Source organism: Myxocyprinus asiaticus, chromosome 12, assembly GCF_019703515.2.
Source record: "Myxocyprinus asiaticus isolate MX2 ecotype Aquarium Trade chromosome 12, UBuf_Myxa_2, whole genome shotgun sequence".
NCBI lineage: Eukaryota > Metazoa > Chordata > Actinopteri > Cypriniformes > Catostomidae > Myxocyprinus > Myxocyprinus asiaticus.
This window is the reverse complement of record NC_059355.1, coordinates 35,840,282-35,912,370: the sequence shown is the minus strand read 5'-3', so window position 1 is coordinate 35,912,370 and position 72,089 is coordinate 35,840,282. Positions and strand designations below refer to the sequence as shown.

The 72,089-nt window shown below is 37.1% G+C and overlaps 3 protein-coding genes across 4 annotated transcripts in view; 1 reads left to right on the top strand and 2 right to left on the bottom strand.

The window, feature by feature from the left end:
- LOC127448650 (photoreceptor ankyrin repeat protein-like) overlaps positions 1–699 on the bottom strand; it is a 5,576-nt gene extending 4,877 nt beyond the window's left edge. Inside the window, exon 1 of the mRNA XM_051711335.1 lies at positions 395–699. Coding sequence (XP_051567295.1) covers positions 395–673 — 279 coding nt within the window. The 5' untranslated portion in view covers positions 674–699. The remainder of the gene's footprint in view (positions 1–394) is intronic.
- Positions 700–29,157: 28,458 nt separating this feature from the next.
- On the top strand, positions 29,158–41,774 carry LOC127448645 (rho guanine nucleotide exchange factor 25-like). 2 transcript variants are annotated; one of them, XM_051711329.1, is made up of 15 exons: positions 29,158–29,298; positions 30,926–31,272; positions 33,136–33,210; positions 33,398–33,522; positions 33,684–33,750; positions 36,115–36,218; positions 36,368–36,437; positions 37,447–37,536; positions 37,677–37,769; positions 37,894–37,944; positions 38,052–38,129; positions 38,832–39,023; positions 39,952–40,132; positions 40,220–40,404; positions 40,608–41,774. In XM_051711329.1, the coding sequence occupies exons 1-14, from the start codon at positions 29,205–29,207 to the stop codon at positions 40,399–40,401; spliced, it is 1,749 nt and encodes a 582-aa protein (XP_051567289.1). In that variant the 5' UTR covers positions 29,158–29,204; the 3' UTR covers positions 40,402–40,404; positions 40,608–41,774. The 2 variants fall into 2 exon arrangements, with proteins under 2 accessions (XP_051567289.1, XP_051567288.1); XM_051711328.1 differs by having other exon boundaries at positions 36,076–36,218.
- An 87-nt stretch (positions 41,775–41,861) lies between these two features.
- LOC127448647 (beta-1,4 N-acetylgalactosaminyltransferase 1-like) lies at positions 41,862–69,912 on the bottom strand. The gene is made up of 12 exons (XM_051711331.1): positions 69,842–69,912; positions 64,859–64,963; positions 64,401–64,623; positions 63,260–63,436; positions 60,087–60,193; positions 59,536–59,573; positions 57,560–57,740; positions 57,234–57,332; positions 55,278–55,471; positions 55,046–55,186; positions 47,727–47,964; positions 41,862–46,606 (listed from the first exon to the last, which is right to left on the bottom strand). Exons 3-12 carry the CDS (start codon positions 64,613–64,615, stop codon positions 46,392–46,394), a joined length of 1,605 nt encoding a protein of 534 aa, XP_051567291.1. The 5' UTR covers positions 64,616–64,623; positions 64,859–64,963; positions 69,842–69,912; the 3' UTR covers positions 41,862–46,391.
- Between the last annotated feature and the right edge of the window lie 2,177 nt (positions 69,913–72,089).

The window sequence follows — 72,089 nt, the reverse complement described above, 5'->3', positions numbered from 1 at the left end:
TATTACATTGACCTCCTTACATCCAATCCTTTAACAGATAAAAAGGTAAAAACACAGGTATTGTAGTACACAGACACATCAAATCATCAGAGCTCATTAGGCCTGTAAGTAATCCTTTTATAACCAGCCAAACCATAAGAATGTGTCTAAATGGCCACATGTCCTATGGCACTTCTAAAGTTATTTTAAATGGTTCTAAGTTACCATCAGTACCATCAAAACACCAATTTAAAGTATTAAAAGTTCAAATATAACATTTTGTTATTGGATTACCTCCTAATCCATTTTATGGACCATAGCTCACACCTAAAAAGTCTATTTCCATAACATCTGGTCTTTTTGCTCTGTGATTGGTCTGTCTCTTTCTCTCTAATACTAATGTGCAGTATCTTACCCAGCCATTAATGTCAACTTCAATGACCTCGTCACGGGTCACACCTCGCTCCAACACTATCTTCAGTGCTTGTGTGTCATTTTGGATGCAGGCCTCATACAGAGTGTTGGCAGTTCCCTTTTTTCCATCTTCACGTTCGTAATCAGGGAAAATAGAATCATCAGAAAGCACGCTTCCCGAATCCGACTCTTCTCTTAATAATGATATTTCGGAGGAATCCTCATCCGGGCCTGACCCCAGGTTTGGGTCATCATAAGCAGAGCTCTGAACTGCTGCCATATCTCTAGAGCTCAAACCAAATTGCAGGTCCTTCCTACACCATCTAAGCTGGCATTTAAGGTGAGTGTTCCAACTTCATTGTAGGTCAGAAACTTGAAGGGAAGAAATGAAATTCCAAGTGTTCATGGCCACTCTCTTGAGATAAACTTAGCAGACCTACAGAGATAAACCACAAGGATCTTTAATTAATCAACCTCAATTATGCAGTGATGGCCCCTAGCAAGAGACAGGGTTGGGAGGGTTACATTTGAAATGTATTCCACTACAGATTACAGAATACATGCTGTAAAATGTCATTTGTAACGTATTCTGTTAGAACACTCAAGGTCTGTAACGTATTCTAAATACATTGGATTACTTCTTCTGCACTGGAAGATTTTTTCACTTGTTTTGACTATAAAAACTCAGCCAGTACAGTAAGACAAAATACATGCTAAAAATACATTCTCTGAAAACCCTAAATATCTTATGCAGTGTTGTTTCTAAAACAAGATAAATCAAATTGATCTTGTTTAAGGATTTTTAGATATTTTTACAGGAAAACAATACAAAAATTATTATCAAGAACATGATTTTTGCTATAATATCAAAGGTCTTACTAGAAAAAAAGAAATTATGATCCAACGTGAATTTTCTTGATAAAAAAAAATATGATCGTGCCTGGTAACGTGCATGTAAAATGGCTAGGAATAGCATTTTAGCTTAGCGTAAAGCTGACAAATTACACAAGGTTTATTTCTATTTCTTGTGCTCCAAACTTACTTCAAACTTACTTCTCTGTCTGCTCGTATGAATGTAACACATCATATTAAAGTGTTTCACCGCTGTTCAAATGCACTTTGGATCGCATCATTTATATGTATAAATGTTTTCCATCTGAAAGGACTAAATATTAAATGAAACCAATGACAATAAAATGCAAAGTAATCTCTTCAGTAATCAAAATACTTTTTGAATGTAACTGTATTCTAACTACCTATGATTTAAATTGTAACTGTAGTGGAATACAGTTACTTATATTTTGTATTTTAAATACGTATTCCCGTTACATGTATTTCGTTTCTCCCCAACCCTGGCAAGAGGAAATATTTGCTAGACATTTGTACATATTGCTTGATTTCCAATTACCAACACAGGAAGCTATGGTAATTATACAAGTCAAGATTAGACCTCAAGTCTTAGAAGATCGCTAAAACAAAGGTGCAAAATTGCAACAACCATTGTTAATATACAGTATACTATAACCTATATAACCTGGTTTCACACCAATCTCCTATCTTTGCAAAACAATTAGCACTATAACAGTTCAGTCAAATTAGATCTCATTAATATATCTAAAAGCTTAATATGCAAGAATATTGAGAGTTTTAGTAGCTCTGGATCAGTGCTGGGCAGATTACAAATTACATGACAAAAAAATGCAACCAGTAACGTAATCTCGTAGATTAAATTTTTGGGGTAATCTAATCCTAACTTTTGGATTATTTACAACCTAATTCTATTGTATTTTATGTCACATGCATTTGAGTAGGATAATCATTTTCACATAAAAGTTCAAAGAGGAAGAAAATTGATTCCATTATTATTAACAAAAATAGCCTCACAAAAAGAGCTCCTTATGACATTTTTAAAAGGTGCTTTAAACATTACATGAATGAAATAAACATTAAATCTAACAGCAATGGCAGTGCATTGCCAAAGTTTATAATTCAAAACACTGAGACATTCAGTTCATTTTAAGTGCATAAAACAATAGCAACATTAAGAAGAACATTAATGACCTTAGAATCAACAGCAACGACGTTGCTAGGTCAAAGCTTTCATCTAAAAACACTGAAACACTTTTAACCCTTACTGCTTACTGATAGTCCATCACCTATTCCAAAGCTAAGGTGCAAGATATTATTTTTTGAACAGCAAGAATATTTGAAAAGCGCTGAATATTGTAAAACAGCAGAGTTCCACCAAGTCACACAAGGAACAATTGAGTAACGTTTTAAATCAAGTTTCATGTAGTGGACTCACTGCATCAGCAGCAACAGTGGAGCGATGGGCTTTGTTTCATATTTCTGCACATTTTATGGCTGAACTATTGTGTACCCTGCGGGCAGGACTCTTAGAGATGGCATCCACTAGATTCTTTGAAGCAATTAATTTCAATGTGTGAGCTGCACAATTTCACTCTTAAAAATGAAATGATCTCTACAGATCCAGTGGTTAAATGCTGAGGTAGACTGCTCCATCTTCACATGGCTGGCTAGTAGCGAGTATCAGTTCTGAGTGTAATACACACAACCCTCCCCGTCTCTTGAAGATTTACCGAACGTATATCAGTTGTGTGCTGATTTAGAATGAAAAATGTAAAAGATTGAAAAAAGAGAATGATTAGGATGATCAATAAATTATTAACAATTTACTGCCTTGTTAATATGTAATCATGTAATCTATAAAAAGTAACTGTAATAAAATTACGAGTATTTTAAAATGTAATTTAATCCAATTACAAGTACTTATTTTTTGTAATCTTATAACATAATCCAGATTGCAAGTAATCTGTCACTACCCAGCACTGCTCTGGATTTAGCCTCTGAGAGCTCTGCTTTAATTGTCAGTGCTAAATCTGACCTGCTCAGGCTTAGAATACACAAGCTTACCTACACAATACAAACACATGTTACCTCACTATACCCTATAAAGTATATGGGTGATTTTTCAATTAGGGGACCATTTCTGTCCTCTGGGATGATTTTTTTAGAAAAAGTGCTTTGAAGAAAAAAAAAAAAAAAGTAATTCTAGTTTTAAATGAAAGATTATAGTAACGTCATAGTACCTTTAAAATATTATTGTCTTTTTAATTACTTTTTCTTAATATTAAAGAGTGCTGAAATGTTACATTGGCTAGGATTTCTCTTTTTTTTTTTACTTTTTAAATTCTCCTCTATAATAAATGTTTAAAATTTTCAAATCAAGGAAATTAAACTTTTCCATCATTAAATCGTATTTTCAAATAATTTGCTATTTATGGATACAGTTATTTTAATAACAAAGAATTGCTGTTCCCAATATTGCTATCATTACCATCATGCTAAGCATTTTAAAGAAGGGTTTTTCCAAAAATATTTTTATTTGGCTATGGAAATTAGAAGTGATATGTTTAAATCTCTTTTATTTATCATAAATGGCACATCTCATTTCTTATATTGTCCAAGCCACACACACACACACACACACACACACACACACACAAAAGTCTGATAAAATAAAATCCAAAATGTAAAAGGTAACCTGAGTAGATTATAATGATAAATTATATTGTAATTAACTATTGCTATAATAAGGCAATGATAAAAATGTATTTTACATTTCCTAAACAGAATAATTTTATTAAACTCTTATGGTCTGGTCTGTTGTCTGGATTGTTGAAGAGTTTGGATTTTTTAACTTCAAAATAAACATTGTATAATTATGAGGAATATCTCACCTGTGTTCACCTTGCAGAAGAAAAGAAGACTCCTCAGTGATTACTGCTACCTTTAACCAGCTGGAATTTCAGCAGACGTTCATACCCTTATTGTCAGAAACTAAACAATCAGCTTCACCTCCTCGGTGTGTGTGCATGTTTTGTGTGCATATGTGTGTGGAGGGGTGTATCCATGCTTGGTAACACTCTCTCACACCTAAAGTCATTAGACTGACTAATGCCTTCAGGATCAGAAAGGACCCAACATAGACACTTGGAAAGTAGTCACTTGTCAATCTAAAACACACACATGCAAAGTTTTCGCTTTATCTCTGTCTTTCCCTCACAAGCATACATACAATTCTTTAAGTATTAACAGGATTATGTATTCAGGCAATAAAGTTGAATAGATTAGATAAAAAACAGAATAATAATGTGTCCATGCTGTGGTCAAGGTGGCCTCAACTTTTTTAGTAACAGATGATATTACAAAGATTGGAAAACCTATGTATTACATACCAGATCTTCATCGTCTATTGATTGTCATTGTCTATTAGGTATTTTACGTCACAGAGACCCTGATTTTAGGTCAGAGGATTAAATGTATGTCAAGCTGTCTTTGATGAGATTTCAAGACACTGTGATGTGCTGTTTGTTGACAAAAATGTCCCCAAATACTCTTGTTAGGCTTTATAATAGTAATTAACACACAATATTTCTGCCTCTTCTGACATAAAAATTGTTTGTGTTAATTTATCTATTGTATAAAAGAAGGTTAAATTCTAAGGAAGTGTTAAAATATGACTTTTAAGTGAATTAATAAAACCAATAAAAAAAATGTATTGAACTAAAAATAAATCAATAAAAAAAAATCAAGACAATTTGCCTCCTGAAAACAGTTTCACCAGGATCTGTAGGCTACATTTTTACATATGGCAGCTGAATTATTTTCTTATAATTGTGGCCCAAAATTACTGAATTTGTAGCATTGTAGCAACTGTTGTTTTACCGAGAAAAACACCAATAATCATTATGAAAATATGTAGGCCTAAAAAGTGTCAGTGACGGTAGGAGTACAAATGAGGTCTGTCGATTTAACGTGTTAATTTTAATATTATATAAAAATGCATAAAAAAAAATCTGTAATAAAAGTACGGATTTTCCAACCATTTGAGCAATTCGAGTTGAAGTACACGAGCCGCATCAATAGGTGGCAGCGCGCCTCAACAAAACTCACAAGCAGCAGCCACAGAATGAGGACCGCTCACTGAGGAAGCACAGCTGAATACAGGAATCTTGAGACATGATTTTCAAAGTTCCCACTACTTTTAACTTGACAAATCATACTAAAAATATGCCATTTATGACACTGAATACTAGTGAGACGCTCCAAACGCATCTGTCTGAGGGACGCACATGTACATACAGTCATTGGTCATTATGGCCAAACAGTTAAATTATTGTTTCATCAGACCAGAGGACATTTCTCCAGAAAGTAAGATCTTTGTCCCTATGTGCACTTGCAAACTGTAGTCTGGCTTTTTTATGGCAGTTTTGGAGCAGTGGCTTCTTCCTTGCTGAGCAGCCTTTCATGTTATGTCGATATAGGACTCGTTTTAGTGTGGATATAGATACATGTCTACATGTTTCCTCCAGCATCTTCACAAGGTCCTTTGCTGTTGTTCTGTGATTGATTAGCACTTTTCGTACCAAACTACGTTCATCTCTAGGAGACAGAATGCATCTCCTTTCTGAGCGGTATGATAGCTGCATGGTCCCATGGTGTTTATACTTGCATACTATTGTTTGTACAGATGAGCGTGGTACCTTCAGGCATTTGGAAATTGCTCCCAAGGATGAACCAGACTTGTGGAGGTCCACAATTTTTTTCTGAGGTCTTGGCCGATTTCTTTTGGTTTTCCCATGATGTCAAGAAAAGAGGCACTAAGTTTGAAGGTAGGCCCTAAAATACATCCACAGATATACCTCCAATTGACTAAAATTAGCCTATCAGAAGCTTATTGGCTAATTGCCTAAAGCAGGGGTCTTCAACCATTTTCAGGCCAAGGACCCCTTGGTGGGTAGAGAGACCCACCAACCCCCGTTACATATTGTACAAAACTGAGTGTTGCGTTTTATGCCTATAAAAACATATATGAGTGGTCTTAGCTAGTCTCCCAGCCTGGCCAAGCTGGTTTAAACTGGGAGGCTAGCTGGTCTTCCATCCTGACTAGCTAGAAAGTGTTCAAAACACCTCTGAAACCAGCTAACTGACCAGCCTGGCTAGGCTTGGCGACCAGCTAAAACCATCAAACCAGCTTAGGCTGGTTTTAGCCGTACAGCACGGTTCTGCAACATTTTGGACATGGAGTGACATTTTTAATTTTCCTTGTTAATCCCTGTGCCAACAAATAGAAAGAAAAAGACAGATAGACAGACAGACAGAAAGACAGACAGACAAACAGACAGACCCTGTCCATGCAGAATCATCATGTCACTGCTCAAACGCACAGCGCGACCAACGCAAAGCAGACACGTTACCTCCCGCGACCCTCCACTACAGCGCTGCTAAACCTGATGCATGTCGCGCTTTGAGCAGCTTGTGATGAGCAGTGGTCGTGTGAATGGTTAGTGTATGTAAACTTTGGAATTGTGATATAGTCAATTAAAAGTGAAACAATCTGTTGTTGGAAAAAGTACTCGTGTCATGCAGGGTCGACTTGAACCGGCGCCACCGCCACATCACCGTGACGCATGCCATCAAAGTACCGCGAGAGCGATTCGAGAGCGGCCGCCTGGTGCAGCCGCACGAGCTCTGAATGACAACACAGCCCATTCACATTTGGGACTCCGGGTCAAAGGAGATGGCTGACAGGTTAAAACTGCTAACTCTCTGTGGCCAGTTTCATATCCATAAATGTAAAGTCACCGATTCTAAGCCCAATTTTAGGCTTTTCTGTGTCCATCTTAAGTTATTCTATGACTCTCTTTGTTCATCATTTAACAAGAAAGCCGCTAAAACTGCTCTGTCGATTAAAAAAAAATTATGGTTTCATTATAAGAGTTACTTCCTGATTTCCTGAAGGTGACAATTATTTTTTATTTTTTTTTATTTTTTTTGTTTTATGTTATTTAATTCTATTTATTTTTATTCATTTATTGTATGTTTAATTTCTGTTGCTTTAGATGTTTTGTAAATTAGTTTTTCTTTTTAGTAGACTATCTCTGTTTACTGTATATTGTTTGAAAATATACTTTATTGCCTTGCTCTACCTCTAGTTGCCTGTTTTTATTTGTATTTTATTTATTTTATTTTATTATTTATTTATTTTTTCTTGGTGATATATGTATCCCATGTAATCTTTGTTAAATAAAAAAAATAAATAAATAAAAACACTTAAGAAAACACAGCCCATTCACGATTGGCCAGACTCACAACGTGAAAATGGTTACACGCAGGGCCAGCCTGTGGCAATTGCAACATAGGCGGTTGCGTAGGTCTATACAAGACTTTTTTTTTCTATTGGAAACGCGCCCTCTCGTGACGACTGTGCGCGCCTCTACCCATAATTGGAGCACTAACGCTATGCGATTATATTATAATCGGATCCTTATCATATGTGGACAAAATGAGTGAAAAAAGAACCAAATTATCAGGTGCGCAAGGCAGGAAGCGGCACAAAGAAGAGGAGAAGAAAAAGAGCAATATAAAGGTAAGAATCACAAGTTAACGACTGTTCATGTCAGCCATTGATGTTTATTTACTATTTTGAAATAGGTTATTTAGAAACTCTTAACTGGCATGGACACTGTGGGCCGTTTTTGCTTGTTTTATTTAAGTTTGGTGCAAGTTAAGTGCAGTGTATTTTCTTTAAAATACACTTAAGCATATAATGTTGTTTTAATTCCAGTTATATTGCTGCTTGCTTTCACTTCACCAAAAAACTCCTAAGTGTCTTTTAAAAGAGACCATGGTTAGGACTGTAGTCTAAAGCTTCATGCAACACACCCTCAAATGAAATTTAGAGCAGACCAGGGCAAACTGCTGTCCGCAGGTCGATTTATCATGAATGTTTTTATTAGATCTTTCATTTATCTGGCTTTGGAATCAATCGCCCATCCACAAGCTTTTAATATGCTCAGGGTTGCCAGATAATAGATGCAACACCCCAATCAGAGATTTATACTTGCACAAATTGAAAATATTTCGCCTTATGTCATACTTAATTTAAGCAATCTGGCAACCATGCATGTGAGTGTGCTCTCTCTCTCCTCTTCGGAGGCGGGGGCGGGGAACTTAGTGCTCAATAGTGCAATATTATGCTCAAAGAAAAGTGTGATGCAGCCACTCAGTGTCCATTCATGAGGCTGCGTGTGCTGTTTAGTGCCAAGTCTGCAAGTAAACATTTTCAGTGATGAACTTTAGTAAAGTCCCAAGATCTTCGCATTATTCGCACACGGAGGGGACACGCGTGCAAAACCAAGCGAGAGAGGAAAATGTTTGTTCTTTGTGTTCTTTGTAAAATGCTGAAGTCCCTCACACCTGTATGCGAATGTTACTCTGGCAGTAATCATTTATCAGTGTCATGCAGCTTGTTTTATTCAGCTGTGTGCTGAATGGGATGCCAAACAAACCACTGACAAGGCCCACATCATGACCCATGAGCGTGTGAACGAGCTGATAATGTTTTCAGAATAAAACAACTTAATCCACTTTGTGGCACACATTAAAATAAGCTTTTAGAATCTATAACGTCAGAATATTTTATTTTGCTATTAAACCAGACTCCTGATGTAGAGTGTTAAATTGAATACTAAATTACCACTGCATTGAAGTATGGTAAAATAAACAATTTAATAATTATACTCAGCCTTTATTCAGTTTTATTAACACATGATAGAAAAGTTGCAGCAAAACTTCAATAAATCACAGAAGGGTCCCATCAGTATGCACTTCAGAAAATTGTGCATCATTCATTGAGTGCATGAGTGCACTTCTATTTCTGGGCTTAAAATGTACAACTATGCAGAACTTTTTATCTTCTCTCTTCCAGGATCTACTTAACGGCTGATGTGGCCCCGGTTGCCAATCTAAAATCAAGACAGACAAAGAGACTGGGCAGGCCCTGGTTATACGTGTTTCATGGGCTGCGTTTGCAATTGCTTACTTCACATACTACTCTTACTACTTCTGCTATGTCAGTCTATGACAAAAATAAGAGTAGTGTAGTATGCCATTACCACTGTGTTTATTCTGACACCTCCAGTTCAGCGAAAACTCTCACAACTCCATGTTTTATAACAGTACATCATGTTTATATCATGTTATATTATGTTTGTCATAGTAATATTATGTTTATTCATTAAAAACTTTAAAAATGATTACAAATACTTACTCCTTTATTGGTATTAAAATAATACAGGCTTTAATTGTACTTGCTTCTTGCACACCCAACAGGCACTGTATTAAGCAGCACATAAACCTTTTAAATGAATGATGTTTCTGATTTATTTTGTGTAAAATTCAAGCATCTGTCTATCTGAATCACATTTCGTCTGCAAACATCGCGTGATCTTCTGGGACTGGTGTAGGCTCTGCAGACGACGAAAAGAGCAAGTGTCCGGCTTGGCTACTCTCTTTTCAACTCCTCCCCCGACAGCAAATGGCAAATCTCACCGATCGGCAAATCGAGATGCAGTTCAAGTCGAATACACCTAGTGTGTGAACGTTGCATGCGGCTCTCACGAGACTTTAGGTAAACTGGCAGTTACCTAATAGACTTGACCACAAAACCTCCAGCTAAATTTAGATGACATCACTCTTTGGGCATATGTTGTCAAGTTAATCCTCCTGTGTCCAAGCATACCTTCAACTCATGTTAGACAGTCAAGCACACATATCAAATATGCACAATGCATACAGTATATAGCCTACTGTATATCTTTGTTGTCAAAAATTATTATATTATTAAATATTATTGTTGTGCTAGAAATTTAATGAATGATTACAGTAACTGACTATTAATGGGATAGTTCACCCAAAAATGAAAATTCTCTCATTATTTACTCACCCTCCTGGCACCCCAAATGAGTATGACTTTCTTCTGCAGAACTGTTTATTTACTTGGAATACAATAAAGAAAGACATTGTTTTCAGTCTACACTCTGAATTCATGGACTCTTTGGGCATGCATTAAGACACCTCTGGCTTTTTTGGGAAGTCATTACCAAGGGAGCATAAAAGTAATCCATATGATTCCAGTGGTTAAATCCATGTGTACAGACATGATATGAGAGAAACAGATCATCAAGTAATTTATCATAAATTCTTCTCCCTGCCCAGTAGGGGGCAATATGCACAAAGAATGTGAATCATCAAAAACACAAGAAGAAGAATGAGAAAGTGAAAGTGGAGATTGAGCAGGGAAGACAATTTATAATAAAAAATGACATAAATATTGATCTGTTTCTCACCCACACCTTTCATATCACTTCAGAAGATATGGAGTCGTCTGGCGTACATATATGTTGCATTTTTGTGGAATTTGGAGCTTCAACATTTTGGCATCCATTCACTTATACCTTGTATGGACCTACAGAACTGAGAAATTCTGCTAAAAAAAATCTTTGTGTTCAACAGATGAAAGAAAGTCATCCACATCTGGGATGGCATAAGGGTGAGTAAATGATGAGAGAATTTTCATTTTTGAGTGAACTAGCCCTTTAATGTACAGAGAGAGCAAGTTGCTATTTTCAGGTACACAACTGCTAATATCTGGAAGTCACCTCAAAGATGTTATCACATTCTCTGTCTATTACACTAAAAAAAAAAAAAAATTTTGTTGTTAGGCTATTATGGTGGGGACCTCCCATTGATTTCTGTTGCTCTAAACTTAAGACTATTGTAGGTACTAAAGGTTAAGCCTAAAGCAAACCCTAACCCTAAACTTTTGGGATTTTTTTCATGCAAAATAATTTCCTTTTTCCCATTCAAAATATACATATTGTTTCAAATCAGCTTTACAGAAAATAGAAAAATAATGGCTTAGAAGTGGGCTGGCCAAAAGCAACAGTGACAAGTAAAAACTCCCTTAAATGTTATATAATGTTATATAAATATAATAGATTCCTTTATTTATGTTTGAGACTGAAGGTATGTGGGGCAATGTGTAGAGCCCTTTCCTCTTGTTTCCCTATGTTGCACTTGGAGGTCAAGATGGAGCAGGAGGGTGTTGGAGAAGAGGGCGGGAATGGGGGTGGTAGTCAACAGAAAGGAGAGAAAATAAGAATGTGTGTCAGTGAGAGTTGAGTGCGGATAAACTGCTCAAATTCAAGCTAGACATACCTGGACCAGTAAAGAAGAAACAACAAAATAAGCAGCCAAATATTTCCTTCATTCATCCAAGGAGAAAGGGGAAGATGACGAGTCTGGCCAAACTTCACAGCAACACACAGCAACTGCTAAAATCTTTATCAGACACTCACCCATCCCTGGCCCTAAGTAACCAGCACAGGGTGAGCAAACACACACACATCCACGAACACAATAAGCTATTAACGAATGCATGCAAATGCCATTAATTGATCATAACTTGATAAAAGAGGGATGTTGTGGTTGTCATTGTGTGTGGCTTTTTGTATCAAATGATTTATTTATTTAAGAATGGACAGATTCCAGAGATCTGACCTGACTACATTCATATCAGTAAAAGATGACTGGGGAATGCAAGAGGCTTTTATAGCACACATTTGTGAGATTAGTCACATGCAAACAGATTGGGAGAGAGGAAGGGCCATCACTGTACAAGCACATATGGCAGGCAGTGATGAACATCTGTATATCTCTGTACATTAAGACTGTATATAACACTATTCTAAAATTAGCCTACGAAAAGGATAAGTATATGGTTAAAAAAAAATATTCCGAATAATCATTTATGTATAAAAAAGCAAAAATTGTGTTTACAGTAAGGCACTTACAATGGAAGTGAATAAACATTAAAATGCACACTGTTTATTAAGTATAGGCACAAGCAGCAGCGTCTCTGCATTATGGGCAAGCGGGGCTGAGCCCCGCCAGAGGTGGCGCTGTTGTGCAAAATGCGTAGCATCATCATGAATTTATTTTAAGAAATGATATCATTTCCACATCTTAAACTTGTTTTATGTCCATTATACAATAAAAAGGTAGAAATTCTTTCGGAAAATTCTATTATTATTAAGGTCTGTTGTATTAAAGCCTTTTAATTGTTTTCATTTGCTATGCGTGGGGCTTGCCCACTGTCCTCAATGTTAATCAAAGGAGATCTGGAGAACGTCATGCACGTGCAACGAGCCTTTAAAGGAATAGTTCACCCAAAAATGAAAATTTGCTGATAATTTACCCACCCTCAGGCCATTCAAGATGTATCTGAGTTTCTTTCTTCATCAAAACAGAATTATGATTTTTAGGATTTCATTTCAGGCCTCCTCCTTTAAACAATTCAGGTGAATGTACTCCATTTTTTGACAGTCCAAAATGCATATTTAGGGTGCATCAAAATAATCTACACGACTCCATTCGACAAATAAAGTTCTTCTGAACCCAAACAATTGATTATTTTTAGAAACAAAACAATACTTAAATACTTTTTAACTACTAATGTTCGCTTCCGTACATATCTGTGACGCGTGCTCATGAGAGGGATGACGTAAGCTCGTTGGTAAAGTCACGCATCACGTGGAGAAGGAGGCGCGTCATTGTTTACAAGAGAATGAGTGCTGTACAAAAGTTTAATTGTCTTTGCTATATATGTGTATTTGTATAAGTGTATTGTTCAAAATGGTCGATTGGTGTGTGTATGCTGGATACTTCAACCTTCAGAAACCCCAAAGATAATGCACGGCGGGAAAAATATAAACTTTTCATTGATTGCGTATACGTGATCATGAGTGATTGAAGCTCTGGCTTATCGCGCTGAACCTGGATATCAGTACACCCCTACGTTCTCTCAAATATTGGAGGGTGTGCAGTGAACATTTTACCCCTGAGGATTTCAGACCATTGAAAGAAACAAAGGTTCGATATCTCATCAGCTGTGCCCGTGCTGTTTTTCCAGCAAACTCAGGTATGTGTGAGGTATGGATATGGGATCTGCACCTCCCTCAGTGCTCCACTTCTCATCACCCGATTTCTAATTCACCGCACCTGCACTCAATTCATTCACTCATCACTGCCTCCATAAATAAAGAACACTTGGTTTGCACAAAACTACAACTTGTGTGGCTTGAATTCCTGACAGTCATATAGCCTATATATTTCTGCTAAAAAAAAAAAAAAAAAGCACAAGTAGATAACGCAATGGCATTGCTCTGAAATAAAGGATGGTTATTTACTGCAGTAATGTTTTTTTATTATTATTTGGAAATAACCTTTTTTTTTTTTATATTGTTTTGAAATTGTTTTGGTTTGTGAACGGCGCTTGGTCTGTGGTCTGTGCAAGTTTCTCTTGTAAACAATGACGCACTTCCTGCCTCCTCTATGTGACGCGTGACTTTACCAACGAGCTTGCGTCATCCCTCTCATGAGCACGCGTCACAGATATGTATGGAAGCGAACATTAGTAGTTAAAAAGTATTCAAGTATTGTTTTGTTTCTAAAAATAATCAATCGTTTGGGTTCAGAAGAACTTTATTTGTCGACTGGAGTCGTGTAGATTATTTTGATGCACCCTAAATATGCATTTTGGACCGTCAAAAAATGGAGTATATTCACTTGCATTGTTTAAAGATGAAATCTTAAAAATCTTAAATTCAGCAAATTTTCATTTTTGGGTGAACTATTCCTTTAACGATGGCCCGAGGGTCTCTTGCCTTTGCCCCTGAGCCAATCAAAAGCTTTGATCATATGTGTGTCAAGCTGTAGACGTGAGCCTCGGAGATGACCGATCTTGAGTGCAGACCTGCATAGTGAATTTCATTGGTAAGTTTTAAAAGCTAATTTTATTCTAATTTGTTGCTTTTTGGATTAGTTAAATTGCACCACTCATCATTTCAATGAATTGTATGCCATTGCATTGAGGAGCTGTGTTGATGCATTGATTTATTTTAGATTACAATAACGGATAAATATTCAGAGTCTGTACGTTTTTGATTAGTTTTGTGATGATGTTAATGCGAGAATAGGCACAGCCTTTGACGATTTGCACATTTATGGTTTTCTTTCACTGTCTCTTCTGTCACTTTAGCATTTTGCCAAGGATGTGTATGTTTTAGTGGTGTTTTGTGCTGAGATGAAATTATTAGGGATGTTTGTGTGTGGCATCATGTCAGGGTCGCGCTAGAAAAATTAATCTTTACCCATCACTCACTGTGAAATTCCTGTCATGATCTATTTTTATCCTTCATACTTGTTTTAATTTTAAAAGTACTAGAGCTTCATTCAGGGGTGTAGCATTTATTCTTTTGGCATATTAGTGGCAGTGGGCTTATGATCGATTTTTCTTTTTTTTTTTTTTTGACTCAACATGTTTAAGTGTGGTGAAACCAAGGAGTTCTAGGGTGAAGGTTCTGCCTGTCAATCTAACAATATTTTCCAATTATCTGTTGTCCAATGTCTGTTTCTTTACCCACTCAAACTTTTTCTTTTTGTTTTTCTGTTTCAAAAGTGGCTTTGCCTTTGCAATTCTTCTCATAAGGCCTGCACCCCTCTTCAGTCTTCTCTTTACTGTTGTATGTAAAACTGGGGTTGAGCAGGTAGAATTCAATGAAGCTGTCAGCTGAGGACATGTGAGGCGTCTATTTCTCAATCTAGAGTCTCTGATGTACTTATTCTCTTGTTTAGTTGTACATCTGGCCTTCCACATCACTTTCTGTCCTTGTTAGAACCAGTTGTCCTTTGTCTTTGAAGACTGTAGTGTACACCTTTGTATGAAATCTTTAGTTTTTGGCAATTTCAGGCATTGTATAACCTTCATTCCTCAAAACAATGATTGACTGATGAGTTTCTAGAGAAAGCTGTTTCTTTTTTGCCATTTGTGACCTAATATTGACCTTAAGACATGCCAGTCTATTGCATACTGTGGCAACTCAAAAACAAACACAAAGACAAAGTTTAGCTTCATTTAATAAACCAAATAGCTTTCAGCTGTGTTTGATATAATGGCAAGTGATTTTCTAGTACCAATTTAGCATGATTACTCAAGGATAAGGTATTGGAGTGATGGCTGCTGGAAATGGGGTCTGTCTAGATTTGATCAAAAATGACTTTTTTCATATAGTGATGGTGCTGTTTTTACATCAGTGATGTCCTGACTATACTTTGTGATCAGTTGAATGCCATTTTGGTGAATTAAAGTACCAATTTCCTTCTGAAATAGCACATTCTGTACATTATTCCAAACTTTTGGCCGCCAGTGTACATGCACAAGTTTACAGAACTTTTTCATTGTCCCTGATTTGAACATAAATTGCCACATGAGAAGCACATCTCTGAAGCTCAGTTAATACAGTTACTGCACTTATATAACTGACAATTCTGCTGTGATTGCTGTATAATTGGCTGAAATGATGCGCTGCTTTTTTCGACTTTGTTATTATGCATTTTTGCGCTTTATTATGCACTGATGTATGCAGTCATGAAATCAGAGACCCTCTAGGCCTCTACTCAAAATCTAAACACAAAAGAGATGCATAAAACCAGGTGTTAATGTTGATGGTGCCTGTTTGTACACTTAACACATGGTAATACCAGGGAATAAACAGGGCACACACATACAGCGGGGAAGTGAGAAACAGAGTAAAGTCAAAACTGATGTATTAGGTTAAAATGTTTTTCTTGATTCTTTTCTTTTTTTTTTTTTTTTTTTTGTCAATTTGACAGACAGCATTTGGAATTATCCGTCAATGTTTCAAAAATCAGTACAATCGGGTTTACTGATTGTTTGTGCCCCACCAGAAATTATGATCCTGAGACGACACTGACCACAAGACATTAACAATACACAGTAAGTATTTACTTCATTTTAGTGTGAAAAAAAAGCTTACTAAATGTATCTGTGTAAAGTTATATCCAACATTACAACTTTGATGTCATGACAATGTAATGGCGGTAAAACGCATAATCTGGTAAATCCCTGATTTTATCATACTGACATCATGAAAGCACGTATTCTGTTTACATCATGTGGCTATACTATTGACACAATGTGTATTTTAATTAGTGCCCGACCGATATATCGGTCAGCCGATATTATACTTTAATTTTAAAAGCCTGTAAACTGCAATTTGTTGTTTGTTTGTTTGTTTTTCAAATATATGAGAGATGAGTCAAAATAATTTTTGTGGTAATCAACATTATACGACAACTGTTGTCGATTGAGTTTAATTTGTATTGAACCTGGAACATTCCTTCAGTGCTTTACACACACACACACACACACACACACACACACACACAGAGAGAGAGAGAGAGACAGACTGCCTGTCTGTTTTCTTATGCCTGAGGGTAGTTTAATCTGTTTTTGCTCTCACTCTTATCAGCAACACCCCACCATGCCCCCAAAAATGACAAGAATCACATAAGAAAAACAAATTCTCAAATATTTTTATCTAATTTTCTTTGTTGCTCTCTTTGACATCCTGACATGAAGTTTTGTGCTTCTTTATGCTTTCATGAACAAAGTTATTTTCTTCATGACTGAGACAAAACACCTCAACTGAAATTTGACACGACAGGAAACTTGTCAAAAAACATCATCAGCCCAATCTCGACATGCTTCCAACTAGGCCAACTTGTCAAATGTTTATTGCAAAAAATAAGGAAAAAAAGGAAGCAAGCACAAAAGATTGGGCCTACAATATTCGTGTTTAAAGAAAAAGTTTGTATTTATGAAGTGTACTTCTTCGTACTAGCTTAAAGTGTGCTGTTTTGATGTCTGGATACTGGATCAGAATGATTTGAATACTGTATGTATCTAACCACTACATTCAGGTCCTCATAGAAGTACTGAAATCAAGTATTAGCTTTAAACAAGTCAGGTGAGGTGATTCTCATAGATTTGGTCTAGTTTGAGGAGAAGGTGTGTGGTGTCTTTATTATAGGGTCATGTGAATTGCTCAGATATGGACTTGCGATTCACTGCAGGTTTGACTGTAAAGCTGATTACAAGTTCACACCAGTGGGAAATTAACTTTTATTATCTGTTTCAGATCCCAGAGAGCAGTGAAGGGAGTCTTTTGCTGGAAGACAAACGGGGCTGTTCAAAGACGGGTGCAAAATGGAAGAATGGAGAAATAAGCTGGAAACCAAGACCCAAACACATACCTGAGGGCAAAAGTTAGGGGTCAAACAGCATGCCTTTTCATAATGTTCAGGAATTTTCTGTGTATCATATACACTCAAACATATAAACATAGTCTTTAATTGAATCCAAACCTTTGGTGTGACAGGTGAAAAGAAATATGAGAATTAATATTAATTCATTTTGCTGCATTCTATCTGCCTGTGCCTCAGTGAATGTAAAGTATAAAAAGTACAAACAAAGATGCTTTAACCTGGGGCGACTGCAGCAACCGTTAAATCTTTAAACAGAAATATCCTTGGTCACCCCCAGAACAGTCTTTCTTTATCCTAATACAATTTATCAATAAACTGTGCACATTTTGATCATGACTTAGTGATCGATTTCTATTCAGAATTTTCCTAACTTTAAATTACATGGATTAGTGGATAGATATTTCAGAACACCACAGATTAATTTTTTCGATTACATTTAAAGGTGGGCTGAGTAATTTTTCCTCTAAAGTTTTACCCTAAAAAAAAAAAAAATGTAAATTTAAAACATACCAGTAGCCTTATAAAAGCTTTGGTCATGGAGAAGGTCCCCTCATGGGGGCTGCCATGTTTGGATTACATGACCAGGCGAACATTAATCTCAGTAACAACCCTGTTATTGGATAATTTCACTCACTGATTAAAACTAATCAAGGCTTACTGGGAATAGTGAATTGCTACAATGACATCAATAACTGAAAACGTTTGCATTTGAATGATGCTGCATCCAGTGCCCAGTTGCGTAAAACACCTTAAGTTTTTCCCTTAAGAAAACACTTAAAGTTTGATTTCTCTTTACCTGAAGGAATGACTTAAGGGTGTTGCATATAATCCCATAGACATTTCTCTTAGGTAAGGGAAACCGTTAAGTGATTTACTACAGTGAGCCAGGTTTTACCATAATAAAACTCTGCCGTGTTTCTGCCAACTTTCAGAAGATCAGTGAAATTTCCTGCAATTTTACAACATAGAAAATACTTCAACTTTATAGTATTTTTTTAAATAATTTTAATGTCTATTAAAGTTGCTCTGTATCATTATTCATGTGTTAATTATTGTCCGACCTCTTCTGGAGCAGCACATAGAAGGCGTTGTCACGTGACACCTGTTACTTTTCTCAGGATGCACCAACCACAGTCATTTGTGATTACTGCATACTGTAAATATATCAAACTAATTTTTTGGAGGATACACAGGTGGATTTCCATTTGGATCTGAGGTACAATCCTCAAAATTAATAGATTCTAACACTTGTTTGTGTACAAATCTTTCCTTTGTAAGTAAAATTAATGTCCTGAGTTTTTCATGTGGACAAATTAATGAAGGATTCTACTTTTACTGGTTTTACAGGTAAGTGCCCTCTTGAGAAAGACACTTGAATTTGAAAGACTGTGACCAGTAAGAGTTGGAGGTGCAAGATGTTAAGATGCTTGTATAACTGTGCAGAGAACTGATTGCCATCCCAAATTAAGAATATTATTGGTGGTCAGTAGGGCTGTTGGATATATATGAATATTCGCGATATATATCGCAAATGAAATTGCGATATGATTTTAATGCATCCATTCGTACAGTTTATAAAGATGCAGAGAGCAGAAAAGACTAAGCACACTTCTGGTATGTGTGTGTTCCTATCACTGTAGATTTCCCTCCAGCTTGTTAGTGATTTCCCATATTGTGTGACGGTCAAATCTGTACTCCTGCAACAGTGTTTCTATCGCTAAAATGGTCTAAAGGGTTCTCCCTAGCGCACAAATTCGTCTTGACACACTACAGTATACTCTTCAATTGGTTCTATAAACTTGGCCATTTCTTCAATTTTAGAAACCTTGTAACTCTTAACCTATACTTAAGGTGAAGTATTCATAACCTTAAGATATACTTAGGAAAATGGCAGTTAAGGGCTTTATGCAACACTTAAATTTTTTAATTATATTAAATTGTATTGTCAGCAGCCATATCACACTGTAGCTAGACTGGTTGCCCATTGAAGCCAAGAAGGGTTGAGCCTGGTCTGTACCTAAATGGGAGACCTCCTGGGGAAAAGTAAGGTTGCTACTGGAAGAGGTGCTACGGACGCCAGCAGGAAGTGCTCACCCTGCGGTCTGTGTGGGTCCTAATGCTCCAGTATAGTGATGGGGACACTATACTGTAAAAAGGCACCGTCCTTTCGACGAGACATTAAACCGAGGTCCTGACTTTCCATGGTAATTACAAATCCCAGGGCACTTCTCGTAAAAAGTAGGGGTGTAACCCCAGTTTCCAGGGCAAATTCCCCCATTGGCTCTTATCAACTATAATGTAATTATTATTTTTTATTTTATTTTTTGGATTTTTCCCCTTTTTCACCCAATTTGGAATGCCCAATTCCCAGTGCGCTTTTAAGTCCTTGTGGTCGCGTAGTGATTCGCCTCAATCTGGGTGGGGGAGGATGAATTCCAGTTGCCTCCGCGTCTTAGACCATCAGCCCGCGCATCTTATCACGTGGCTTGTTGAGCGCATTGCCACGGAGACATAGCACGTGTGGAGGCTTTACGCCATCCACCATGGCATCTGCGCTCAACTCACCACATGTCCCACATTATAGCGACCTTGAGGAGGTTACCCCATGTGACTCTACCCTCCCTAGCAACCGGGCCAATTTGGTTGCTTAGGAGACCTGGCTGGAGTCACTCAGCAAGCCCTGGGATTCAAACTAGCGAACTAGCAAACTCCAGGGGTGGTAGCCAGCGTCTTTTACCACTGAGCTACCCAGGCCCCCACTATAATATAATTATAATCCCATCCCTGAATTGACTTTATCACGTAGAGTGCCATTTCCACCATCTATTGGTGGTTAGCGTATTGACACACTATGGCTGCCGTAGCATCATCCAGGTGGATGCTGCACATAGGTGGTGGTTGAGGAGAGTCCCCTGTTCACTGTGTAAAGCGCTTTGAGGGTGTGTTCACAATTGGCAGGTTTGGTTAGATTAAAACGAACTCTGGTGCAATTGATCTGTTGCCCATTACAGTTCGGTACAGGCGTCAGAACCGCCATCAGCTGTCCTTGCAGCATATCTTCGTTTGTGTGTGCAATGGAGGAATTCCTGCCACTGTTTTGACTCCTTTACACATTTTATTAGCTCTTCGTTTGTTCTCAGATGGTAAAAATACCACCATATATACATGTATAAATATAACGAGCACATTTCGCCCAGCAGCCAGCATTGTTTTTGATGTTCGGCAAGTTTCGTCGCAAAATAAATCATAAAAAATATGATTTATAAAAATCATAAAAGCTGTCCAATCAGGTTGTGAATTTTTCCTGATGCCTTTTGTTTTGTATCTTTAGGTTCAGTGTTAAAGATTCCAGTGTGAACGCTAATCGAACCAGGACTAAATGTATAATTTTCTTTTTTGGTCCGGACCAAGAGAACCAAACTACAAGTGTGAACACACCCTGAGTGTAGTGACAGAAAAGCGCTATATATAATATAATAATAATAATATAATTTATTCTTAAGGGAAATTGTAAGTGATTGTGACATTTTACCTGCTCTCACTGAGCACTTTATTAGAAACACTATGGTCGTAATAAAGTGTCCAGTGTGATCTCCTGCTGTAGTAGCCCATCTGCCTCAAGGTTCAATGTGTTGTGCATTCAGAGATGCTATTCTGCTCACTACAATTGTACAGTGGTTATCTGTTACCATAGCATTTATGTCAGCTCAAACCAGTCTGGCCATTCTCCGTTGACCTCTCTCATCAAGAAGGCATTTCTATCCACAGAACTGCTGCTCACTGTATGTTTGTTTTTGTTTTTTGTTTTTTGTTTTTGGCACCATTGAGTAAACTCTAGACACTGTTATGCATAAAAATCCCAGGAGATCAGCAGTTACAGAAATACTCAATCCAGCCCATCTGGCAGCAACAATCATGCCACGGTCGAAATCACTGAGATCATATTTTTCCCCATTCTGATGGTTGATGGGAACAGTAACTGAAGCTCCTTGACCTGTATCTGCATGATTTTATGCATTGCACTGTTGCCACATGATTGGCTGATTAATCACATGAATAAGTAGGTGTACAGGTGTTCCTAATAAAGTGCTCGGTTAGTGTATATTTCTGCATCATTATTTCCTGCAACACCCTTAAGTTTAAGGGAAAATTCATGGTGATTTTAAGGGAAAATTACACTTAAGGTGCTTTAGTAAACCAGGCACAGGCCCCTAGGTGTCATTATCCAATATGACATATTCAACAAAATTACTCTTGCACCTTTATTCAATGTGACTAAAAATAGATTACAAAACCAGAAGCTCCATCAAGATATGGTTTTGGCATACATGAAGTTTACACTGCACAAAAGATTTTCCAGATGTTTCTCCAATGCAGATAGCAGTATGTGGTTGTCTTCACAGGTAAATATTGTTTGTGCACAAGTTTCCCCAACACATGGCAGTAATACACACACACACACTGTAATGAAGGCTGAAGTCTTCTTTTTTTTATGCAAAACTCAAATAAGAGAATAGAGATAATAAAACACAGGTAACCAAAACTAACCAACACTACAGCCTCACAAAGGACAAGAACCAACCAAGACACAAAGAACATGAGGGCACTATATTAGAGCCCGACCAATATGGGATTTTTGAGACTGATGCCGATTTTAGAGAGGAAAAATTCACCGATTAACGATATGGTGGCCAATATACAGTATTTAATTTTTGAGCTGGAATGAAAACAGACCTTTTCTATGTGGATTTTTCACCGATTTTGCACTGATATGACTATGCAAAGGTACTCAGAATGCTGCTTTTTAAACAAATATTTTTATCAAAGAATATTTGACATTATTATTATACATTGTCAACAAATTCTAGAAATGAACACTGAGAAAATAAAGAATAAATAAAAATACAATAAATATCTAAATAAACATCAGTACTGTATGTTTAGTATCAGTCAAATGCTGACCATTAAAATAAAGAATAAATAAAATACAATAAATAGCTAAATAAACATCAGTACTGTTTAGTATCAGTCAAATGCTGACCATTAAAATAAAGAATAAATAAAAATAAAATAAATTGCTAAATAAACGTCAAGTGCTGACCATTAAAATAAAGAATAAATAAAAATAAAATAAATTGCTAAATAAACATCAGTACTGTTTAGTATCAGTCAAATGTTGACTATATTAATACTGCTGAGTCAAGATAAACAGCGGCAGCCGTGTTACACCGTACTCTACTACACAAGTTCAGGGGAAACTTTCAATGGTGGAAAACCAGACTTTTAAATATTACATTTTATAAATGACACGACTGGAATTGTTCGGTTGAAAGGGGTACCAAACTGTGAATCCTGAACAAAACAGTTTGGTGAATACATGTTTACTCATTAGCTTCCACTCAGCTGACAATAATGAAAGTACCTGTGTGATTAGGTAGTTAGCTATAAGCTTGTTGTCACAGAGAGTAAAAGACGGATGTTGTTGAAACAAGGAAGGACACCGGGAACTGGATTCTTCAAACGTGGGTAGGGAACTTTTAATTGGCCACTTCTCTGGTTTACAGCTTCACAATAACACATCAGCTTCACACTAACTCCTCAGCTTCACAGTAAGGCTCTCGACCCAGTCTCTCCCTCTCGATCTGGCACTGGCATTTTCCTTTTTATGCCACTCTCCCCAATCTCACTACAATTAGAGACAGGTATTAGTCATAATTTGGCTCAGGTGTATGCACCCTTACTGCTCTCTCTCTCCCGACAGATGCTCGACCACACCCACGCTGCCACATATCCCCACCGCCCGACTCAGGCTGGGGAGACATCCGGACTGCCTACCACTACCCCCCCGCCCCCATTTCTGGACAGGAAGTCAGCGAGAGCCATCTACGCTCCCCATCTGTGGACCACCTTGAATTTAAAAGGCTGGAGTGCCAGATACCACTGGATGATCCACGCATTGGTATCCTTCATGCAGTGGAGCCATTGGAGTTGTGCGTGATCTGAGCAGAGAGTGAAGGCCCGACCCAACAGGTAGTAACAGAGAGTGAGGACACTCCTTTTCCACAGTGCTGTACTTTGTTTCCCTCAAGGAGAGCTTGCGGCTGATGGAGGGGGAGCAGCACCGGGCGCTCCTCCCCCTCCACCACCTGTGAGAGTACGGCCCCCAGCCCCCTGTCTGAAGCGTCCGTCTGTAATACAAAAGGGAGAGAGAAATTAGGTGCATGTAAAAGCGGCCCCACGCAAAGTGCGGCTTTAACCTGCGTAAACGCCTGTTGGCACTGCTCCGTCCACTGGACCGGGTCTGGAGCTCCCTTTTTAGTGAGATCAGTCAGCGGGCTGATGACATCCAAATAGATAGGCACAAATCTCCTATAATAGCCAGCTAGCCCCAGGAACTGTCTCACCCCCTTTTTGGTCTTGGGTCTCGGGCAGGTCGCAATCGCCACCGTCTTGTCAATTTGGGAACGCACCTGCCCATGGCCCAAGTGGAACCCCAGATACTGTACCTCCACCAGCCCAATCGCGCACTTCTTAGGGTTTGCTGTGAGCCCCACCCATCGCAGCGACCTCAGAACTGCCCTCAGTTGCTGCATATGCTGCTGCCAATCATTGCTATAAATTATGATGTCATCCAAATAGGCAGCGGTGTAAGCTGAATGCGGTCTGAGGATTCGGTCCATGAGGTGCAGAAATGTGGCCGGAGCCCCAAACAAACTGAACGGAAGTGTCACAAATTGGTATAATCTGAACGGTGTGGAGAAAGCCGTTTTTTCACGGGAAATTGGTGTCAAGGGGATCTGCCAATAACCCTTTGTCAAATCCAATGTTGAGTAAAAATGAGCAGTGCCCAACTCATCAATACGTGGTATTGGGTAGGCATCAAATTTAGACACCGCATTGACTTTTCTATAATCCACACAGAACCGTACAGACCCGTCGCTCTTAGGCACCAGAACAGTCTGGCTGGACCAGTCACTGTGGGATTCCTCTATTACTCCCATATTGAGCATTGCATCCAATTCTTCCCAAACTATTTTTTTTATGTACGGGCAATCGGTAGGGACGGGTACATACCACCACCCCTGGCTCGGTCTCGATGTGGTGTTACATGAGGTTCGTGCGACCCGGTAGACGGGAAAACACATCCGTTGTTGTAGTTGTTGTAGTTGTTGTAGTTGTTGTAGTTTGGCAACCTCTGCGATTTGGCATGGTGAGAGGTGGTCTCCGCAAGTGACCAGGGTGACGTGATTGTGTTTTGTGTTTATCTCTGGCCCAAGCTCCACCCTCTCCGGAACTACCGTAGCCAACGTCACCGGGGCCGCCTCCCTCAACAATTTCAGGAGGTTGAGGTGATAAATTTGACATGTGCCCCCTCTATCGGTTCACTTTACCTCATAATCGAGTTCCCCCACTCATCGTGTGACCTCAAAGGGTCCTTGCCACTTGGCAAGTAATTTGGAGCTCGATGTAGGGAGTAATATAAGTACCTTATCTCCCGGTGCAAATTCCCTTAGCTGAGTTCCCCTGTTATACAGTCGGCTCTGTCGTTCTTGAGCTTGGAGCAAATTCTCCTGTGTTAGTTGCCCCAAGGTGTGGAGTTTTGCTCTAAGATCAAGAACATACTGAATTTCATTCTTACTGTTCAAAGATCCCTCCTCCCAAGCTTCGCGTATGACATCAAGCACGCCGTGCGGGTGCGCCCATATAGCAGCTCGAGTAGGGAAAACCCAGTGGAGGCTTGCAGGACCCCTCGTACTGCGAATAACAGGGGATCGAGCCATTTGTCCCAATTTCTAGCATCCTTGTGCACGAACTTACGAATCATGTTTTTAAGGGTTTTATTAAATCGTTCCACCAGGCCATCTGTTTGTGGATGGTAAACGCTGGTGCAGATCAATTTAATGCCCAATAATTTGTAAAGCTCGCGTAGTGTTCGTGACATAAATGTTGTGCCCTGATCGGTGATGATTTCTTTCGGAATCCCCACCCGGAAGATTATTTTGAAGAGTGCCTCCGCAACACTTCATGCTGAGATGTTGCGCAGAGGCACTGCTTCCAGATATCACGTTGCATAGTCCACTAGGACCAAAACAAAGCGATGTCCGCGTGCTGACCGCTCTAATGGCCCGACGAGGTCCATTCCAATTCTCTCGAAGGGGACCTCGATCAGCAGAAGAGGGCACAATGGCGCTTTTGGGGTGGCCGGTGGATTCACCAGCTGGCATTCGCGGCATGCCGCACACCACCTGCGGACATCGCCGCCAATGCCTGGCCAGTAAAAATGGGCTATTAGGCGGTTCAGTGTTTTTCTTTCCCCTAGATGACCCACCATGGGATTATAATGAGCCGCCTGGAACACCATTTCCCGACGGCTCTGCAGTATTAAGAGCTGGGTTGTATCTTCCTTTGTTTGAGTGTCCTGCGTCACTCTATACAACCGCTCATAATTGCGAAATAAGGATAAGAAAGTGCGACATTCGGCCGGAGTTGTTGACCATCGATCACTATCACTTGGTCAAAGGCGTGCTTGAGGGTTTCGCCTCATGACTTCTCCAAAGGGAAATACCCTTCGGGAAATCCCCTGAGGATGGGAGGGGCTTCAGCCTCTCCCCCCCACGTAATCCTGACGTGGAGCTGACGAAGACGGCCCCAGCTCCGCCTCCCCTGCCAGAGCATTACACATTTCACATCTCGTCGCTTTTTTGCAGGACCCATCTGCGCATATTCCCTTTAATACATTTCTGAATTCAGGCCAATTAGTCCCCAGAATCAGTGGATGGGTGAGGCGGGAACTAACCACGGCCTCCACTCTATGATTGTTCCCCTAAATTTAACAACAAGGGTCACCACAGGGTAGTTGTGAATATCCCCATGTACACATTTCACCCTCACCCTTTTAGTGGTGCCCAAAGCCTCGTGTTGAACCAAGCATTGGTGGATAGTGGTCTGGTTACAACCTGTGTCCACCAAGGCTTGGTGTGTACTCCCCTTGATTCTTACCAGTATCCTGTACCCTCCAGCCCGATCGGGGGCAGCCTGTGGTGCGTCAGGGATCTGGACTACAATTCCCAGCTCCATCACAGGACACTGATCCCAGAAGTATTCCGGATCCCTGCAATGCCAGCAGGCCGGCCCAGGCGCTGCACTCGCTCTTGTGGGGGCGGGTACATCCACCTGAGGGGGAGAGCAGGTAGACCCTGAAGTCACCGGGAGAGGGATAAACCGGCACAAGCGAGGAGCCGGCTTCGGCTACGGGTTTCCAGGCCTCCAGGGTGTAGGAACAGGGCCTGGAGAGAGGACAGAGGGAGAGGGGAGTGGACAGAGATGGGAGAAAACACAGGGGGAGGGGAGGGAGAGAGAGAGCACTCCCGTGCTTGGGCACACCGCCATATGGTCCTCCGCCAGCTGGACTGCTTCCTCCAGTGATGCTGGGCGATGGCACTGGACCCACTCCACTGTCCCTTCTGGAAGCTGGTGGATCAGCTGCTCCAGCACCACTTGGTTGACCACTCCCTTGACGTCGCGGTCCCCCGCCCACAGCCATTTCCGGCAGGCACCATGGAGCCGCTGAGAAAAGGTAAATGGGTGACCGGCCCCTTCCATCTCCATCGAGCAGAACATTTGACAGTATTGCTCTGGGCTCCAGCCGACCCACTGCAGGATGGTCTTCTTCAAGTCGCCGCAGACCAGGAGATTAGCTGCCGGCAGTTATTGTGCTGCAAGCTGGGCTTCCCCGGACAGCAGAGGGATGAACCGGGCCGCCCACTGAGCATGCGGCCAGCCCCAGATTTCAGCGGTATGCTCGAACATGTTCAGGAAGGCTTCAGGGTCATCTTCCACCCCCATCTTCAACAGCATGGGTGAGGGCAGGGGGCTGCTGTTGTCCGGGGTCACTGCCGGGGCTTTCTCCTGGGTGAGGAGGCTCCGAATGATCTGCTGGCCCTCTGCCTGTACTCTAATTACCTTGTGGAAGCGGCGTTCTTGATCCTGGCGGAGTTCAAGCAGAGCCTGTTGGTGGGTGTGATGTAGGTTGGCGAGGGACTTGATGATGTCGGACAGCGGGAAGGACTCCATGGGGCATGCAGTCTTCAAATCAGATCCCGGGTTTCGGCACCAGTGTAACAAGGAAGGACACCGGGAACTGGATTGTTCAATCACAGGTAGGGAACTCTTAATTGGCCACTTCTCTGGTTTACAGCCTTACACTAAAACATCAGCTTCACAATAACACATCAGCTTCACAGTAAGGCTCTCAACCCAGTCTCTCCCTCTCAATCTGGCACTGGCATAGTCCTTTTATGCCGCTCTCCCCAATCTCATTACAATTAGAGACAGGTGTTAGTCATAATTTGGCTCAGGTGTATGCACCCTTACCGCTCTCTCTCTCCCGACGGATGCTCGACCATGCCCCCACTGCCACAGTTGTTTATTTTACTTTCCAGCATTGTGTTTCACCAACTAGATAATAACATAGCACAACAGACAAAATCCACCACAGCACCATTGTCTGCTGAGCTGCAAAAAGATGCTCTGATGTTTACCTTTCAATCTGCTACATTACTGACTGCACTGACAAACTATAGCTGGCTAAAAGCAAACAGACATGAATGACATGGTTGTCAGGGACAAGGTTAACATTATATTAGTTATATTGAAAAGGGAAAATGATGGGGTCATTGTTTATTAAGTTTCCAGTATGTATTTAACAGACTAGTTAACAACTTACTGTGATGGCACCGCTGAACTCCGCCCTGTCTGCAGAGCCACCGTCAGTTCAGCTCTGTAAACAATGGTGTCAGGAGCGCGCTCTGCTGGATAAACTACGTAATGACACCAATTCTAAAGCATTGTTTTCTGCATTATATGTTCTGAAAAAAAGATATAATATCATATATCGATATATCGGTCGGGCACTACACTATATACACAAGGACTAACATGGTTAACAGGACACAGCTGGAGAACAGTCAGGGAGGGAACCATGAACAGAGACAAGACGAGAACCCCAAACTCTTCTTCAAAATAAAAGTCTATACCTAGCGCCCTTTACTGGCCGCACGCAGACACTTGTGGGGACTTGCCAGTCACATCTATTCTGTCCTACACAGGAAAAACGCAGCAACTGCACATCAAATAATGAGATGCGTTTGGGGTGGGATTACTAGTTTGTACAAACAATAAAAGTCAGGGGTGGGATATAAGTGGAGGTTAACCTGTTTGGAAGCAATCATTGGGCTTCTTCATGATATATAAACAAATTACAATGTAAATCTGTCGCTAAACCATTTATACATAAGTAGTTTTCATTTGTGATTGTTATTACAATTTACTTGAAGCCAAAGACCAACCAAACCATACCTCCTTCCTCTCTGTCCCTCTCCAACACACTCTTCAATCAGTCAGTACAGTTCCAGCTAGAAATGGATCAAAGTAGGATCACTGTTGTTTTTTACATCCCATATACTGTATGTCCCCCTTCCTTCCTGTCTCATTCTTTCACTTTCTCTGCCCCCCCTCATTATCACTCTGAATGTTAAGGGACAGTCTATAGGAAGAATATCCATGATTTCTGAGGATAGGCGGTGTGGTGAGCACTATCTACACGTATGTGGATAATAGCGCAGGGATTATCCAGATGTTGCACGTGAATTCTGAGCTCATGGATTACTTTTGATCTGAGAGCGTGAGTGTGTGCATCCCAGTAAACATCACAGTGCCATGCTGCAGGTTGGTACGGCACTGTTAACTAGGCTGGTATGAAGGGGTGTTGTGCCTCAGGGGGGTGTGGCTGTGCGCACCTCTGTCAGAAAGTTCTGGGCAGGTGTGGGTGCTGCTGCTTCAGACAGCAAGGTAAGTGCTTCAGTCAACCTTTAGAGATTCAGTTCAATTGCTGTGTTACCTTTTTCAATGTTGTCATATTTATAGTTCCTCAGTGTGAATGCATGCATGTGAACTGGCAATGCTTGTCTTGTGGGGATAAGATTTCTGAAAATGCCCCTAGAAGATTATCAAAAACCTAATTATTTGTAGAGTGACTAAATAAGGTAATTATTCATATCTAAACATGTCTTATTTTATAGCTAGTGCAAATATAACATTAAAAAAATATTAAGAGCAATAGATATGAATGGTACACAAGTCCCTATGTGCAAATATGTGTATGTTTGTGTGTTTTTCAATTACTATTTTATTTTTTTATTTTTTTATACCACGACACTCAAAGATTTATGTATTAAGACTGTACTCTGATTGTTTGGGAATCTTCTGTCCACTTTTCATGCTTTCATGGTACACAAAATTTTCATAGTACAGTGGATTTCATTCCTTTAAATACAGTCATTGTTCTTTACAGTCTGTTGGTCTTTACAAATTTGAGATAGGAAAAACGGCACACTATCTGCATGTAAACGAATCATTTACTATCACCATTGTACTGTTTCATCACAATGCACTGAGTTTAAAATGGCAACATGCAAAAATTGTAGTGTAGTATGGGATTGACTTGTCCATTTCTCATCATATTTGTTTCTTTTATTGTCATTTTATATGGATTATAAATAGAGATGTTCTGTTGCAGTGTTAGTGTGTATGTGTGTTTGTGAATGGACGTTTTGTAGGTTAGTGTAGGATTATGGGTATGTGTCCTTTAGAAACAGCTAATCCATTTTCTGCATAGAAAATGTAGAATCCCTTCTGCTCTGCCCCTCATTATCTTTTTCTCCCTCTCAAAATCTTCCCTGCTGTTTTTCCCTTCAGATAGGGCATTTTGCACTATAAAGCTTTTAAATAATGAAAAGGTTATGTAATTATATTTTTTAGTCTGTATCATCTGCTTAAAAGGTACAAATTCTTCCTGAGAAGAGCTGACAGTTATAATTATATTCTACCATTTGTGTCCTATGTGGAAAATTCAATGGCTAAAATGGAAATAAATAGAAGAAAAAGTAAACATACTACAGTAAAAACTTGGTAACTGGTTTACAATAAAGGTTTTTCTTTTTCAGCGTAATAAATAAGTAAACGGCATGAATAACCTTATTTTTATGGGGAAAGTTTTTGGATGACCCTAAACATTTGTTTCTATTTTGTATAAAAAGTAACTTTTTTATTTTATTTTTAGTTATGTTATAAGTGTTTTATGTAGTGTCATGTGCTACCCTGGTGTTTTTTCTGTGGATAACTCTGTACACCGTGTACATGTAAATAAAGGCCACGATTGCTGAGAAGTCCACTTCTAATAAACTTTCACGCTGTCTTCCATTGTTCTACGTACCTGTTTTATTATGGTGGTTATCAGTACATTTTAAATAGCAATCAGAGTATATTAATATTATTGTAAAGGTCTAACAACCACATCTTGTACTTTTATTTTACCATAAATGTAAAAAAAATTATTTAAAAAAATCAGTGTTTAACATCTGTTAATTGGAATGCTTGATTTAAAGATCTCTCTCTCTCTCTCTCTCTTTCTCTTTAGAGTCATACACGTTGACAGCGCTCAGTGATGTCTCCTTGCCTCCTGATACACCTTCAACTCCCATCTCTATTGAGAACCTCTCTCCAGTCTCACCCAGCATCAGCATCTGTAATCAGCCTCTCTCCACTAGTCGGCCATCCACAACTCCCCAGCTCTCTGTCAAGGCCCTCAAGAGATGGTTGAGCAGCCCAGTTCGAAAGCTGAGTCTGGGAGGATGTGGGAAGAACTCAAAGGTTATTCAGTGCCCAGAAGGTTCAGCCTACATGCTCCTCTCTCTCTCATCTTCCCAAAGTTCAATGAGTCCCATAGAGAAGTCCAAAAATCTGCCCCACTCCAACAGATCTTTGGTATGGACATAATTTAACAGAAAGGGGGAAAAGCACAAGTGTGTAGTTTCTGCGCCATTAGCGTCACCAAATGGAACTGCAAAAATAGTTTTGGTTTTCAAACAGATTTCACAAATACTCCCCCCTCCCATCTGACATTAGTTTAAATACAGCCAGTGCCTTTACTTGTACGATTATGCTTAATAGGCCGACAATGTAAATGGTTTAAACTGCATAAAACTCCTTTTTTCAGTAAAGTCATTAACAGTTTAAGCACAAACCGGCTTAATCCACACACAGATTTTTGCCCATTAGCCCATTTTCGTGTTGCATATAAACACCATTACCAGCATTCTTGCCAGCTTAACCAATGTGCACAAGTGTTGTGCACATGCCAACATTTTGATGACAAGATCAGAGAATAACCAGATGATTTCTAATCTCATAAGTGTGGGTTTCTTGCGATGTCTGATTTTTTTGAATAAGATGATGGGCTCTATTTTATTAAGCATGCAAAGTGCAGTGCTACACGTAAATACCGTGCATTATGCCTTAGCTAATTTTCGCGAGAGTGCTAATTCTAAGCTCGGTTTTCGTGCCAGCGCAAAGGGGAAGTAGGGGTGGGTGGGAGTGTGAAATAGGTAATTGTGCTAGTTTTAAAACCACATCTGTTTTCAGAGCAAAGTCTAAATTCAGTTCCTTCATTTGCAGTTTGGAGATTCCACCAGCAGGTGGTAATAAAGTTCATGTCCATGCTCTGAAAATATAGTGGATCATCATATTATGTCCCCTGACAACTGTCTTTTTTACAAAACAAACATTTATTAGATTTGTGTTAAACTATCTATAGGTGATGGTTTATTTTTCAGTTATTATTATCATTATGTTTGTATTTAAAATTACATTTATGATCTAATTTGTATTGGATTTGGTAAGATTTGTTTTACCACTTCATTTTTTGATTATATTTTAGTTTCACTTGAAGTGTAATTTGAATTTAGAAATATATTTGGTTTAATTTTCTCGTGTTTCAATAAATTAATTTAGTTTTTCAAAATCAAAATTGACCCAGAAGTGAGCCATGATTTGTGTATCAGTACATGAAAATGATTAATAATACTTACATTCTCTAGAATTTAACGGAGCCTACATACAAATCCTGAACCACATTTTTCATACATAAAAAAGGAGCATGTCACTGTCATAGAAATATGCTTGACATTCAACAAAAACGCAGTTAATGCACAAAAGAATGTCCAGATTTACGTAGTCCATATTTCTATTTGTCTAATTTACTGCATACAGTCCATTTACACTAGCAATTTTTATGAATGTTATGTCTTTATTTATATCGATGGTGCTTGACAGGGAATAAAATATATAATAGGACGCTGACGCTGCAATAACCGGAGAAGAATCTCAGAATTAAATTGCACTTCATCCTTTGTGCGCACAATTTAATAAATTGCACGAAAATACCAAAACTTCATGGCCATGCCCACTGACTTTAGACTTATGACTTATGGCATAGCGCTGCGCTTAAAAGAGGACCCCATATTTGATAGTTGTGAGCCTATTGGTGCATGTAAATGCACTCAGTGTTGCATTTCTTTGGGCTGGTTAGGATGATCAGAAAACAGAGCAACAATTTGATGGAACCAAATGCCACAGTGTTTGTACATTTTGGGGAAAATCAACCTACGATTGGTTTACTTACAGTTGGCTCTACATATTAAGCTGGGATAGGAGAACAATTTTGACATAAAAAATGACACAAGTTAGCTTTATTTATTTTTTTAAATCATTGTCATTATATGTTATATATTTAATATAAATTAAAATATTTTCAAATTGACCCAGCACACTTCCTCTTCCTGTGGGCAGGACTGTGGTGAACTTTCAGGACCAACCTCTCCTGACATTCCCTATTACACCAGCTACCTGAATGATCTACTGCAGGTACTACACACTCATTTAAATTACCACAGTGCATGGGGTGAATACAGGTAAAGTGAGACATTTTCTAATAATGTGTCATTGCCTTAAAATATGATGACAAATGGCATATGTGAGCATATGAGTATTTTGACACAACTGTCTGTTGGTTTGTGTTTTGTCCCACCTAATGGTCTGCATGTGATTTCAGAGACATCACTCTTGTAATGTGCTTCCTGGGAAGAGTTGCTCCTCTGTGACTGACGAGGCAAGTGTCCAATCACAGGACATAGAAGATGATGAAGAAGAGAGAAGAACTGCCTTAGAGAAAAGCATGTAGGCATTTGACTTAATGAACTTCACCCTGGTGACCATAGCATATATGAAACCCACAGATGGATAGTTCCTGCCACTCAAAGTCACTTCAGTACATAAAGTTTAGTTAATAATTGCACTCCAGGTCTGGCATAACTCATTGTGACATGTCTCTTTTGTAGCTATGTGCTGACAGAGTTGGTTGAGACGGAGCAGCTTTATGTGGAGGATCTGGGGCTGGTAGTTGAGGTAACACAAATAAATGCTTGCATGCTTAGAGGCTGTTCACACAGAATGCATTTTTGCATCCATCTACTCTGTTTTTGGCCAAGGCATTTCTAATGCATGGCTGGTTGAACACGCATAACGTGCATTCTTGTGTTCCTGTATGGAAGCAAACTTGAGTTGAGCAAACATACAAAAGTCTGTGCTATTAAACTGGATGTGTTTTTATTCAGGTAAGCAGGGCTGTTTCTAGCTATAAATGGTATAAGCAGGTGCTTAGGGCCCCTGAGCCACCAGGGTGCCCTGCAAAGCAAGGTGTTTTACTTTTTTTTTTAAATATACCAAAAGCTGTAAGTAAGACTCCAGCATCTGTTATGGCTCAATTAGACCGGAATAGGGGGCCCTCTTGTGGCCTGAGAGGAAAGGGAGAATGTAAAACATAATTGAGATATCAGTAACACTTTACAATAAGGTTCCATTTGTTAACATTAGTTAACATGAACTAACAATGAACAATACTTTTACAGCATTTAATAATCTTGGTTAATGTTAATTTCAACATATACATTTTTAAAATCAAAATTTGTAGGCTATTTTTTAACATTAGTTAATGCACTATGAAGTAACATGAACTAACAATGAACAATTGTATTTTTAACTAACTGGTAAATAAATGTTGTAAAATAATATTGTTCATTATTTGTTCATGATACCTAATGCATTCATTAATGTTAATGAAAAAAACCTTATTGTAAAGTGTTTCCAGTTGTATTTGTTAACATTAGTTAATGCACTATGGACATGAACTAACAATGAACAATTGTATTTTTTATTAACTAACATTAAGTAAGATTAATAAATGCTGTAAAAAAAAATATATATATATAGTTCATTGTTTGCTCATGATACCTAATGCATTTATTAATCTTAACAAATGGAACCTTATAATAAATTGTTACCAGTTGTTTATCAATCTTTTTTCTGAATGTGGAAGTGTTCCACGATTCGACTGTTTTCATTTTCCGGTCTCCAGTTTTTTCACTCACATCGGCATATATTCTTAGCGGGTAATGTAATGTCTAAGGTATTACATTTGTCAATTTATTTATTTTTTTTTATCCCCTTTTTCTCCCCAATTTGGAATGCCCTATTCCCACTACTTGGTAGGTCCTCGTGGTGGCGCAGTTACTCAATCTGGATGGTGGAGGACAAGTCTCAGTTGACTCCGCTTCTGAGACAGTCAATCCGCACATCTTATCACGTGACTCGCTGTGCATGACGCTGCGGAGACTCACAGCATGTGGAGGGTCATGCTACTCTCCACGATCCACGCACAACTTACCATGTGCCCCATTGAGAGCGAGAACCGCTAATCGCAACCACGAGGAGGTTACCCCATGTGACTCTACCCTCCCTAGCAACCGGGCCAATTTGGTTGCTTAGGAGTCCTGGCTGGAGTCACTCAGCATGCCCTGGATTGAACATGCGACTCCAGGGGTGGTAGTCAGCGTCAATACTCGCTGAGCTACCCAGGCCTCACATTTGTAAAAATTGTTAAAATAACATGATGATTCATCACATCGAGATGGCCGTTTTTGTTTTTTTTTTTTGTTTTGTTTTACATGAGTGTGTAGATGTCATGTAGTGAAGGTCCGATGTTAGTTACGTTGATATTAATTAGTCTGAGTTTTTATGACAGCCAACAACTGCACAAGTTGAGCCTGAAATTCATTAAGTAAATACTCCAAGTAACACTTAAATGGTTGTTGTTCTCCTCTGGATCGCTCGTTTTGGCAGTTTTTACTTGGGGTCTTGAGACTAAAAATAGAAAACAGGCAATTATAACCATTATGGTGCCGCCCAGTGGTTGGTCAGGAAAAATGTGGATATCTATAACTCAAATCCTGCATGTGATTAAATGCTGAAAGGGCCTGCGATAGGTATACTTGTGTTTTGTATTATGAATTGCAGTCTAACAAATTTTGCGTACAGCTTGTGTAGCTAAAAGTAGCACCTTCCTTCACATACTTGCGTAGAGTTTCTACCTTTATTGAACACTCTTTCACTAAAAGTAAACCCACAAAATATATCTACTATCATATTAATGGTTATTGCCATTTTCATTTACCACACTATATACATGGTACTCCAAGGTACTTCAAAGAATACTGAGGTATTGCCATAGTACACGTCCAAGAAAACCTTTTTTTTTTAATCCAAGAAAACACCATGTTATTACCATGATTACCAACTTTTGGCAGTTTTTTGTGAGTTATGCAGCTATCAATTGTGGTTACTGATAACTCTTTCCATTCTTCTTTCTGCTTCCTTGCATTCTCTCTCTTTCAGTCTCTGTTATTTCTTGTTCTCTCTCGTTCACACCTCCAGGGTTATATGGCCACAATGAACAGTGTTGGTGTTCCTGAGTATTTGAAGGGGAAGGATAAAATTGTGTTTGGGAACATTCATCAGATCTATGACTGGCACAAAGAGTAGGTCACATGCAGATATGATCTGTGCCTATTTTTGTGTATTCGTGTGTGGGCTGTAAGACAATGAATGATGTTAGAGAACTATTGTGTGAGTGTTTGTTTATTATACACTTGTTACAGCTGCGTTCTGTATTTTTTCTTCTTCACAGCTTCTTCCTTGGTGAGTTGGAAAAATGTGTGTCTGAACCTGACCTGTTGGCACAACTCTTTATTAAACATGTAAGTCTGTGTATATCATTCACTACACTACAGTATACCAACAGAAGTCATTTTTAAGGGTTAAATCAAGTAGAAATAGAGGTAACAATTGCAGGTAGCCACTTTGTTTTTACAGAGTAAACTGAAAAAAAAATATTTGTGGTGAAGTAAATATAGCACAAAAGATTAAGTACTTTCTACATAGAATAAGTTAAAGCATAAACTTGAAAATATTAAGTAAATTCTACTGTACATTCAGACATCTTATAAGAAAATATTATTTATGTGTGTTTGTTATCTTTACAATGAGCTAACATGTATCAATCCTAAAGTAGAACCTTGTTATGTTTATTTGCTAATTTGAGTACATTTCACTGATAAATACAATAAGTACATTTTACTTAAGTTTTTAAAGCTAGTTTTCCCAGCATGCACTGGACTTGAACAATTAATTAGCTTGCATGGTTTCACTGTTTGCAAGTTTATTTACACTGTTTTTATTGTTGATTTTGTTTTTACATTTGGTAACTTTTTGTTTTGTGCATTCTAAAGTTAATTTTCTACTCAAAATTCATGATAAAAAAAATTGTCTGTTGTTCAACACCATCATCGTGTTTTGTGCACCAAGTGCTGAGTATCATATGCAAGCTTTCCTGTGAGAAGTTTCCATATGTTATATAGTGCATAATTAAACGTGATTGTTAGAAAAGTTTAAGACATGAAATGTTCTAATAATATGTTCATTTAAATGTAACTAAGATTATTTAGTACCATGGATATCATATTTGTAATTAAAAGTTTCTATTTTTTCTAAAATATTTGTTAAATTTACTCACTCCCTTAAAATCAATATTATGTCATGAAGTTAAGTAGATTGTACTTGATTTTATACCATTAAGATTTACTTTGAAACACTGTGTGCGAAAACGTACTTTTTTAGAAAGTAAATCTAAACTCTAGACTCATTTATTTATTTTGTGTGTGGATTAAACATTAAGAAACCAATACTGTATATCTGTGTGTTTCACAGGAGCGGCGACTCAACATGTATGTGGTCTACTGTCAGAACACGCCAAAGTCAGAGCACATTGTTTCAGAGTACATTGAGACTTATTTTGAGGTAATGTATGTTATCAGATAAGTTCTGAGTGTGATTGTGAGGCCATGTTTACTTGTGGGTATGAAGAAGGGGTCTATGACTCTCTGTACTTATTTATATTATTATTAATGTTATTGTTATTTTATATATACTGTATATAGGAACTGAGACAACAGCTGGGTCACAGACTGCAGTTAAATGACCTACTCATCAAACCAGTTCAAAGAATCATGAAATATCAGCTGCTGCTAAAGGTGTGTTTGTGGGAGCATGTTGAAGTTTAAAGGTGAAGTATGTCATTTTTAATTGTGTTTTACCCCAGTTTAAAGGGATAGTTCACCCAGCCTCAGATGTTTTTGTGTATATGTTTATTTGCAGGACTTCTTGAAGTACTACACTAAAGCAGGCAGACAAACAGAAGAGCTTGAGGTAAGTACAGTATGTACTGGCTTTAAGAGTGCAGAAAAGAGAGTGAACTCATTATCAGATGACATATTGAATTATTATTCAGTCCTATTTTTGTGTCCTTATCACAGAGAGCAGTGGAGGTAATGTGTTTTGTTCCAAAGCGGTGTAATGACATGATGAATGTTGGAAGACTACAGGGTTTTGAGGTAAGATGAAATGCATACTGTATACACTGTTATAATGGAAATGGTTTGCTTCACCTTGGCTGCTCCAGTATCCCAAATGTTATTTAAAAAACAATGATCTATGAATTTAATTTATATTTATTTTACCTTTATACAGTATATTGTTAAAAGAGGAAATGTGCAGTTGTTACCTTTAAAGGATAGTTCACCTTAAAATGAAAATTCTGTAATTTACCCAATCTCATGTTGTTTCAAACCCGTATCCATTTTGTTCATCCTTGGAACAAAAGGAGATATTAGGTAGAATCTTAGCCTCAGTAACCATTCACTATTAATTCATCTGTTTTCTATATAATGAAATTGAATGGTTACTGAGGCTAACATTCTGCTTAAAAAGTATGTATACGGATTTGGAACAACATGAGCTTAAGTAAATATTTTGGGGTAAACAATCTCTGTAAAAAGTTATTACTACTTGATCCAACCCTTAAAATTACTTTCATTGGTGTAACCTAATGAAGTCAGGGCTATTCAGTCATATTCAAATATATTTTGGGCTTGAATAAAAACAGTAAATTACGTTACCATGAAGCAAACTTTCTTTTGTAAGTTGCCTTACATTTTTACGGTGTGTATTTGGGGCTATTGTATTTGTATGTGATTCACACATTCTGTATTGTATATGTTCACAGTCAACTTACCTGTGATTTATTGCATTCCCAGGGCCAGTTGGGGGCACAAGGGAAACTCCTGCAGCAGGACACCTTCACTTTCATTGAGCATGAGAACAGCATCCTCTCCCGTCCCAAAGAGAGACGGATCTTCCTCTTTGAACACCTTGTTATCCTCAGTGAGCCAGTTGACCGCAAGAAAGGCTTTTCCCTGCCAGGATACATCTTTAAAAACAGCATCAAGGTGAGACAGAGCAGAGGTGTGAGCAGACAACACACTCTCATAAGGAAAAGTAACAACTGTACAGTGACGCTTAATCTCCATCATCAAAACTTCACTTTTTTTAAAAACATTTTTCAAATGTCACTCTGGTGCCGTATTCAACTCATTTTAGATTATTCCATTACTATACCCAAAGCTAAATAATAATAATAATAATAATAGTAATTATAATAATATTTTGCAATTATTAATTTTCTTTTATCTGCCTGTTACATGTTTTATGTTGTTGATAAGTGGTAAGGTTTAGGATCAGGGTTAGGGTTAGGGGATCTAAAATATCTATATAATATTACAAAATAACTATGCTAATATATATGACATTTACATATAATAAACCTATTACGATTAAACACTCAATAATATCAGAAAACTGATTGCAGAGCCTTTGAGCGAATCCTCTGAACTGAGGTGATAACGTAAAAACAGACACATTTTTGTGGTGCAGGATAATATTTGCTTTTTTAAAAAGTGGGAGATTGTTGGCAAAACAAATATAAGGGTAAATGTATGTAAGGGATAATACACAGTCAATATCAATATTCGAAAGAAATTCGAACAAGGTGATCAGGACTCCCAACACGAAGCAGAGGGGTCTTATACCATCCTGGAGGGGTTTATTTTGCAATAATGCCCTGCAGACTGTAAATTTTTTAGCTGCTTACCAAATAAATAAAAGGATATGAAATATTGATTTGAGAATTTATTTGACTCTTTAAGAAGAACACGGAGTGCTATGAGTGTAGGAGATTGGTTGTTAGGGTCATACAGTTTAGCTGTAGTTAGTATACAAAAATATTCAATTGCAGAAACCTGTGATTTACCAATCAGAATCGAGTATTCCTAGAGAGGTGTGTAACAGATTTGAGTATTTATATCTGACCTCTCATAGGTCAGTTGTTTGGGCATTGAGGATTGTTGCCCTGATGACCCTTGTCGGATGGTGTTGACATCTCGAAATGTTGATGGAAGCATGCACCGATTTGTTCTTCATGCATCATCACCAGAAATCAGACTATCCTGGGCAAATGTCATCATACAGATTCTGGAGACACAGCATAACTTCTTAAATGGTATCATCCTCCTCTTTTGAAGGAAAAACTTTGCCATAGATCAGACTCCTATCACTGTAAATCCCCTTACCATTCTTCTTTCCATAGCCCTGCAATCTCCTATTGAATACCAGAGGCAAGAAATTAAATCCCTTAGTCCTAGAAAGAACATGACAACATCACCTTCACTGAACTCTGGCCTGAGACCCCATAACTCTGCCTCCATAGACCGACAGCTTCTGCCCTGCCTGTGCTCCTGGAATTCTTTACATACCTCTGTAAATGACTAAAAGGTTAGTGTGTGCTGGATAGTAATTATGCATCAACATGATTTGTTCATAAAAAGTTTTGACAAGTCCAATGATATATCTGTTAATAATGCTATAACATTTCAAACATATGTATCCAAAATGTATCTACAATGTCTCATAGGATATTTAATAATAATAATAAAAAAAAAAACATTAATATTTTATTTCACTCCATTCCTATTCAGCTTTCTGTCTGTCTTGAGAAGGCACCCGCTCATCTTCCTTTGCTAACCTGAGCAGAGGCCTGTCTACAGGATATAAGGGATAATCCTAGTTATGTCCAGTAAAGCTGAATTATTCTTCAGCCTGCCATTTCAAATTGATAATTCCGCACCACACAAACGGTAAATCTATCTTAACTGTCAGTTCCATTTCAATGGCACAATTTTGACCCAGATGTAATGGAACATACATTGTAATAAGCAATCATTTGTAGTTTCTACCTTGAGACATTTCAGCCTAATCAGGCCCTTAAAGGGATAGTTCACCCAAAAATAAAAATTCTCTCATCAGTTACTCACACTCACCACTTACTATGAATTGAAGTACCTTTTTCTTTACTCTAAATCTTCACTTTCACTTTTACATTTGAAAGTCACAATTGGTGCCTGTTTAGTTTCACGTTCACATCTGAAAGTGAAAGTTAAAGTTAAGATTTAGAGTAAAAAAAAAAAAAAGATTTTTTTGTGAATGTTTCCTTTATGTGATTTTTGGAGCTACAAAGATCTGATCACCATTCACTTGCATTGTATGGACCTACAGAGCTGAGATATTTTTCTAAAAATCTTTGTGTTCTGCTGAAGAAAAAAAGTCATACACATCTGGGATGGCATGAGGGTGAGAAAATGATGAGAGAATTTTTATTTTTGGGTGAACTATCCCTTTAAAATGACTTGCATTGTTGTAACCTGATTTATTCAGGTTGACTCTGTCATATTAAATCATTTCTTTGACTTGAATATAAACAATCCGAGTATGTTTTTCTGAGTATATTTTAACTTAAAAGGAATTTAAGAAATGGGTTGTGGGATTAACTTTGTGTCATTGACATGATATTGTTCATGGAAGGCCGAGAATTATATCAAAGATTAGAGTATATGTTTAGCTATTGACAATGATATCTAATTTTGATACATTGAACAGATTGAAATTGTGAGTGGGGAGCTATCTTTATTTCTTAGTTTATGTTGTATAATGTGACCTAGAGGAAAATTTGAGGTATTTGGCATGTCAGGTACTGTAACTTACACAAGTGTGTGTACTTGATCCTCTTGTAAAAAGATATAGAAGATCTACATATCTATCTAATGTTTTACAATCTCTCTGTATTTCAATCCTTTCGATTAAAAGATTTCCAGATTGTGTGTCTAAGTAATAAATATAAATATTTTAATAAAGTTTCTCAGGAGGACAGAAGACATTCACAAAATTGTTATCACCAAAGCCTTTATCTCATTCCATTCCACAACAAATGCTTTTTTCTTACATTTACAAAAAGAAAGGGGAAAAAAATAGCTATAAATTGGTATACAAAACACCAAAAGAAATTAGGATTTTTTTTCCATGCAGACACAGTGAGAAACCCAGAGATGAGAAGACAGTCTCAGTGCAAGCAACACACAAAACAGGAATGAAAAAGTCAATCTCATCATTTGATACAAAGTATAATAACAATCATAAAGTATTTCAGATATTCAGCTGCCCACACTGAAAAAAACAAAATTTAGTGAGGTTTATGCTTAAGACAAGAAAAACAATTGGTAACAATTTAAAATAAGGTTACATTTGTAAACATTAGTTAGCAACAGTAGTTAACATGAAATAACAATGAACAATGCTTCAGGCATTTAATTATATTGGTTAATGTTAATTTAACATACAGTATACGTATAAAGTAAATTACAAATCAAAAGTTGTTTTTACAGTTAATGCACTTTGAACTAACATGAACAATTTTATTTTAACCAAAAGTAACATGAACAAAGATTAATATATGCTGTAAAAAAATATTGTTAATTGTTTGTACGTGACAATGCATTAACTAATGTTAACGAATGGAACCTTATTGTAAAGTGTTTTAAAACATTTATTTGCAATTCGATGGGGTAAGAAAAATAAACTTAATTAAATATATACTTTCTGAAAGCAAGTCTTATTATCTTAAACAATTACTTTTAAGTAAATTTATCTTGTAAGGCTGTTTAGCTACTTTTACTGGAAAACAAGACAAAAATACTGATTAAGAAAATTACATCTTGTAGTGTATCATCTGTTCAAGTTCCCGGTCCCATCAGTTTAAGCTAATCTCAAACGTTAGAATCACATAACCTTGCTCTCGTGCTTTTGTTTGCTCTCTTGTGATCTTACATGCTTAACACCTTAATATATACAGGGCAAGTAAATTTTAGCATTCTCAAAACATCACCATAGCAGCTCTGTACTGAGTATTGTAAGGTTGCCTTCCCCAATAAACAAGCTCAGTGACCCAGTGAATTACTGCTAAGAATTTGGTACCTTTCTGCATTTTGAGCGGAGCCACATGGCATTCAGAATACAAAACAAGTGCACAAGTGTTTTAATCAATTTTCTTTTTATAAATGCGCCATTTCGTGTTACATTTAACCTGTGTAAATCCTTTCATTCCAACTGGTTCTCTCATTTGTTTTGTCACATTGTATTCTTATTGTAATTTTCTTAATCTTTTTTTTAAGGCTTTCTGGACAGCCATGCACTTCTTTAGTCTTGTATGGCACCACGTTTAGAAAGGTTATAACAGAAAAGAGAGCAACCACATGCACAAACACACACTCAGACACAAAATGTAAAATCTTTTACAAGGCCATGATGTTCAACATGGTTTAAAGAATTTATGGTTAAATATGTAATGCACCAAACAGTCTTCCGGGCTTCACGATGTTAGGAGCAAAAATAAGCCCACCCGTTGTAGTTTAAAACCTGCTTATCTCTCTCTCTTTTTTACATACACCCAAACGATATGCAAACAAACATCGTATGATAGAACTAATATTGTTTCTTACATGCTTTAACCTTTCAGAATTGGCTGCATATATAAAGGCAATTTCCTTATTTACCAAATTGACGCTGCCATATATTCAGTGCCAGTTTCAGGTTTGGACACACTTGACTGGATGAACTGTACTGTACGCGTTTCATTATCTTTAAGACCTTTTGATCAAAAGGCTTATTCTCTGATGTTAAAAATAGTTGTTTAGACAAATATCAATTGTGTGTATTCATTTCTTTACAAAACGTAATATGTCAATTAATAGTTTTTAACGAATGAGTTGGATCAGAAAGCAGCCAAAAAGCACCCATCATACTTGGCAAAGGGTGGCTACTTTGAAGAATCTAAAATGTATAAACTAAATAGTTTTCATTTGTTTATTTTTATTTATTTTTTGTACATTTGTTTGTTTTTGGTCACTGCATAATTTCTATACTTTGTACTGTATTTCAAATCTTTGATGGCCTTACTATAATTACTATTACCATGTGGAATATATTATTATATTATTAATTTGATTTTCCCTATATGTGCTGAAAAGTGTCATAAAAAGTGTTGATTTTGGTTAGCAAGTGATCTTAGCCATTCTGTACAGCAAAAGGTCCACTGACTTTCAAGAAAAAAACAAAACAAGCCTTTATAGTGTGTCATTGGACTATAATTTGTTACCACTCATTATGTGCGACTTCAACAAATCTGGTAAAAGTGGCTTCGGAAAAGACTCGGTTTAAAAAATAGAAGGATTGGATATTGACTTCATATTGCTGAACCCCAGATTAGACAACTCTGCTATTGAAACCAGGCTGCATGCATCAGTATTGTGGGTTGGTAAGGGCTGCAATCAAACGATACCCCAGAATTGAGGAAAAATAAACATTAAGTGAGTCATACCAGGACAGTTATTAAGCCTTTGGCACATTCACTCTTTAGAACAAAAAAATATCAAACTCAGATTGTCTGTGGTTTAAGTTTTATAATGATAAGTTTCTTCCATCTAGTGAAGCTGAAGGTCCGGTCTCTCCAATTTAAAGTCCATTTGTTTTAGTGCAAACATACAGAGAGATGACCTGCATTTAAACATACACAGGCACACATACAAATGTACAGTTAATGCCAGGCAGGGAGCTGATGAAACATTCCACGTGAATGTCCCAAAAAAGGTGTGTCCCATTAAAATTAAAAAATGTAAAAGTCATGTTTCAAAACATTTACCTCCACAGTCTTTTCTGTGTTCATCAGTTTCAAAGAAAGTTTCTTCTGTAGTCCCGTCAGTTAATTGTGATATTTAAACATGATAGTCTGAGGAGAAAATGATGGCTGGATTTATATGCATAATTTACAGATCTGTTTGATCTGTATCTAAAGAGTTCTTCTGAACAAAAATAAAGCTAAAGGAAGAAGACACAAAAACAGGGTTCCCACTCTTTTCAAGGCACAATTTTCCAGGACATTTTATAAAACATGTATAAATACATTAAAAAGAAACAAAAACATAACATCATCAAAATGTCTTTTCAAATGAATTTGTTAAAACTTTAATCAAATGAAAAAATAATTATTTTAATTAACTACATTTTTCAACATATTGCATTATTTTTATAAGTGTTTTTTTTTTTTTTTTATAAAATCCTCACAGCACAATCTGAAACAACACTGAAGATATTTTGTCAAATGAAGTGCTGCACAACAGAACATCACATATGTGAGCTATTGCCGTAATACATTATTATTATTACTATTATCATTATTAAGTGCATTAAACATTATATTTTTTCCCCAATTCACGCTTTCATTTAAATCAAGCTTTTATTTTGGCATTTATTTAAGCAGTTTGCTACATGACCCAGTATGATTATTAAACCCCAAATAGCTATGATTTCATTAAAATAAATATATAGTCTGTATGTCAGAGCACTCTGCTCACCTGTCATCTACAACACACACACAGAGCACGCATGAAGCTCATGATGAGGTGTTTTCAGTGGATGAGCTGCCAGCTTCACGCATTCATTTTAAAGCATGCAGCACATGCAGATTATATATATTTATTTAATTAAATTGCAGCCTTTTGCAGTTTAATAATCACACTTGGACCTATTGAGATTTTAATTAATTATGCATTCAAACCAAATATGCATTCAAACCAAGAATTTTCATCCCAAATATGTCAAATTCCAAGACATGCTGCATTTTATAGCAAATGCAATTTTTGTGACTGGATTCAGTGATTCCATCGCAGAAATCATAGGGCCCACATGTGGTAACGGCGGTATAAGCAGACTTTGATCATTAAATTATTAAAATTTAATTTACATACCGAGGTGTAAAGGCCACATTACCACACTACCACCTCAGGGTGTGAATTCATTTTCAAAAAGAATCTGCGCGTCCAACTGTCGTCGTTATCTAAAGTTTACAACTTAAATGGTTTTGTAATTAACTCTACAGCAGTGTTGGAACGAAGAAAACAAAATGCACTATATCAATACGTGTACCTTTACATGTAACAAAAACCTTGTCAGCAACACAATCAAACAGTTTTATTATACTAAAATATTTTACAGGACAAATTATTTTCCAGGGCATTTGGGTATTTTTCAAATTTTGAATTACTTTTCCATGACAGAAAAACCGCAAAATCCCAGGATTTCCAGGATGTGTGGGAACCCTGAAAAATACAACATCACTTCAGATATAAAAAAATAATAATAATAATCAGCCATCACTGCGCACCTCATCTGTCAGTCATGTTTGATCACATTAGGATCCCTTCCAAAAGAAGAGATGCATTTGAACTCTCCCATACTCTCATGGGACCGCGTACGTGTACATATGCACCACACCTCTAGCATCTTCACAGGTCCCTTTAGCTACTCGTGGAAAAAGTGTTAATTTGAGGGAGAATGAGAGTAAAGTAATGGATAGAGGTACAGTCAATGTGTGTTCAGTTGTGTGTTAGACACTGGAAATGATTTTTGAAGTACAAGAGGCCATTTTTGGTGTGCATCGCATCAGATGAAGCAGGGGGGTAACGGAACTTCGCGTACGTTTTGTCGCTTTCCGACTGGCCCCACGGGAGCTTGATCTTAGTGGCATGGTTCACGATGACATCATCACATGATCCTACATGCAGGGAGCCAAGCCCATCAATGAAAAACTCTAAAAAACAAATTAAGGAAATGAGTTTTACGTTAACCATAGTGTTGTTTTTATTTGTGTGCGTGAGTTTGTAATTGCATAATCTACAATTCACTTTAAAGGTGCACTCAGCAATATTTGTGTTTATGTTGTGCTGAAGCCTAGCAGTGTAGATAGAGCATCATGCAAAAACAGTAGTTTTCAGTCACCAAAAATGCAGTTTTAGCAATGCGCCATGATTACTATATTTTGTGAGTCCAAATATTTGTCTGGTCATATGATCCCAACATGGTGGCCCATGAATGTGCACCCCACATCATATGTAAACTAAAGCGGATTTTCTCTAAGACTGATATGAATAGAGTCTTCATCTCATGTGAGAGTATGTAAATTTGGTCAAATGTTCAAACATGGTAAAATGACACAATCAAATTTCCTTCTCCACTCATCAGACAATTCACATCAGGTACACATTGAACATTTTGTGTAATTTAACACATGAGAAATACATTGTACTGTACATGTATATGCTAAATATACTTTAAACCTTTTTCAAAAATACTATTCTATTATTTATTTCTGTTTAAAGCAATTATTTTAATTATTATTTATTTCTATTTAGCAATAAGCTGAGTGCAGAATATATAAGATTTTTAAAAAAACAAATTACATCTTATATCATACAAAATATCCATATGACTCCAGAATAGGCTGGAGTAGAGTTAATGTTCCATAATAATAATAATAAAATAAAATAAAATAAAAATTACAATATAGATGTTAAATTAATTAAATATTATTAACATAATTACTTAAAATAATATATAAATAAATAATTAATTGAATATTATATTTAAATTTATAAATATACTTTAAAAACTACAAATATAAAAGCAGTTACTGTCAGAAGTGTTACTAGTTCCTACTGCATATAACACCACATAACACCGCTGCACAAAAGTGCATGCCAGCCAATGTTAAAATTCTTATTAAAATCCTAAATTAGGCAGTGTGACAATTAAATGTATTCGCAATGAGAAAGATAAGAAATAAATTCATGTACTTTCATGAGTTTCATTTAAAATAAATAAATAAACATTCAGATGCCCACTTGTGTGTGCATCTTTCACTCCAAACTCACCCAGATGTGCAACACGGGCTAGCCGAGGGTCAAAGCCAACCTGCTGCACCTTGTCTGTCCTGGCAAGGAAGAAGTTGATGACTCCATCAGTGACCACGCAATGAGGAAAGCCCTCGATGATGTGGTGGAATCCACGCCGCATATGTAGACAGTCCCCATCTTCCTCTCCTGCTTCAATTGAGATTGTCTGCCTGTAGGTGGCAGTGTAGCCTGTTGCTTCACGTACTGCTCCTCCGACCTAAACGGACAAAGCATCAGGAAAACAATAACAATTCAAAGAAGATGAATGGAAGCGGATGAGACTCTTTAGTAAAGGCTATCACTTTCTATGTGCGAATATAGCATATAAACACCCCCCATCTATTTTTGTCTCTGTCTCTATATAGCAGTGGACGTGCTTCTCTCCAGGGCATGAATCAAGCACTGGTGGTTGTGCACACAGAAGTCTCTTTCACTGGAAAGGTCGTATAACTGACCCATTTCAGAGCCATAATCTCCCCTAGAGCTGCTGGCTAAGGCAAACTGTGACCAAATCTGTGTCATATTTTACATTTATTCCATTATACTATACTTGATGCGTATATAAATCAACAGACAAAAATAAATGATCCAGAGGCGAAGGAGTTGAATGCAAAGGAATAACTATTTTTAATGAAAGTATTTGAGTGTCATTATTTCAAAATATCAAGTTCAATATTCAGTGAAGTAAGAAAATTATCAAAAGAGTTTAGATATACTGTATCTCTCATGAATGTCAAGAGCAAAAAGCCACACCTAGAACAAATCCACAACTTTTATCTCTTAAAAAAAAGAGTGATTTCTAAGGTTTGAGACTTTAGACATCTTCTTCTAATATTTGTCCTAGCATTAGATCAATACATGTACATACAGTTGAAGTCAGAAGTTTACATACACTTAGACTGAAGTCATTAAAACTCATTTTTTTTAACCACTCCACAGATTTAATATTAGCAAATCATAGTTTTGGCAAGTCGCTTAGGAAATCTACTTTGTGCATGACACGAGTAATTTTTCCAACAATTGTTTACAGACAGATTGTTTCACTTTTAATTGACTATATTACAATTCCAGTGGGACAGACGTTTACATACACTAAGTTAACTGTGCCTTTAGGCAGCTTGGAAAATTCCAGAAAATTATGTCAAGCCTTTAGACAATTAAGCAGTTAGTTTCTGATAGGAGGTGTACTGACTTGGAGGTGAAACTGTGGATGTATTTTAAGGCCTACATTCAAACTCAGTGCCTCTTTGCTTGACATCATGGGAAAATCAAAAGAAATCAGGCAAGACCTCAGAAAAATAACTGTGGACCTCCACAAGACTGGTTCATCCTTGGGAGCAATTTCCAAATGCCTGAAGGTACCACGTTCATCTGTACAAACAACAGTACTCAAGTATAAACCACATGGTACCACGTAGCCATCATACCGCTCAGAAAGGAGACGCATTCTGTCTCCTAGAGATTAATGTAATTTGGTGCAAAAAGTGCAAATCAATCCCAGAACAACAGCAAAGGATCTTGTGAAGATGCTGAAGGAAACAGGTAGACAAGTATATATATCCACAGTAAAATGAGTCCTATAGCAACATAACCTGAAAGGCTGCTCAGCGAGGAAGAAACCACTGCTCCAAAACCGCCATAAAAAAGCCAGACTACAGTTAGCAAGTGCACATGGGGACAAAGATCTTACTTTTTGGAGAAATATCCTTTGGTCTGCTGAATTTTTTTTTTTTTTTTTTTTTTTACTGTTTGGCCATAATGATTATCGTTATGTTTGGAGGAAAAAGGGTGAGGCTTGCAAGCCAAAGAACACCATCCCAACCGTGAAGCATTGGGGTGGCAGCATCATGTCGTGGGGGTGCTTTGCTGCAGGAGGGACTGGTGCACTTCACAAAATAGATGGCATCATGAGGAAGGAAATTTATGTGGATATATTGAAGCAAAATCTCAAGACATCAGCCAGGAAGTTAAAGCTCGATCGCAAATGGGACTTCCAAATGGACAATGACCACAAGCATACCTACAAAGTTGTTGCAAAATGGCTTAAGGACAACAAAGTCAAGGTACTGGAGTGGCCATCTCAAAGCCCTGACCTCAATCCGATTTGTGGGCAGAACTGAAAAAGCATGTGCGAGCAAGGAGGCCTACAAACCTGACTCTGTTACACCAGTTCTTTCTGGAGGAATGGGCAAAAATTCCAGCAACTTATTGTGAGAAGCTTGTGGAAGGCTACCCTAAAGGTTTGACCTAAGTTAAACAATTTAAAGGCAATGCTACCAAATACTAACAAAGTATATGTAAACATCTGACCCACTGGGAATGTGATGAAAGAAATAAAAGCTGAAATAAATCATTCTCTCTACTATTATTCTGACATTTCACATTCTTAAAATAAAGTAGTGATCCTAACTGACCTAAGACAGGGAATGTTTTCTATGATTAAATGTCAGGAATTGTGAAAAACTGAGTTTAAATGTATTTGGCTAAGGTTCATGTAAACTTACAGACTACAACTGTATATAGAAAATAATGATATCATAATATGAAGTACACATGAGAACAAACTTGTTTAAACCTGTTGTTACTTGAAAGTAAACTGGGCCTTAAAGGAATAGTTCATCCAAAAATGAAAACTGTCTCATAATTTACTCACCCTTATGCCATCCCAGATGTGTATGACTTTCTTCTGTTGAACACAAATTATGATTTTTAGAATAATATTTCAGCTCTGTAGGTACATTCAATGCAAGTGAATGGGTGCCAACATTTTGAAGCTCCTAAAATCACATAAGTCAGCATAAAAGTAATCCAGTGATTAAATCAATGTCTTCAGAAGCGATATGATAGGTGTGGGCAAGAAACATCATACTTTTATGATGTCTTATTGCATTGAATGGACCTACAGAACTGAAATATTATTCTAAAAATCATAATTTGTGTTCTGTAGAAGAAAGAAAGTCATACACATCTGGGATGGGATGAGGGTGAGTGATTGATGAGAGAATTTGAATTTTTGGGTGAACTATCCCTTTAACAATGCATACTTACGACGAGCATATGTAAAATTCCATGAATACACATTAGAGTAAATGCTTGTCCAAATTATGAGTCTAAGTTCTACATTAGCCTAGAAAATGTAAAAAGCAATAAATCTTAGTAAGCATATCGTATTGATTAAAAAGCATATTGTTAAAAAATAATAATATTTTAATATTTAGTAATATTTACCCACATACTAATATTGTACTATACTGTTCTAACCTTTACCTTTTAAAAACCTTGCTTTGTTGATGTCAAAGTACTCTTCTTAGAAATATTTACTATTACCAAAATTCCAATGAGCACGTGTTATTCAACTAATACCATCCAGTTGGACATTTTTGATCATTTTGAGCTTTACAGACTTGGACAATTGTCTACTCTGTTTGAATTCCACAACGATTATTGCCTATACTGAAGAGAAGGAGAGTAGAACGATCGCACAAAGTTTGAAAATTAAAACCTGTTGAAAGAAATATTCTGGTTTCAGAACCGTTCGGTACAAGTTAAGCTCAGTCAATGACATTTGTGGCATAATGTTAATTACCAAAAAAAAATATTTTGACTTGCCCCTCTTTTTCTATAAAAAAGAAATATCTGAGTTCCAGTGAGGTACTTACTATGGAAGTGAGTGGGGGCCAGTCCATTTACAGTATAGCCATAAGACGTAAACAAGAAGCGTGTTAACATGATTTTAGTGTGATACAATCGCTAACTAAACTTTCCGATAAAGTTCCAATTTTGCAAATTTGTTGCCATGACTACGTAACGCTGCAAATCCTAAAATGCTAAAATGGCCGTAAAAACAATTATTTAAGCAACTTTACAACTAATACACAAAATAATAATATACAAGTTTTAACAGACGAATTCATGTAAGTGCTTTTACACAATTATAAGCTTCACATTTCTGCCATTAAACACTCCAAAAATTGACCCCATTCACATCCATTGTATGTGCTTCACTGTAACCTCTAGTTTTGCTTCGGTTTTTTTTTTTTTTTTTTTTTTTTTTTTTTTTTTTAAGAGAAGTAGGAAAGATTCGAAATATTTTTTTTGTGGAAATCAAAATCATGCAACAAATGTTTGAACTCACAATATTCCTTCAACTCTGATGCTGCACTCTTAAGAACACAACCCTGATAAAATATGTTTCTTCCAGCTTGAGGTGGTTTGCTGGTCTTAGCTGACCACCAAGCTGATTTTTCTGTTTTGATGGGTAACACTTTATAATAATAGTCCATCATTAATAGGTAACTATGCAGGAATTAATGCAGGATTAATGGGTAGTACTACATTAACACTTTAGTTACTACTATTAACTAATATGGAAACATGATTAACCAATCAGTAAGTAATAGCGAACTGATGACTGAGGTAGCTCACTGTTAGTTAGTCAATAATTACTGAATTTAATTTTCCTCATTGAGAACTATCAACTAACTATGGCTAATTTAAAATAACTACTGATTAATTACTAATCAAAACATTAACGTGTCTAAAATGTGAATGATTATGTTTTTATTGTGAACATAATCATGAAATGCGCCTTCAGAGAAACATGTGCCTCACTTGTGTTCTTTGCTGGAATTAATTTATGAACATAACAGCTCTCTAATTCATGGCTACAATGTCTGGTAGAGTATCATAGTCAGCTTACAGAAGTATGTGCCCAACATGTGTATCTCTTCTGTTCATTACAAATTATTAACTTTGGCAGGTTTGATATTGCTGGAGGTCTTTTAAAAATAATTTTGGTAACCCATAAGTAATGAGTCAGGTGTTACCACATAAACATGAAGGAATTATTAATTATTTTAAAGTGAGGGTCATGGTAACGCATTATTAATTATTGAATACACTTGAATATACAGAACATTTTTTTTTTTTTTTACAAAACATTTTTAAAATGAATTTTGTATTCATAGATACTGTAGGTTAATCTTACAAGAAGTGTTTAATTTTATGTGAAGTGCATTTTTTTTTCTGAGTAACTTAATGGATCCAATGAAAAAAAAAGAATGAGTTTCTGGTCCATCAAGCTTCTAATCCAATCAGGGTTCACCATATTCAATGCTCGCGATGAAACTGAAAGAAGAGCGAGTGTGATTTTGCTCCGCCCTCCCGTCGCTCCGCCTGCACACGGTAAACTTCAACATACATTCTGTTCTGTTCATACCGAACACTGGCAAATGAGGAAACATGTCAAATTAATTTTATAAAAACTACGTATTTACCGAGTGGACTGTCTAGGGCGGAAGTACACATGTGGAATCGGCCTCATAACTGCACGCCGGTTTTCTCTCCGTTTTCTGTTGAAGTCTTGTGGAGATCAACACACTTGTCCTTTAGACACATAACTGTATTATTTTATTTTATGTTAAGAGATAAGACTTTTAAAACATGTAGTAACCGTGAGCACCAGCAATTAAAAACATTATCCTGCTAAAGGTTTGTAGCCCATGCGATTATGTTCAATTATTTCAATGATTCATAAATCAATGGCAGAATTTTTTTTTTTTTTTAATGTCTGTGAATGTTTGTTAACCATCTGTTTGATTAAATGAATAAAATGTAGGAACAAACACTTGAGTATTAATTACTAACTGACAAGTAACACCTCAGTTACTATTAATGATTTATAATGTGTTTTCACTTTAGAATGATGGTCCAGATAACCTTTAACTCCCAAGGAAGGAAACAGTACGATCTCATTAATCAATAATGCGTTACCATGACCCTCACTTTAGAACAATGGTCCAGATCATTAGTAATTCCTTCATATTCATGGTAACACTTGACTCATTATTTATGAGTTACCAGAATTATTTAAAAAAAGACCTTCAGCAATATCAAACATGCAGAAGTTAATAATTTTTTAATGAACAGAAGAGATATCCCAAGGAATACACAGGTTAGGCACATACATCCCTACATTTCTGTAAGGTAAGCTGATTATGATCATGGCCGTAACCACCATAGACATTTTTCTCCATGAAAAAAAAAAAAATTTGTTTAACAATAACAGGATGTCTAACGACTCCTCCAACACATGAGAGCATTTTAATTAGCAGAGATGGGGGCGAGGGAGCCTGTTGCTGTGGATATTATGTGGTAGGGCAGCACTCTCTCAAATAAAAGGCTTAACTGGGGACTGTGATGAGTTCCAAAGGTATAAGTATCTCACCATAGGAGGGACCTTGAGAAACACCTTGCTTCCTGTGCAATGGAAAAACTGCTGGTATTCAATCATTGCTGTGTACCTGATACACTCAACACTCAGCTCCTCCCTGGACTAATTCATTATCTTTTCTAATGAATCCATTCTATTCTAATTCACTATTCCCAGGCATTTCTGGGCTAACTTGCTTATCAGATGGTGATAGGGGGACACAAGAGCAATCAGAGCTGTCATGACAACTTCCTCTCTTCTCTCATAAATTTTTTATTACTAGGAGTTTGAGAATACCTGTTCATTGTGTTTTAAATCAATGAGAGCTTCAAGACATTTAGCAATGAGTCTAATGCTTTGATTTGACTCTTTTTTTTTTCTTTTTTTTTTTTTGTCTTGCCCTCTTGTCTTACCTTGATTGTTAAAATTATTGACTATATTTTGCACATTTAAATCAGTATTTAAAGGGTAGGTGACATTAATACTTTTGGAAAAGTTGACGCATTCTGTGGTGTGACATGCTGTACCCCATTGAAAACTTTTTTTAAACTAAATTAGCTAATTTCATTATAATTATTATACAAGCAGATTTTAAGACCACATATTTATTGAGATTGCATGGCATTTTTGTATTTTTAAAAATTCATTTGTCACATCGCAAAACCACAACTGTAAACTGCATTTGCTTACTTCTTTATAATTATTTTATGCATGCCGATTTTAAGACCACATTATTAATTAAGATGGATTAATTCATTTGTTATATCTAAAGACCATTTAAAATGAACTAGTGAAAGCAAAGAGGTGATAAAAATTGGTGAAAAAATGGTGAAAGAATTAGTGATCAGTTACAGGACATACACTTTCCAACATACTTTAATATAGATTTTAACCTAAAATCTTGATGATACAAAAGTCAATGGACACGCAATGTGTCATCTACCCCATTTAACAATATATACTGACAATATATTAAATCTAAATGTTTTCCAGAAGGCATAAATCTGTGCAATTTAGTGAACCTTATTTTAAGTAGTATTTTCCGAAAATGTGCGTGTAACATTTCAGTGAAATGTCAGCTCCTCACCAGGTCAAGTGTGGTTTTCTCCAGCACATTCACCAGCTTCTCCAGCTTTGTGTTGGCAGTGAAGATAAAGTCATCATCCACCCACAGCACATACTTGGTGGTGACCTGTGATACGGCTAGATTACGACCAGCAAACCAGCCCTGAGACAGACATGCATACAGATTCCATCATACTGCACAAACAAATGTTTTTTATATTACCACTTTAGAAATAGGGCATAAAGAGACCTACTTTTCCAAAAGGCATGATGTAATGTTCAATGAATGGGCCTGACACTGTTCTCGGGTGTTCACTGTCATCTGCTATCGCTATTGTGACAGTTGGATAGTACCGCCGTATGCTGTCAATTAAATCCTGAAGCTTGTCATAGCGCAGGAAGGTTTTAGTTGCTATGGTCACAAGAGCACTGATGTTGTACTCTGAGACTGAACAGAGGGAAAGTTAAATGCATGAGAAAAAACATGGTTACAATTCGTTCACTTGTAATTTAGTCACCTTAAATACCAATAAATATGGAAATCATGTTGTTACTCTGAGTGAAACAATCTTTACCATTAAAGAAATATAAATCTGCAATGCCTCTAATATTAAAAGATTAATTAAATTATAGTAGCATACAGTGCTGTGAAAAAGTATTTGCTGATTTCTTCTGTTTTTATGTATATCTCACACTAAATTGTTTCAAAAATTCAAACAAAATCTTTCATAAAACAAAGGCAATCTGAGTAAAACAAAATACAGTTTTTAAATCCCCAAATCTATGAAACTGCATTCATAATGGGGTTCAGCTGGACTAGACACACCCAGGCCTGATTACTGCCAGCCCTGTTCAATCAAATCAACACCAAATTAGAACTTTTTCAGCAGCATGAAGTTGGCTAAAGGGTCTCACCCAGTAGCACACTATGTCAAGGTCAAAAGAAATTCCAGAAATACATAATTCTGGGAAGGGTAACAAAGCTATTTAAAAAGCTCTGGGACTCCAACAAACCACAGTGAGAGCCATTATCTCCAAATGAAGAATACTTGGCACAGTACTGAACCTTCCCAGAAGTTGTAGACCTTCCAAAATTCCTCCAACAACACAGCGATGACTCATCCAGGAAGTCACAAAAAAGCCAAGGACAACATCCAAGGAACTGCAGGCATCACTCGCATCAATAAAGGTCATTGTTCATGACTCAACTATCAGAAAGACACTGGCCAAAAATGGCATCCATGGAAGAGTGGCGAGGCGAAAACCACTGCTAACCCAGAAGAACATTAAGACTTGTCTGAATTTTGACAAAACAAACCTTGATGATCCTCAATCCTTTTGGGAGAATGTTGTGTGGACTGATGAGTCAAAAGTGGAACTGTTTGGAAGACAGGGGTCCTGTTACATCTGGCATAAATCAAACACAGAATTCCACAAAAAGAGCATCATACCTACAGTCAAGCATGGTGGTGGTAGTGTGATGGTGTGGGGATACTTTGCTGCTTCAGGGTTAGGGTGACTTGCAATAATTGAAGGAAACATGTATTCTGCTTTCTACCAGACAATCCTAAAGAAGAACGTCCGGTCATCAGTCTGTTAGTTGAAGCTCAAGAGCAACTGGATTACGTAGCAAGACAATGATCCAAAGCATAGGAGTAAGTCCACCTCTGAATGGCTCAAAAGAAGCTAAATTAAAATTTTGGAGTGGCCTAGTCAAAGTCCTGTCTTGAACCCGATAGAGATGCTGTTTCAGGACCTTAAACGGGCAGTTCATGCTCAAAAACCCTCCAGTGTGGCTGAACTAAAGCAGTTCTGCAAAGATGAGTGGGACAAAATTCCACCACAGCGTTGTGAAAGACCAGTTCTCCAGATCTCCAGTTATCTAAAGCGCTTGGTTGCAGTTGTTGCTGCTAAAGGTCGCACAACCACCTATTAAGTTTAAGGGGGCAGTTGGTTTTTCACATGGGTGGTATAGGTGTTGGATAACTTTTTAGCTTCAATAAAAAAAAATTCTATATTTGAAAACTGTATTTTGTGTTTACTCAGGTTGCCTTTGTTTTATGTTATATTTCATTTGAAGATCTAAAACAATTTAGTATGACAAATACATAAAAATAGAAGAAAAAAGGATACTTTTTCACAGCACTGTAGTTAACAAGAGCATATTTCCATGCAATATTATAGCAGAGTATCAGATTGTTCTTATTCACCTTTATCTGCATCAGATCCTGTATTGAAGAGTTTGGGTGTTAATCCATGACGGATCTTGATGGTGAAAAAAGCTTGATGTCCTTCCGTTTCTAACTGCACTGAATCACAATCACATATAAACTACATATGAAATAAAGATGATCCATAAATACCATGTTTATGAGTGCAAATTCAACATAATGTTTGTTTCTACAGGAATTACACATATCTGGCAGCTCAGATGTGCCCTACAAAAGTACTGAGACACTTAAACTACACTTAAAATTTAGTGTCATTTAATTACATACAAAAAAAAATGTATGCATAAGTGTCTGTGTGGGCATACCTGTGTCAACAGTGCTGGGGTGGAACTGAGTGTTAGTATAGGTGATAAACTGGAGCTGCCGATTTAGACTTGGTAAAAGGCTGCTACTCAGGGTCATGTGCATTTCGCCATCACCTCTGACCTTTACCCCCTCCACCTCCGCTGCCACATTAAATGTGCCCAGAGATGCTGAGAAGTTCAGCTAGATAGAAAGACAAAAAAAAAAAAAAAAAAAGAGAGAAAGAGAAAGAAGTGAAGGAGAGAGAAAGAGGAAGAGATAGGTGAGCAACTGATGTGTTTACATGCACAAGAATATTCTGATGTTAATCAGAAATTAGTCATATTCCGATTATGTACTGTAAGCATCACGTAAACACATAAACCTGATTGCTATAACCAGACTAAGCCAATATTCAAATTTCAAGAAATCTGAATGAGATAGCTGGCATATGCAAGGTAATAATTTTTTAGGTCATGTAAACACCTTATTCAGATTATTCATCATAACTTAAAATTCATTTATATCTGCACATATCCAAACAATAAATCTTTGTGATATTAGATACAGACAACTGTGAAAAATCAAGTTTTTGAAGAAACATTTTTTTTTTTTTTTCATTTTCCAAAAATTAAAACAAATGTAATTTTTAAGTCTTATGGCCTACATTTGGCAATTTATCACAATCTTTTGTGTTATTGTTAAGGACATGAATGAGTATTAATTGGTTGATTAAATTACTGTCTAAAATTACTAAAATACAGCGTAAATCAATAAACAAGCATCTGCAGTTTTTCCATAAGAGAATAGCAGGCAAAGAATGTGTATGTCCTAAAGCAATAATAATTCTCTCATCATTTACTCCCCCTTATGCCATCCCAGATGTGTATGACTTTTTTCTTCAGCAGAACACAAATGAAGGTTTTTAGAAGAATATCTCAGCTCTGTAGGTCCATACAGTGCAAGTAAATGTTGATCAGATCTTTGTAGCTCCGAAAATCACATAAATGAAACATAGAAGTAATCCATAAGACTCCAGCGGTTTAATACATATCTTCAGAAACTATATAATAGGTGTGGGTGAGAAACAGATAAAAATTGAAGTCTTTTTTTTACTCTAAATCTCCACTTTTACATCTGAAATTCACATGTGGTGCCTGTTTAGTTTCTCACCCACATCTATTATATAGTTTCTGAGGCTTGTTTATTGTTTTACCGTGTATTTTAGACAGTAATTTCATCAACCAATTAATACTCATTCATGTCTTTCACAATAACATAAAAGACTGTGATAAATTGCCAAATGTAGGCCATAAGACTTAAAAATTACATTGGTTTTAATTTTTGGAAAATGGCAAAAAAAAATAAAAATAATAATAAATAATAAAAAATCACAGATGTCTGAATTTATTATCACTAAGATTTATTGTTTGGATATGTGCAGATATATTATATATATTATATTGTTCTGTTTCTCACCCACACCTATTATATAACTTTTGAAGATATGGATTTAAACACTGGAGTCATATGGATTATTTCTATGTTTCCTTTATGTGATTTTTGGAGCAACAAATGTCTGATCACCATTCACTTGCATTGTATGGATCTACAGAGCTGAGACATTTTTCTAAAAAATCTTTGTTTGTGTTCTGCTGAAGAAAAAAAGTCATACACATCTGGGATGGCATGAGAGTGAGTAAATGATGAGAGAATTTTCATTTTTGGGTGAACTATCCCTGTAATACATTTTTATTAGGTTGATTACATCTATGAAGGAATATTCCAATAGCCGTGGGACATGTTTGATTTTGATGATAAAGGCTTAAACAGAATATGTATCAAGAAAATGATGCACATGTAAATGTGGTCAGTAATAGGAATGTAGCAGATAAGGCTGCAGATAAGTAAAGTAAATGCAGAAGTTAATGCCTGAATATGATCATCCAAAACACACATGCACAATAATCATTCATAATGTATCTGTAATAGCACTTACAGTATAGACATCTCTGGGTAGCTCTTTTAAGGCCAAACCTGCAACACATCACAGCCATGTACTGTTAATGTCCAGCCCCTTTAACTATATCATTACCCACTTGACTGCCTTGTACTCGGCAATGTCGATTCAGTAATCTAATAATATGCTTTTTTCAGATTTAACTCATGAAATTCACATTATTATTATGCACAGTGAAACATATATCAAACTCACTGTAATTTGGAAAAGGTCAAGTCATTTCCTAATTCAGATTCCTGAAAAGATGATCTCTGTTTATGCTTTGAGACACAACCTAAGGGTGCATTTCGAAGTGACATTAGTACTGGGCTTATGTCATTCTTGCTGGATCCCTGGATTATTATTTGAGAGAAGGTAAGTGGAAAATGTCATTAAGTATGCTATTTAATAATTGACTTTAATATGTATTAAACTAGATTAAAGACTAATTAAACTAAGGCTTTGCAGTACTCTTATCACAACTCTTATGAGAGTTGCTGATTTCAGTAATATGGTAATATTAATGTCTTTAGGGAAATAAAGCATAATACCTGGTATAAGGATAGTTTTAAGTGGCCGAACCTCCACACCCTGTGTTGGGTACTGCAGGGGGCTGTTAGCTTCAGCTAGAATCAGCAGATCAGCTGGGGTCTGCGACCTATACACAAACATGTACAGCAAACACACATGTACAGCAAAGAACTTAGATGTTATATTTGATACCAATCTGTCCTTTGAAAATAAAATTTCCAATGTTTGTAGAACAGCATTCTTCCACCTCAGAAATACTGCTAAGTTACGACACATGCTCTCTGTTGCTGATGCCGAAAAACATATATATGTGTTCATGACCTCAAGATTAGATTATTGTAATGCATTACTGGGAGGATGTCCAGCAAGTTCAATAAATAAACTTCAATTGGTTCAAAATGCAGCTGCCAGAGTGCTGACTACAACCAAGAAATATGATCATATTAGCCCAATTTTATCGTTGTTACATTGGCTACCTGTTAAATTTCATATTAATTTTAAATTTCTGTTAACTACATACAAAGCTTTGAATGGTCTAGCGCCACAGTACTTAAGTGACCTTCTGACATGCTATATTCCATCATGTTCATTACAATCACAAAATTCTGGCTTGTTAATAATTCCAAGAATAACAAAATCCACAAAAGGAGGTAGATCCTTTTCAAATTTGTCTCCTAAACTATGGAATAGTCTCCCTAACACTGTTCGGGACACAGACACACTCACTCAGTTTAAGTCTAGACTAAAAAGACTCATCTATTTAGCCAGGCATACACCTAATTTATTCATCAACTCACAATTAGGCTGCGTTAGTTAGGTCTGCTGGAAACAGAAACATCTATCATGATCTATAACTCTGCACAAAATTGAATGGCATCTATGCTAATATTATTCTATTTGATTCCATATCTCAACCTCGGGATTCATTTCATATCATAGGTTACCAGAGCCGGCCAGATCCAGCTCCTTTCCTGCTTGGTGTCGGACTCCACTGCTACATGTTTCTGAGTGATGATGACAAACTACAGCCGGTGCTAGCCAGACATCACTTCAGTCTTTTGACTTCAGAGGATGAACTGATGCCAACTCCAGCTGTAAGACATAGGATACTTCATATGCCACTGCCTGAACCTTGGACCTAGGATGGATCCCACTGAACCTCACAGAAATGACCTGCCGGCTGAACTGCGATGCACCTCATTGATCTCTGCCTGCATCACCTTTGTCTATTGATGGACAACACTCTTGAATTGGAAAAAAAAGCCTTCATCAGCCAACTAACCAAGGACAATGCATCTATGTGAACTTCTGCTGTTAATCCAGGATGGACTTCAAAGACATTAGTCATTAATCTTAAAGTCTTAAATTTTTTTTTCTTCTTCTATTTTTTAACACTGGACCTTAACGCTTACTGAATTTACACATTTTAAACCATGACTAGCACTGCACATAAACAACTAATATTGCCATTATATTCATGTTGTTTAGCCAGAGGGGAACTGGCCCCCACAGTGAGCCAATGTTATTTTTCTCCATTAACCAACATCTTATAGAGTTTTCTGTTCCTTGCCACAGTCGCCTTCAGCTTGCTCACTGGGGTTCTAAAAACAATTATTATTTAATTATTTAATTTTTATACATAATTTACAATCATATCTAATAAAACTACACAATGATTACTCTAAGACTTTATATATATTACAGTTTAATTTTTTTTTTTTTTTTTTTTAATGCATGATTTCCTGTAAAGCTGCTTTGAAACTATGTGTGTTGTGAAAAGCACTATACAAATAAAAATGACTTGACTTGGCATGTATATAGATATGTTATCTTCTGTGACTTCGTATTTACTTCGATAAACCTTGTGCTTAAATGTCTCAGAAATGTCAGACATTCTATATGAACTTCTATAACACACAGGTGTACCATTCAGCATTGAATCAAGAATGCCTTTTAAATACCTGGATTTTGATTGAATTTGAATTGAGGTTTCAAACAGAATGCAGAATTACAATTAGAATTTAAGGAAGTATTAATTCAAAGAAATGTATATAACTGCCATAAGAGTAGTTTTAAAGAATATAAATGTATTTGTATAACAACATATTTTGTCTAAATAATACACAACATATGAGGAATTTTCAGAAACATTAGATGATATGAATCAATATCATCAATACATAACACATTTTTAAAATGCCAGCTATAAAACTTTGTACTGATTTTTATGTATATTTTATTTGTTAACTTAAATTTTATGGACAATGGTGGAAGAAAACATAATTTTCCCAGAATGTCCTAACCACTTTGCCACTTCAATTTAGCACTTTTGATGCTATTTGCACTAAGTGTTAGATGCTATTTTCAACCCGGTGCAAATAGTGGCAAATACTATTTGTACCCCTAATTAAATACTAACATATAGGGGCATCACTTCACTACAGCATGTTTTTTGTGTTTATTTAGAGCCCCACAGACACCCTACACCAACCATTATCCCTAAATCTAAATCTAATCTTCCCTTACAAAACTTAACCATGGTTTTACTACAGTAACCATAATGTAACCATGGTATTTTGTAGTAAAATCATAATAACCACAAAATGAATCATGGTTACTATATTACCACCGTATTACTGTAGTAAAACCATGGTTTATTTTACCGGGATCATACCTTTCTCTCAACTCCCCGACCTTCACCTTGATTAATTAATTGCAGGAGGAAATCAATCTTTATATTCATTTTTATTTATTATTATAAGTAGTTTTAAAGGAAATGTTAACAGTGGAGACAGGAAGCAGGATGGGAAAAAGTGTGACAAAAGGTGGAATTGAACCTGGGTCGTCCGCATGTAGAAAGCACATTCACATTCGTTACACCCCACGCCATTGCAGCAACTGTCTTCAATTTCTGTTTCCACCAGACTACTGGAGTGCAAATAGCCATGCTGTGTGGCAAGTGCTATTTACACCTAGTGCAAATAGTCAATGCTTTTTTTTTTTTTTTTTTTTTTTTGCCCAACGCTGATCACACATGCATTTCTGCATTGCGATACTTCATGCATTTCAGGATTTGTTAAATACTTTATCACAATGCATTCTTATTCATAAAATGAGCCAAGAGAATTGCACTATCCCCTTTCTAACAATGATGTAAAGTATTAGTACACTAGTATTAAATGAGTAAACACACCTCATTTGGAAGCTCTGGTACTCTTTGGCACGCCGTTTTTTCAACTCGGCGAGTTGGGAGGCCTGGAAGGCTGTGTGCAGGGGGTGGGCAGACACTCGAGGGAACAACAGTTGGGCAAAGGGCAAGTTGACCCCTCTACTATCTCCTTCACACACACACCCGTTGCGAGCCAGGAGCCTTGCGGATGAGAAGGAGGGTTATCAAATGATCAATCTGTCACTGAATTACTCACCTGAAGAAATTTTTTCTTCAAAGCTATTTTATAATGTTTAAAGGAATAGTTCATACTCATATAATTTACTCACCCCCATGTCATTCCGATTCAGTATTATTTACTTAAAACAAAAGATCTTAGCCAGAATGTCAGAGCCTCTGTTTTCCATGCAAAGAAAATGGATGGTAACATATACTGCCAAGCTCCTCATATCAGCGTTAAAGTCTTATGGACTAAGACTTGTGTGCTATTCCAAGCTTTTCCAAGGAACAGACCAGAATTTAAGTTGTTGCTCATTGATAATCTTCCCTCTTCTGTACCTCTAAAATCTCATTTGCAGTTGCATTTTTCAAGCTTCAAAGCTGCATTGGGATCGGTCACAGGATATGTGAGTCAGTGATGTCAAACCAGGCACAACACATCTAAAAGTACCAGTTTTGAATCGAACACAAGCATGAATGAGATTTGAGAGCTACAGAGGAGGGGAAGATCATCCGTAAATAAAAACTTAAATGCTGGTCTGTTCCTCACACCAAAGCTATTGTATGACTTCAGAAGATATGGAATACAGCACACAAGTCGTATGCGCTCCTTTTATGGCGCTTTTATGTCCTTTTTGGAGCTTGCAGTAAAAATCACCACCCACTTTTGTTCTATGGAAAAGAGTAACTTAGACATGATTCTACCTAACATTTCATTTTGTGTTTCATGCTAAAAAAAAAAAGAAAAAAAAAAGACAATAATGGGCTCAGAATCACAGGAGGGTGAATAAACGATTACAAGTTTTTCATTTTTGGGGGAACTTTTCTTTAAGCTATTTTCTGAAATAAAACCACATAATGTTGAATGACTTCACAATGTTATTTTAGTGTTTGAAAGTTAATATATCATAACAAATCCTCTATCATCTTTTGATGGCTAACTGACCTGGCCACATTCTCCCTCACATGGTAAGGGATGGTGCTCGCACTCGGATCCGCCTTAGGAAGCCTCTCCTCCAGCAGTCGTTCAGTTCCAGGGCCTAGTCTGTACCTGACATCCACAGTGCTGTAGACCCGAGTGGGCCAGGAGTGTAGTACAGCCAAAACCAGCACCACTGATGCTACGAGCACTAACAGCACAGTTTTACGTAGGGAACGCATGCTACAAGCTAAATCACATGCAGAAACACACACACTGATGATCTGTATGATGTTGCAACATCCGTTAATGAAAATAAATTGAGTATTTTAAAAGTCAGTTAGTATTCCCTTAATTAATTCATTCACATAATGAAGCTCTGTTGACTTCATTTCTAATTAGCTTCCATTTGATTTCCATTCACCTAAAAATAATAATGGAAAAATACTACAGTAATTCATTGTAATAATTCATTTTATACTTACTTTATCCAATTAGAGCGAAAGGTACTGCAAGTTGCCATTACTGCTCCTAAAGGTCCATGGCACTGATTGTCTCACTCTTGATGTGACTGACAATAGTTGATGAGGCTAATGGAGGGAAAATGTTTAAAGACCTCATAAAATGGCTTGACAAGCAGTTTTCCTTCCTGTGTTGATGCATTTCTTATTAAAACAGGAATTTGAAGTTGGGCTTATCGAAGGTTTCACAAACTTTTTTTAAACAGCCAACAAGCTTTATGTAACAGCCATGACCCATTATTTTCTACTTGCCATTGTTAATAAGAGGCAGGTGGTATTAGGTCATTCTCATTCTAGAAAGCATTTTATTAGATTAAAAATTTGGATAAGCAACATGAAGATGAGTCATCAATATTTTGGTCCATTTTCCCTGAAGATGGAAATTGTGTATATTTGCTTTAAGTTTATTTTGTCAAGTTTATGAGTTTACTAGCACATAGATGGCCTCACAACTAACATTCCCATTTAGTTTTCATGGTGTGTTTAAAAGTGGATTTTACTTATTTGAAAAGCAGTTATTTGACAGTTGCAGAACATATTCTTACTGTTGCAAAAATGTTTTTCAAGGGAAATCCAGTCTTATCGCGATCTATACTTAAGTAAATACTATCTTTTGCCATGTTTTAAGAGTATATGACATGGTTTGAGATAGTATAATACAACTAAATCTCTATGTCAGGCTACGTTAAGAGGTGCACTGAGTAAGAATTTAGCTGGCTCACTTGTCCCATTGGCCCAAGTAATACTTGTGGTTTTGGATTCTATACTGACACGTGTCATCCTGGATACTGGAAGTTTGTTTAATAAACTGCAGCTTTACACCGAAGGTGTTTGTTTATCTTCTATTTCATTACTATTAGTCTGTGTTTTTCTCCGTCTACTCGGTTTGAGCCAAGTGAGCATCGCTTGCTGAGAAAACAAAGGACTTCTGAGAAAAGCAATTAAACAGTATTAGTGGTTTACCACTGCCTAGATATAATATTGCATTAATTAACTGTATACAGATCTATAGAAACTAAGCAAAACTGCTATTTAGAAATAGATAAGCTGCGATAGTAATCATTCTGAATAATATTAGTCATTTACCTCAGGCTAAAGATCAAAACTGAAGAGACTGTGATCGTGGGATCCGTGTACGCGACCATTCCCCTTAGTGCCACTAAACATTAAACACGGGGGAACAGTCTGTTCCCTTACAACTCAGTACACTCGACATTGCGTAGTAACGCATATGGGAAGTGCCTTCTTACACGACCTAGTTGAAACCTCTCTACAATAATGCCAATATTCTAATTTTGGCTATGGTGTTTGAGCCCCGCCTGTTTTGCCATGAAACTGTCCGCTATAAAAACAGGTGCACAAACACCATTTCCTCAGAATTTCTTCCTTCAAGACAGCGATCATCTCGTCTAGAAGCCCTCAACCTTCACCGTCGATATACACAAGTCAGCGGGTGGAATCTTCGCAGGAAGACTTTCCGCTTCCCTGCAGTGCTCCGACGAACATCACACCGCCTCGCCGATTGGTGCTTCGCTGGTGAAAGGGCCTCAGCATCCTGATTCAGCAGGGTTTGTGTATCCTTACAAAGCAATTGTATATTGTGTATTGTATATGTGTTACTACGCAATGTCAAGTGTACTGAGTCGTAAGGGAACGTCTCTGTTACATACGCAACCTCGGTTCCCTGAGACGAAGGGAATGAGACATTGCGAACGCTAACTGCACTACAAGACTCAGAATTCTTGAGGCATGAGCTCCTTGTCCATCAGTCAGAAATTCTGAGGAAAAATCCTGTTTTTATAGTGGACAGATTTGCGCCAAAACAGGCGGGGCTCAAACACCATAGCCAATATTAGAATATTACCATTATTGTAGAGAGGTTTCAAGGTCATGTAAGAAGGCACTCCCCATATGCGTTACTACGAAATGTCTCGTTCCCTTCGTCTCAGGGAACCGAGGTTACGTATGTAACCCCTATGTTTAATTTTTAATGCCGCTGTCGAAGTCTGTTCCCCCTGTGTTTCCCCTTAGGTTAGTGTCGAAGTCTGTTCCCCCTATGTTTTCCCTTAGGTTAATGTCAAAGTCTGTTACCCCTTATGTTTAATGTTTAACGGCGCTACGGGGAACAATAACCGGGGAAACATAGGGGGTTGTGTCGAAGTCTGTTCACCCTATGTTTCCCCTAAGGTTAGTGTCGAAGTCTGTTACCCCCTATGTTTAATGTTTAACGGCGCTACAGGGAACAATAACCAGGGAAACATAGGGGGAACAGACTTCGACACATCACTGTCACGAGACCCTAAGCGACAGGGTTCTGAATGAACGAGTGCAATTTAAAAGTATAGAATTAACTAGAATGATCAAGTATTAAAGTCGAGATAAATTTTAACTCATGATCAATAATTATTATAATCTAAAACTAAATTCGAGCTCTAATACAACTGGAGTCAGATCACTTTAATAATGGATTCAGATTCGGTCTTAACTAGGGTTGTCACGATACCATAATCATTAGGGATGGGCGGATCAATACTAAAGTATCGATACTTCCGATACTGATGTGTTATGAAGAATATCGTTCCTCACATAAAAATATCGATTCTGACGGGGTTTTTTTTAAACAAGTGATCTTATTATTTAGATAATATGAACATTAATGCATCTCATAAGCTTCGTAGTGGAAAAAATAATTATATGAGCGAATAGTTGCATGGCACCAGAACTATTTTTTCTTCTACTCATCTTGACGCGCAGAAATGCTAAAAACACACCAGCAGACAGTGCTCACCAGTTCAGTCATAGTGCTCGTTCAAATAGGGAGCAGTGCTTTCCTGAGGCAATGGCAGAAAAACACATCTAGACGTGACATGTATTATAATGGGCTTGTTTGACAATTTTTACAGGTTTATTTAAATTCAGAGTTATTAAAACACTGATAATGATCTTTAATCCTCGTTAATAAATGATACCCTTATGAAAACTTAACATGGATTGACTGTAGTAATATTGTATTAACCATGACTAATAACCACGACTGTAGTAACCATGCTTTTTTGGGGTTTTTTTTCTTTTTGGCAGTAACCAAGGTTTTGATACAATTGACCATGGTTTTACTATAGTATTACTGTAGTATCCATGGTAACTTAGTTTTATTAATAGTAACCATATTTTAATATCTATGGTTAATTTTGAGGTTTTATATGTGGCTTATACTAACTAATTTTTAAAAGGTAAACAAAGCAGCCTAATAATTTCCTGTTTAGGCCCATAAATATATAAACAATTTAAGTAATAATAAAGTTACTCATTTTTTCCAAAGAATTCGTAAAAATTCAATTTAATAGAGGTATCGGTTTTGGTATCGATATCGATATCAGCAATATTGGCCTAAAAGTACTTGGTATCGGATCGAAAATAAAATAAGTGGTATCGCCCATCCCTAATAATCATATCTTCCTATACCCCACGATAATGTGTGTCGTTTCGAAGGCTGCATGCTAGGTAGGACGCGTCCTTTGAAGGCTGCAGTATACCGAGTGCCCTCTTTTAAACAAGCCTCGTTTAAACGAGACGGCCTTCGTAGGACAAACGGAAATGGAACGTAACATGGTTGCTATGACAGCACGCCACTCTTTAACAAGCGCAAGCGCTTTGAGTGAGAAGGGAACAAAGTGTCTTTAGAAGGGAAGTATAAGGTACATTTTAGGAGAGTTATAATGATATACGAGAAAAGAAAAAAGATGTTACAGGTGTACTTTTAGTCTAATACTTTATTCTAATTATATATTTATACATATTATATACTCTGCACCCATCTACTGATGTACTTCAACTTGGGAATTAACATTATTTGCGTTTGAACATAATATTTACGGGCAAATTAGCGTTATTTTATTTATTTATTTAGACATTTCCGTTGAAGCAAAGAATTGTGGGTTGTGAGTGCCCACGAAGGATACACCTCATGCATCCTCCGAATTCCCGTGAAAGAAGGTCGCATTCGAAGGCTGCATTCGAAGTGTCCTACTCGCTTTTCTGGAAACGAGACAGCCTCGATGATGTATGCGGCCGACAAATGCGACCTCTGGAGGACGCAGCCTTCCAAACGAGACATTCTTAACACAGTTTGTCATAGCAAAAGTGGTTCTTAGAAACTAGCCACTCCACTTTTTGCTCCGGAAGTGGTGAAAATAACTGATGGATGAACAGGGAGAAGGCTCAAATGGACTAACTTGTTAACTACTATATTCTTTGACGTAAAAAATCAAATCTTCGCCGCATGAAAAGAGCCAGTTCAAACGGCAACGGCTTTAAACTTTTATTCCATTATTTCTGTGATTATTTTATTGTTGGTAACAAAAATAAAGATACTGTAACGTTGAAAAGACTGTTTTGAGCAGCTGTTTCATTATTACAACCGCTTCAGCCCCTCTCTCCTAGTAAACAGCAGCGCGAGTGCAGATTACACACACACACACATGTTGGTGCAGCTATCATTATGAGGACTCTCCATAGACATAATGATTTTTATACTGTATGAACTATAGATTATATCCCCTAACACTACCCCTAAACCTAACCCTCACAAAAAACTTATCATTTTGTATGTTTTTTAAGCGATTTGAATTACGGGGACACTACACATGTCCTCATAAACCACATTTATAGCATACCTTATACCCTTGTAATTACCAGTTTTGTAACCTAAAAAAAAGTCCTCGTAAACCACTTAAACCTGCCCACACACACACACACACACACACACACATACACAGGTTTGATCGCACGGCTCAGGGACGTGATCTAATCATAAATGTGAATTTTCCGCCGCCATGCATTTGTGAATGAGGGAAAAAAATAAACAACTGCAACGTTCGATTTTTCAGAGAAACGGTAAATCCGTAAATGTTAAGATAAAGCATTTAGGTTAAATTAAGTGGCACAAACCCGAGTGTACTCTGCAGAGTCATTGGGGTGTGTCCGAAGGTGTTTAGTAAGGTTGCTGGTGTCTGGTCAAGTATCCCTGGCTGCAGCTTGCAGAATAGGGCAGGGCAACACATAGTGTACTCTCATTGGCTCGGTCATTTTTTATTGGCGTACATGTTAGGTGATGCGTTTTAAAATAGTGTAGCCCGATAATTTTTTATTAGTGCTGTGGCTCGTAAGTGATATAAAATTGTGTTGTACCTCACGGTTCATTTCAAACAGATGTAGTAGGAGTCTAACTGAGCAGCCTGTTGTTGTTTCAGTCGTGTTGAAACTGGAGGGCAAAATTACTAATCCTACTATGGCAAAGATCCAACTCTAATGCAGTCGTAGTCAGTATTTAAATAATTAAGAAAGATCATTTTGATTTTAGTGCTATGACTCGTAAGTGACATTTCAAACAAATGTAGTAGGATTGAGTCGCATGGACTGATGAACAAACTGTGTTGATGTGTCTGCTATCATTCAAATCTGTAAATCCAAAAGTTGTGCAATTTTACAAAGGCTTCATTATAACGCATGGTTAGAGAAATGATTTATGACTTAAATTAATTATAAAATATGTAAATGTTTTAATATCACCATAGAGTGAAAATGAAAAAAACTATATCAGAGTTGTTGTAATATAAACATTTTAATTTAAAACCCAACATATGGGTTTTGAAAACCAACAGCATCATCTACTGTAAATTTAACTGTAAAAGACACTCCAATTCTCACAAAAGTTATAAAGATGTAATATAAATATATTTTCAGATATCCTAATATTGGAGGACAGATTACAAAAACCCATGTCATTCCTTCGTTCATTCATTCATTCATTCATAAGGCATGTGCTTGTATGCAACAGGCAATTCTCGAAAAAACTGAGAGCATGCATGCACTTTTAGTCTCCCAGTTTCTACCATAACAGCTGATTATCATAACATGTGTTATTATTTTGCATTATTAATAATAGATTCTTTCTTTGACCTAGTTTGCTTTATGCATGCTGTCTGTATCTGCTCGATCTATTGATTACTCTGCATTTTATGAATTTAGTCATTTTAATTTATGCCATCAACAATAGCAAACAAGAGGCTGATGAACTGATGAAAATTGTTATGCCATTCTTGAGATAATTGAGGTGATTTCACTCCTATTCTACATTGATTCATATTCATTTCTTTGAAAGATTGTAAACGATTATCTCTCCTCCTCACTCCAAAAATGTGTGCTCCGTTATCTCGTCAGCCTAAAAATTACTTTCTAATTGACATGCACACAGAAACCAACGCCACTCAATAAATAGTCCGTTACAGCTGAAAATAAGGAATACAGGCTATAACTGTTAAAACTGTACTGACGTACCAGTGCATGAGCACCAAACACAAAAAAACACATACGCATGCTTTTCAGTTGGCATTTGTTTAAGAACATTTTCACATCAGTTTCAGCCTTTATAAATCCTGAATTGTTTCTCACTTTTAATGTAGGATAAAATCCATGGAATTTAGGATTGATACATACAAGTAAGCACAATCAAATGGTTTGGCTCAACTATTCAATATTTCTCAAACAATGATAACACACCAGCAACAACCACATCTCCTATCATGTATGTCTATGAAAGATGAATGAGCCAATGAGAATATGTTATGGGTGGGGCGACATATGTAGCTCCGCCCCATATGTAACCCCACCTCATTCTGCAGGCTGCAGCCAGGTCCTTCTCCCTGGCTTGAAATCTCTGTGGACATTCACTGCAGATGGATTTTCCCGGTCTCATATGGCAAAACCCAAAATAATTCAAAATCTCACTATGTGAACTGTGTTGTGTAAAAAGCATCTCACTCTCCAATGTTTTACTTAAATCCATATTATCCATCAGGAGACACGATCGCCAAAATAACATGCTGGGATTCATACGTGTGTGTTTGAAGCATGGGAAAACCACTCACTGAAAATAAGTCTTCATTTGTTCTTTTTTTAAATGTTTGATATTTTTAACTCTCATATCATGTTTTTATGTGTATAAATTATTTGTGAATATTCCCAACACTGACAGTGCGATCTCTGTAAGGGATATGTGATTGTTATCATATTTCTGAAATATCTAAAATATGTGTCTTTATTAAACTAAAAATACAAATTAAATAACAGGTACATTGAATGTCTTTTTCATCATATTTATTTTCATTTTAAAGCAACAGAATTTAAATTATATCCA

What these genes read in the sequence shown, in the direction of transcription:
- LOC127448645 (XM_051711328.1), top strand. Translation starts at nt 29,205, where the DNA reads ATGAAGGGGTGTTGTGCCTCAGGGGGGTGTGGCTGTGCGCACCTCTGT. An exon ending in CTGCTGCTTCAGACAGCAAG is followed by an intron (nt 29,299 to 30,925) that starts GTAAGTGCTTCA and finishes CTTTCTCTTTAG; the next exon opens with AGTCATACACGTTGACAGCG. An exon ending in ATCTATGACTGGCACAAAGA is followed by an intron (nt 36,219 to 36,367) that starts GTAGGTCACATG and finishes TCTTCTTCACAG; the next exon opens with CTTCTTCCTTGGTGAGTTGG.
- LOC127448647 (XM_051711331.1), bottom strand. Translation starts at nt 64,615, where the DNA reads ATGCGTTCCCTACGTAAAACTGTGCTGTTAGTGCTCGTAGCATCAGTG. An exon ending in GTGAGGGAGAATGTGGCCAG is followed by an intron (nt 63,437 to 64,400) that starts GTCAGTTAGCCA and finishes CTCATCCGCAAG; the next exon opens with GCTCCTGGCTCGCAACGGGT. An exon ending in CCCCAGCACTGTTGACACAG is followed by an intron (nt 57,333 to 57,559) that starts GTATGCCCACAC and finishes ATTGTGATTCAG; the next exon opens with TGCAGTTAGAAACGGAAGGA.